The sequence below is a fragment of the Trachypithecus francoisi genome, unplaced genomic scaffold (genome assembly GCF_009764315.1).
Source record: "Trachypithecus francoisi isolate TF-2019V2 unplaced genomic scaffold, Tfra_2.0 Contig00748, whole genome shotgun sequence".
NCBI lineage: Eukaryota > Metazoa > Chordata > Mammalia > Primates > Cercopithecidae > Trachypithecus > Trachypithecus francoisi.
This window is the reverse complement of record NW_022680870.1, coordinates 17,979-90,067: the sequence shown is the minus strand read 5'-3', so window position 1 is coordinate 90,067 and position 72,089 is coordinate 17,979. Positions and strand designations below refer to the sequence as shown.

Here is a 72,089-nt window from a genome sequence, read left to right as displayed (position 1 = left end):
ATGAAGGCAGAAATAAAGATGTTCTTTGAAACCAATGAGAGCAAAGATACAACATACCAGAATCTCGGGACACATTTAAAGCAGTGTGTAGAGAGAAATTTATAGCACTAAATGCCCACAAGAGAAAGCAGGAAAGATCTAAATTGACACTCTAACATCACAATTAAAAGAACTAGAGAGGCAAGAGCAAACACATTCAAAAGCTAGCAGAAGGCAAGAAATAACTAAGATCAGAGCAGAACTGAAGGAGATAGAGACACAAAAAACCCTCCAAAAAATCAATGAATCCAGGAGTTGGTTTTTTGAAATGATCAACAAAATTGCCAGACAGCTAGCAAGACTAATAAAGAAGAAAAGAGAGAGGAATCAAATAGACGCAATAAAAAATGATAAAGGGGATTTCACCACCAACCTCACAGAAATACAAACTACCATCATAGAATACTATAAACGCCTCTATGCAAATCAACTAGAAAATCCAGAAGAAATGGATAATTTCCTGGACACTTACACTTTCCCAAGACTAAACCAGGAAGAAGTTGAATCCCTGAATAGACCAATAGCAGGCTCTGAAATTGAGGCAACAATTAATAGCCTACCCACCAAAAAAGTCCAGGACCAGATGGATTCACAGCTGAATTCTACCAGAGGTACAAGGAGGAGCTGGTATCATTCCTTCTGAAACTATTCCAATCAATAGAAAAAGTGGGAATCCTCCCTAACTCATTTTATGAGGCCAACATCATCCTGATACCAAAGGCTGGCAGAGACACAACAAAAAAAAGAGAATTTTAGACCAATATCACTGAAGAACATCGATGCAAAAATCCTCAATATAATACTGGCAAACCAGATTCAGCAGCACATCAAAAAGCTTATCCACCATGATCAAGTGGGCTTCATCCCTGGGATGCAAGGCTGGTTCAACATTCGCAAATCAATAAAGGTAATCCAGCATATAAACAGAACCAAAGACAAGAACCACATGATTATCTCAATAGATGCAGAAAAGGCTTTTGACAAAATTCAACAGCCCTTCATGCTAAAAATGCTCAATAAATTCGTTATTGATGGAACGTACCTCAAAATAATAAGAGCTATTTATGACAAACCTACAGTTAATATCCTACTGAATGGGCAAAAACTGGAAGAATTCCCTTTGAAAACTGACATAAGACAGGGATGCCCTCTCTCACCACTCCTATTCAACATAGTGTTGGAAGTTCTGGCTAGGGCAATCAGGCAAGAGAAAGAAATCAAGGGTATCCAGTTAGGAAAAGAGGAAGTCAAATTGTCCCTGTTTGCAGATGACATGATGGTATATTTAGAAAACCCCATTGTCTCAGCCCAAAATCTCCTTAAGCTGATAAGCAACTTCAGCACGGTCTCAGGATACAAAATTAATGTGCAAAAATCACAAGCATTCTTATACACCAGTAACAGACAAGCAGAGAGCCAAATCAGGAATGAACTTCCATTCACAATTGCTTCAAAGAGAATAAAATACCTAGGAATCCAACTACAAGGGATGTCAAGGACCTCTTCAAGGAGAACTACAAACCACTGATCAGTGAAATAAAAGAGGACACAAACAAATGGAAGAACATACCATGCTCATGGATAGGAAGAAACAATATCGTGAAAATGGCCATATTGCCCAAGGTTATTTACAGATTCAATGCCATCCCCATCAAGCTACCAATGACTTTCTTCACAGAATTGGAAAAAAAACTGCTTTAAAGTTCATATGGAACCAAAAAAGAGCCCGAATTGCCAAGACAATCCTAAGTCAAAAAGACAAAGCTGGAGGCGTCACGCTACCTGACTTCAAACTATACTACAAGGCTACAGTAACCAAAACAGCATGGTACTGGTACCAAAACAGAGATATAGACCAATGGAACAGAACAGAGTCCTCAGAAATAATACCACACATCTACAGCCATCTGAACTTTGACAAACTTGAGTGAAACAAGAAATGGGGAAAGGATTACCTATTCAATAAATGGTGCTGGGAAAATGGCTAGCCATAAGTAGAAAGCTGAAACTGGATCCTTTCCTTACCCCTTATACGAAGATGATTCAAGATGGATTAGAGACTTAAATGTTAGACCTAATACCATAAAAACCCTAGAAGAAAATCTAGGTAGTACCATTCAGGACATAGGCATGGGCAAGGACTTCATGTCTAAAACACCAAAAGCAATGGCAGCAAAAGCCAAAATTGACAAATGGTATCTAATAAACTAAAAAGCTTTTGCACAGCAGAAGAAACTACCGTCAGAGTCAACAGGCAACCTACAGAATGGGAGAAAATTTTTGCAACCTACTCATCTGACAAAGGGCTAATATCCAGAGTCTACAAAGAACTGAAACAAATCTACAAGAAAAAATAAACAACCCCATCAAAAAGTGGGGAAAGGATACGAACAGACATTTCTCAAAAGAAGACATCTATACAGCCAACAGACACATGAAAAAATGCTCATCATCACTCACCATCAGAGAAATGCAAATCAAAACCACAATGAAATACCATCTCACACCAGTTAGAATGGCAATCATTAAGAAGTCAGAAACAACAGGTGTTGGAGAGGATGTGGAGACATAGGAACACTTTTACACTGTTGGTGGGATTGTAAACTAGTTCAACCATTATGGAAAACAGTATGGCAATTTTTCAAGGATCTACAACTAAACGTACCCTATGACCCAGCCTCCCACTACTGGGTATATACCCAAAGGATTATAAATTATTCTACTACAAAGACACATGCACATGTATGTTTATTGCAGCACTATTCACAATAGCAAAGACTTGGAATCAACCCAAATGTCCATCTGTGACAGACTGGATTAAGAAAATGTGGCACATATACACCATGGAATACTATGCAGCCATAAAAAAGGATGAGTTGAGTCCTTTGTAGGGACATGGATGCAGTGGAAACCATCATTCTTAGCAAACTATCACAAGAAGAGAAAACCAAACACTGCATGTTCTCACTCATAGGTGGAAACTGAACAATGAGATCACTTGGACTCGGGAAGGGGAACGTCACACACTGGAGCCTATCATGGCGAGGGTGGAGGAGGGAGGGATTGCACTGGGGAGTTGTACATGATATAAATGATGAATTGATGGATGCTGACGAGTTGATGAGTTCAGCACACCAACATGGTATAAGTATACATATGTAACAAACCTGCACGTTATCCACATGTACCCTAGAACTTAAAGTATAATCAATCAATCAATAAATAAGTAAAACAGGATTAATTATGAAGAGTAGAAGTCTTGAGTTCATATGTTACAAAACTATAACACATAAGAGCATATCAAATGTGTGTTTTTCAATAACTTGAAAAGGCAAGTAATAATGTTTTAGGGAAGCAAATTGTGTGTTTTTTAAAAACAAGTTGATGCATTTATATCCAACAAAGTGCTTGGCAAAGCCGCATATAGATTTACTCCTGAAAATATAGACTGTCTTTCACTGACTTTGCTTTGTCTTCTTTCATTTCTTTAAGGGAAGATGACTTTTTACAAGTTCAACCCCAAACTCTTCACTCACTAAAAGGCAGCATGCAGAATGTCATAAGCAGAAACATTCTCTGAGCTGAGTAAGAAATAGGCAGCCTAACCTATTTCATATGAAAGAATAGATGCCTTTAAAACTTATTTTGGATACAAAAATTAAAATTTGGTGTAAAATAAGTGTTTCTAAAATCTGAAAGAGAAGTAGAAAATGTTCTTGAGTGGAAACACATTTGTTTAAAAACCACAGCTTAGATGAATCAGACAGACAAAATGTCTGCATTTAAGCATTTGACAGAATCAGAGTGTTGGATATAGAAAACAAAGCTAAAAGTATTACATAAATTGTTTTTATGTAATTTTAAATGGAGATTAATGTTGAAGAGGTGTATTTGCATTCAAAGTGTACTTTTGTCCATTGAACTGTAGAATTTTCCATTGAATTTTAGAATTTTTGAAAAGCAATGTTGATCCAATTCAACTTTGAAATACCTTCATGCTTTTCCTTGATACCTATTGTTCATGTAATAACACTGAGTCAACAACTGTTGCTGCATCAGAGCTATGAGGGTTTTTTTTTTTTTTGTATTAGATAGGCGCCATTCATAAATTATTCCATGGATGAGTGAGGACAGTGAAATGCAAGATCTATGATGAAAATCTAAGTGGAGAAGTTCTTTATGGTTGAGTTAAGCCTTGTAAGAGATGCATGAGGTGGATGTTTAGAGTAATATTCATCTGCATTTTAATCAAAAGGAAAGATTTTAAATGTTTGTAGTAAATAGTTTTACCAATTACAGTTTTGTGTAATAAAATGAAGTTAGTGTTGTAACACTTTTTTTTGAGATTATGTGTGACCTTAATTTGTTTTAAATTCAAATTGTGTTTAATGTATTAAGACTATAATGCTTGTAATAAAGTATTATCTTGCCCCCAACATTAAAGTGTCCCCTTACTAAAGGATATAAAAGATGGTAACAGACCGAGCACGGTGGCTCAAGCCTGTAATCCCAGCACTTTGGGAGGCCGAGACGGGTGGATTGCGAGGTCAGGAGATCGAGACCAACCTAGCTAACATGGCGAAACCCCGTCTCTACTAAAAAATACAAAGAAAAAAAAAAACTAGCCAGGCGAGTTGGCGGGCGCTGGTAGTCCCAGCTACTTGGGAGGCTGAGGCAGGAGAATGGCGTAAACCCGGGAGGCAGAGCTTGCAGTGAGCTGAGATTTGGCCACTGCACTCCAGCCTGGGCGACAGAGCGAGACTCCGTCTCAAAAAAAAAAAAAAAAAAAAAAAGATGGTAACAATATATTATTTGGTAACATAGTGAAATGACATATCCAGTGATCCCTGTTGCCAGCGACTTTACACATAAGTTGAAGAACTTTGCTCCCATAGATTGTATTTTCATTTTTATTTAAAGTTATGTTTAATTTTTGTGAGTATGTAGATGTATATATTTATGAGTATATATGGAATATTTTGATACAATCATTACATGTGTAGTGATCTCATTAGAGTAAAGGAGATAGCTATTATCTCAAGCATGTACCCTTTGTGTTACAAATAATCCAATTATACTTCTTATTTTTCAAATGTACAACTAAATTTTTAAGGATTATATGGTTATTATGATCACAATGAAAACTTATAGGAGTTCAAATAAAATCTATATATTTTTGAGTCCTGAATGACTATTAACAAAATTTTGCCCTGTATTTTTATTTGAACGTGTGTACTCTTTCCCTACAAACACATAACATATACAGATTTTTAGCTTTGATTTACATAGAGTTAAATGTACAAAGCCCTTACTCTAAAGATAATCTTTAGATGTTAGGGAATTAAGAGGCAAGCAATTGGGTCGTGTCCGTGTGTGTGTACCTATTTTGAAAAGAAAAGAATATTGTAATAAAACAATTTTTGTAGGGTTGGTAATTTACTAGAAAACTAATAATGTGATTTGGCCGTGTGTCCCCACCCAAATCTCATGTCGAATTGTAATAACAAGTGTTGGAGGAGACACATGATCGGAGGTGATTGAATCATGGGGACCTACATTCACCTTGATGTTCTCATGATAGTGACTGAGTTCTCATGAGATTTTTTAAAAGAGTTTGGCACTCTCACCTTGTCTTTTTTTTTTCCTTCTCTGGCCATGTAAGTTGTGCCTCCTTCCCCTTTGCCTTCTGCCATGATTGTAAGTTTCCTGAGGCCTCCCCAGCCATGTGTTCTGTACAGCCTGGGGAGCTACGAGTCAATTAAACCGCTTTTCTTTATAAATTACTCAATCTCAGCTAGTATTTTATAGCAATATAAAAGTGGACTAGTACAACTAGCAACTTCACAGATTCTGAAAACAAATCTGTATTCTCTGATTTGTATTGAGCTTATTTTTGTAAAATATTATGGCTCATGATTCAGAATCTCCCCATGCAAATTCTCTGTCTTTATCTGCCTGCCACTCATGCTAGAATCATAATTGCTTTGTTTCTTATAATATTTTTGCTTCATGAAATTCTTTATATGAACTGGTCAGAGATTATAAAAATAATTTTTATGAAATTTAGAAGTGCACAGAAAATAATTTTTAGAGCAAGTAATACCACATTGATTATATTAAGTTATTTTTCACTGTCTTATGAGCTGCATGTGGGCCATGAAGAGTTCCATTAAAATACAAAATGTGGCCTAAAAGTATCAAAAGAAGAGAGGGAGAACCTCACAACAAAGCCCACATTAGAGCTGGGTGTAGCCCAGCAGTTGTTGCTGGGCTTTCCTGTGGGTGAAAGAAGCTTAGGGTGGGGCCCTCTACTGTTGTTCACTGCTGATGTGTGCAGGAAGAGCTGCTTGGTGTCTCAGGACTTTTCCCTACCTGGTCTTGTCTCTGCTAAGAGTTTCCTTCCAGTGGGGAAGTTGTGCCCCCAGCCCATGTCCACCCTTCATGGGGAGCCATGTTCAGTGTCTGGGGATGAGGATCATCAGTCCACTAACTGGGGGTCCACCTGGCCTCTGCACATGGCTGCCTCCCAGGCCCAGGCACCCAACCACTGGCAACGCTTGACCAGTCATTCTCAGCCAAGTCCCCACATCATGGTGTGCCCATGCCACAGGGCTCAGGAGTCCCCCAGGACACAATTGTTCACCCATAGAATCCTGCCTCAAAGTCTCAGGTTCTCACGTAAGGCAGGATGATGAGGGGTCAACTATGCCTTTGACTTGTCCTGCATCTGAACTGGACACAGTTCTTTCTGCTACATGTATGTTACCTCATACCTCAAGCAGATAGCAGCCCTATGCTGGAGGTAGGCACAGGGAGGTTAAGCAACTTGCCCAAGGTCACACAGCCTGGAAATTGACCAGTCAGGATTTGAACCTCCGCTGCCTGGCTCTGGAAACCTAAGGTCCTTGAGAACTCTGTTATGGTATAGCTGTGGCACCTCCCAGGCCCCCAGCTCTCACTTCGTCAGGCCTTGCTTGCCTCTCAAACACCCCTAAGACCAGATTACAGGGTTGAATCTAGGCATTGAACCAACCCTTGGTCACTGCACCCTACAGGCTTGGTCCACTGGTTTCTGCCCTGGGCTCGGGACTTAGCCAGCTGCGTGTGGCTGCTTGGAAGGCTCTGGCAACTGGAACCCTCCAGTTCCAGTGCACTCATCATCACCCTCAACCTGATTGTTCCTGTTACCTTGTTCAGCTTGATTCAGATGACGCCATCTAACACAAGGTAGCTCCCCATGCTGATCAGTCCCGAGAGGCCCTTCCCTGCTCCCCACCTCCACCATTGGCCTCTCTCCCCCAATATCTTCAAGTTCTCAAGGTTGCAAACTTTTCTGCCTCTTCCCAGTCCTAGCCAGTAGCTGGCGCATCCCGGCACTTAGTGAGAACATCCCTCACCTTCTCTCTGACAGATTCTTGGGCTCATGTTCTGTCCAAGGACCCTTCCTTGCAGCATTTCTGGAAGCAGCATTTGTACTGCAGCCAGCTATAGACACAGGACACAGGCAACCTCTCACTTCTCACCAACTCACTGATTTCTGCCTCACAATCAGCCATTTTCAGTTGTTGCAGATTTTTATCTGTATTTAACTTGAGATTTTAAAAGTACATAATTATAGCTTACATAAACATATGTAGTGCCTTACAATTAAAGCTTTTCTATTGCATTTGTGCTGTTCGAGAATAGAGTTGTAACCTTAACACACACACTTGGCAGCCTAGTTACTTCACAACAGGGTTTATACTGTTATGAATGCATAAATAATGTTCACACTCCAGCCACGTGCAGAACTGTGGTTTCATTTTCTCTTAAGTAACTTTTTTTGCCTATATTAACAATTGTTTTGTTATTTTATTTGCAACAATTTCTAGGCAGCTGCCACTCATTAAATACTACCTATTGTAAAGAGGTAAAATTTCTCTGCAAGTGGGCTTCTGGGTTCTGTTTGTGTCATTGGCTTATTTTTCTTGGATGCATCTTTGTGTTTTCTTCACTGTGTTCTGGTTGCTCTCTAGTTCTTATGCTAACCAGAACACATTAGGGAGTGAGACGGACAGCTATTAATCATTCCACTGAGAAACAGGCAGGGATCAGGACTCTCAACCTACCTGTAGGCCACAGGGCAGTCAGTGGCTGTCTTGGGACTTGCTTTTGCCATCAACCAGGGGATTCTTGGGCCTTGCTTGGGTTTGCATTTCCTGTCCTGGTTTTTCCTTTGGTCTGTGTCCTTTATTTCGTAGAGTACATCCTCTTGTAGCTTTCTGAGAAATGGTTCATGGCAGTTAAATTTTGAAACATTTTTATCTTTGAAATTGTCTGTGTGCAACAAACACTACTGATGGTGTGTTTGAATGCTGGTGCCTAGATTGGAAATTATTTCTCCTCAGCATTTTGAAGGTGTTGGTTCAGTGTCATCAATATTCTGGTTGTTGTTACATGTAAAGCCATTTTTATTCCTGGTCCTGTGTATATGATCTGCTTTGTTTTCCTCACTGGAAGCTTCTGAATGCATCTCTTTTCCTCAGTGTTATGACACATTATGGTGCTATGTCCTGGTGTGGGTTAATCCTCATTACTTGGGCTGAGTATGTCTGTACTCTTTCTCAGTTTTCTTTGCTCTCCCTTTTTGGTTAGCTGCAGGACTCCTGCATCCATCTTCCAATTTTATCCCATTTTCCATCTCTCAGAGGAGGCTGAGCAGTGCATTTGGGGAGAGTGTGGGCTCCTGGGTTGGATTCCAGTTCTGCCAGTCACTCTGTGTAGGACCTTTGGAAAATTATTTCTACTGCTTTTGCCTCAGTTTTCTCAGCTATAAAAGGAGATTCATAGACAGAAACAGAGTTATTTGAGATTAAATGGAATTGATTCATAATAATGATGATGAAGATGATGATGATTTTAAATGGGTCTCCTTTAAAGTAATCTCCTAATAGGCATTTGGGTATTACCAAGAACCCAAAAGAGAGAGGCTCTGGAGGGGGGCAGCCTGGCTCTGTCCTCACATGTCACTGCCAGCAGCTGTGCCCATACAGAATGCCCACCTGTTCCCCTGTTCCTGCAGCAGCAGCCCAGGCTGGTCGCCACTTCCCAGTCACCTAGCCATCCCCCTGTGATGCATCTCCCTTCCTGAGCAGCTGTGTTTGGGAGATACTTAATCGTGGGCATGCTTCTGTCTGGGTGCTTTGGTTGGAATCACATATCCATGTATGTTATGGTAGGTAAAAAACATGGTCAGAGGCTAAGCGCTAGTCCTAGGGCTACTGAATGACTTTGGATAGGTAACTTCCCAGCTGGCCTCAGTTTCCCACTCATAACAGGAGAAGCTTGGCCTTGTTGACCCCAAAGTGTCTCTCACCTCCACATCTTGGATTATGTGGACTCGAGACCATGTTCCAGGCCAACAGAACCTCTGTAACCAGTGGCCCCTCCAAGTTTTGACATTCCCATCCCCTGAACCACATTCCTTCTTTATGAGCTTCTATCCCCAAGCTCACCACAATTTTAATTGGAGACAAATCTAATATATTTCTCCCCTTAGTCCCACCATAACCCAGTCCAGAGCCATCCTGGACAGGCTGTCATGACTTCTGATGTGTTTGGCTCCTCTCTTGAACTTGGCAGGGCACCACCCTTGAAAGCCCTTGCCTTATTGTCTTTGAAATAATCTGTATTAGTCCATTTTCACAGTGCTGTAAAGAACTTCTGGAGACTGGGAAATTGATAAGGAAAAGAGTTTTAATTGAGTCACATTTCTACATGGCTGGGAAGGCCTCCGGAGACTTACACTCATGGCAGAAGGGGCAGTAGGCGTGTCTTACATGGCAGCAGGTGGGAGAGAGTGAGGGTGTGGAGGAGGAACTGTGAAACATAAAACCATCAGATCTCAAGAGAACTCACTCACTGTCAGGAAAACAGCATGGGGGGAAGTGCGCCCATTATCTGATCACATCCCACCAGGTCTTGCCCTTGACACATGGAGTTCTGGGGGTTACAATTCAATAGGAGATTTGGTTGGGGACATAGAGCCAAATCATATCACAGCCCAAAGATGGAGGCGCTCATGCTGGCTGTTGCCAATTAAAACATGCAAGGGCACTGGCCCTCCTGGCTTGGCCCAGCCCGGCCTCCCTCCGTGGCTCTGAGGGACCATTGAGCCTGGAGTTCAGAATTGGATCAATCACAAGTGCTGGGTTAGTCATGGAGCAGAATGCGCTGACCTGTTGGGCACCTTCTTGGGAACACTGGCCTCCAGGGGCTAGCAGGAGGCAGTGACCCAGGTCCTGGCAGGAGGAGCCCCAAGAGTATGCAGCTCTATCACCAGTGAATGTCTGTCACCAGCAGGAGCTCGCTGGCCTTGATGCAGTCTTCGAGGGCCTCACTTTGTCCAGGAGTCGACCTCCACAACCCTGAGGACATCAGTGATGGGAACCACTTATTTCAATTTGGTGGCACAGTTCCAACCTCAGGGAAAAGTCTAATCATGTGGGGAGGGCTTGAGAATAAAATACACATCATGTATGCATGCAAGTGTGTGATACCCTGCACAGTGTCTACAGGAAGCTCCGAGAATAACAGTATTTCCTGAGGGCCTGTGTTGGTTGCCACACCCTGTTTAGTCCTTCTACCCCACATGATGCTATGCAGCATCTCATGGCTGATGCTGGGCTGGGCTGGGCGTCTGGGCAGAGACCACCCATTACACAGGCACCTTGGGCTTCCCCACACTGTCTGGAGTTTCTGCAACCTTACTTTAAAAGATAAAAGTGACTCATTAAATAAAGAAATAAATGCTTGTTACTTACAAAAATCAATGCACCTTTTTATGAATAAATCCACACATCAGGACACTGTTCTTTGTCAAGCACATATACCCTTTGGTTGCCAATTACCCCTATACAGAGAGGTAAGCTTCATGGGATTTGTTGCCAGCACAGGGGCACCAAAAACTCACCACCAAGCTTGTCCAGTTCCCTCTTCATTCTCATCTTTCAGGAGATAGGGTCCCTCCTCCCTACTGACTTCAGAGGATATCTGGCTGCTGGGGCCCTCTGCTGAGGTGTGCTGTGGGGCCGTGGGGCTCCACTTCAGTGCCTGAGGCCCACCTCCTTGCTCACTAGTATGACAGCCTCCAGGGGAATTTCCACTCACAACCAGAAAAGGAGTCCCCAAGGCGGTCTTCCTAGGGAGTCCCCCTCAGATGCCCTGTCCTCCACTACCCCCTGGAGTAGAGACCCCAGAATGCTGGTTGTTCCTGGACAGGCTTCCTTCTGTCCTGTCCCAGGCTGGCTGTCTGCCCTGGATGGCATCCTAGGGAGCAGGGCCAGGTCAGAGTACTCAGGACTGCACACCCTGTCCCCAGCAACAAGAACAGCTGAGGGGCTCAGAGAGCTGGGGGGTTGACAGCTGAGCATATCAGTGTGTATTACTATGTGTGCGGTTCTGTGTGTGTTTTAGTATTGACATGCATGTCAGTGTATGTTAGTGTGTGCACACAGTTCTATGTATGTTAGTGTGGGCATGCATCAGTGTATGTTAGTGTGTGCACACGGTTCTGTGTGTTAGTATGTGCATGTGGTACTGTGTGTATGTTAGTGTGTGCACATGGTTCTGTATGTTAGTGTGGGAACGCATCAGTATGTGTGTTAGTGTTTGCACATATGTGTCAGTGCATGTGGCATTTGGGATTTCCTGTGGGACCCCTCCTGGCACAGACTGGCTTTGGAGCTCTGCCCAGTGCTCCTTGCTGTGGCTTCTGTCAGAAGGAATATGAGTAAAAGCCATCACCAGAAGATGCCTGAAATCATAATCTGGCCCGATCAAAAATGTAATGGCCGCATAAAAGCCTTTTTAATTTTTCTCATAAGATTTGGCAAGTATTTTGATAATAAAATGTGCTCATGCATTTCTGTAAACATACAGATAGGATTGGTCTTCCAAGGCCTTCTAGTCACAGGCCCTTAGCTCCTATAGGCAGTGGGTCAGGGCTGGCCTGGGCTGTGGGGAGGCTCCAAGAGCCTTGTTGAGTCAGCTCCTCACATACCCTGTTCTTGCAGGACTGCTGCTTGTGTGCTGTGCTCCCACTGGCATGGCACACATGGTCAAAGCTTCCTAGTAGATGCCATCCCTTCACCCCCAAGGAGCCTCATGAAGGGCAGCTCGTCTCACATTAGGGAGTCTTTGTCCAGAGGAAGGGGAGTACCTAGTGTGCTGAGTGCTCCTCATTGCCCAGGAGGAGAAATCACATTGATGGGGCTTGGAGGGGGCAGATTTCAGCCCTGCCCATCACATCACACACACTAGGGCTCCTTCTGTATCCCAGAAAGAAGCACCTAGGTACTCACCCCCACTGTGTCACCAGCCCTAGCACCCTGATCCCCAGCCCTGCTGTCAGAGTGTGTGTCTTCAGATCTTCAGACACACTCTCCAGCCTCAGTGCAGGCTGGGATGGAGTGGCCCCCTTTTCCTCTCCCTCCCCAGTCCTCATAGATGAGGCTGGATGGCCCCGGACAGGCCACCACATAGTCACCATGAATGGGACAACTAGAAGGATAGGGGATACAGAATTCACGTTGTGTGGCTGGTGGGCTGGAGCTCATTTTCCCAGGAAAGGTCTATTTTGCAAATCAGGGAAGATGGAATGAATCCAAACCCGAGCACTGTACCTAAGCATGGTGGGCAGCAAGCCACAGCTCCAGTCCTCACATAGTCATCCCACTGCGTCAGGCTCACCACAGGCTGTCCTGCTGCTGAGGGGGCCAGCATGACCAAGGGATAGTGACAGAGCCCCTCACTCACCCCATCCTAAGTCCTCTACCCACAGAGAAACCCCCTCTCTGCAGTGTTAGAATTTTTAAAAATTGAATTCATTCAGAATTTTCCTGCACATACAACAGAAAGGCCCCCAAACAACCAAAGTGAAATAAAGTTAAACAAGCAAAAACCATGACCACCACCCTAAAATATAGTCTTGTGGAGTCCGTCAAGCACCTGGTGCCCCATCGCCATACATTTTTGTAATATTTTCAAAGTTAAGCTGTTTTCTACTCTTTGTCTTAAAGAGAGCCCTCAAATTGTACACAATGAAGGCCCATAAACCCTGGCCCTGCCCTGGTGAGGTGAATTCTCACTTGTCTTAGGTCCCTATGGCATGATTTAAGTAATCTGTTTCCTTGACCAGGAGCAGGGAGAAATCAGAGGAACAGGGAAAGGTTCAGTTCCCGGGTGAGGCTGCAGCCTCAGGACCCCGGGTCCCCTGGCTGCAGGTTCCTCATCCTTGGAAATTAAAGTGGGTAGAAAAGACACTGCCTGGTCTTCCCCCACCCGCACAGTCAGGAGTGGGTGACAAGGGTGCAGGGCCCTGGCCTCTGTTCCAGAGACCTGGTTTAATTGGTCAGGGGCACTGCTCACAGCCTCTGAGCAGCACCAGGTGGTGTGGGCGCCAGGGAGTGGCAGCTTCTGTTTCTGATAGAGGCCTGGGAACCAAGATTGAATGGATTAGTTAAGACGGTGTAAACAAAATTGATCTGTGACCTACGATTTATGGCCTCTGCTCCCTCTGGTATTTTGGCAGTGAGGGCTGGCCAGGAAATGGGACTGGACAGTTGCCTGCCCTCCTGTGTTGGACAGTGGGTGGCAAACAGCTAGAGAAGTCCAGGCCTGCAGCTTGCCCTTATATGAAAACAAGCACATCACAAGACAGGATCATCACAGAGCCCTTACCATAAAACATTTACAAAATTAAGCTCGTGTAGGGTCATCTATCAAGTTTCAAACACTTCCAGGGATTGAATTTATAAAGATAATGTGTTCTGATCATGTAGAATTAAGTTAAAAATTAAAACAAAGATAACCAGAATAAAAATATTTCAAGGTTGGAAATTAAGAAAACTTTTTAAATAAATATATGTCAAAGAAAAGAGGCACACTGGAAATAAAATCTTTTAAATTTAATGACAATTAAAATACATTATACCAATATGTGTAATATGAAGTCAGACGTTTTTGAAGTAGACTTACGCTACAATGCATGAAAAGAAAAAGAAAGCTTGAAACTCACTTATCTGCAGTTATCTCAAGAAGTTAATTTGAAAACCTCAAAGTAAGAAGTCATAAAGATAAGAAATTGATTAAATAATAAAAATCCTATACTGTTTAAAAAAAAAATAACCGAGAAGGTGATTTTGGTCTCAGGTTTTTAAGCAGTCCCCAGTTACAGCGCGATTCAGGAACCACAGAAAAACAAAGGACATGACACGACGCAGCCCAAGCAGAGCCACAGAGACAGGCGATCCAGAAGGTGGGGCGAGTCGAAAACGAAAGCGATGCAGTGTAAGGCCCACATTGCTTTCAGGAGACATCACTTTACACACAGAGAGACACATAAACACACACACACACAGCCACATACACATGGAAACATACATCACTTGCAACATTCCCATAGCAAAACACAGCCCAGCAGCTTCTGAGACTGCGCGGTACTACTCTGCCACGAAACCCTACCAGGGAAAGCAGCCCCCAAAAACAGGTGGGCTGTACCTAGAAATGACAGGGGGAAACCCTCAAGGAGACTCACCCCCACACGGTGTAGGCAGCTCTGACGTCCTCGCAGGTCCTTTAGGATCCTCAGGGATTTTGCGCTGTTATTTCTGAAGCTCCACTTGAGATTTCTTCAGGCTGACTCGCCACTGCCATCTGCTAGGATTGAGGGACTATCACGTGGATCGTTCAATGAAGACAGGCGAGAGTCCAATGCGGACGCACGTGCACAAACGTCTCCTCTGCCAAGCCAAGGATACTTGTCGCCAGGCAGCAGTGGCAGTCACTGTGACCGCGAGCCTTCCCTCACCACAAGCACATGGGGGCCCAGAGTCTGGCGCATGCGCATTCTCGAGGCGGCCTCAGGAGCTGAACTGTCAAGGCTGTCAGCCTGCCTAAACAGCGGAAAATGGGACAGGCCGAGCCAGCCTGGTCTCAGGGAAAAGGCTGCCTGCGACAACCACTGCGGGACCCTAAAAGTCTTGACCATAGGACCTCCTCCGGCCATCTCCGTGGCCGGGTCCTGCTAAAGGGAGAAACCGCTCTTCGGAATCCATTGCCGAAAGAGGCTGTGTGCAGGAAGTGGGTCCCACGGGGAGGGGAATGCAGTCTGGTGAGTTGATGAGGGGTCTCTGGATGATGGAATCATCCCTGATACCCCTTAGGCGTGTCACTGACAGATAGCCGGGTCCTTGAGCTCATTGCCTCCCTTTATCCTGAGTCTCCCAGACGCTCGTGCTTCTCTGCACAACTTTTTTTGGGAATGGCAGGAACCACGACAAAAACAAGGCCAATCTGGTACCGGGTCTTTGAAGTGGAAATGATAACCCACAAGAGCAAATGAAGATGACAGAGTGTCTCAGAGGCCGTCTGGGGTGATTGCAAGCCTGAAGAGCCTGTCCAAGATTGCTGGTGAGGGTCACTGTGGCCCATCCATGGAAAATAAGGAAAATCAATGCTCGCCTAAGAGAACCAGAGGGCCTGTGCTGGAGTTCAAGCCACAAGATTCCTTCCAGAAAACCCAAGAGCCTCCTGCAACATGAAAACAACCCCAGCCCCCACAACTAGATCACTACCCACAACCAGGTGTGCAGCCAGGCACTCCAGTGTCCCTTTTGTTCCCTAAAATCTCTGGCAGCCAAAGTTCCTTGGGGAAAGTTAGGAGTCAACTAAAAGCATAATTAGTAAGTCACAACAATTGTGGACAGCAAAAAGTTTTAGGATAGCCACTATTAATAAGCCAAAATTAAATAGAAATGTTTATTACTTCTGTCCCATACAAGAATTTTACAGAACAATTATAATTATGTATAATGTACTTAAGAAATATTACATTAAGTTTTCCCATAACTTTGGAATATATAGTAATAACATATTTTTACAATATATAGCACAAAAATTCTAACACCATTTCATATTTGACATGCTGCTTCCTCTATGATTTATATATTATATAAATTAAATATCTCATTTTTGGACTTTAGGAGAACTAATATCTAAAAGTTGAATCAGGGAATAAAAGAGACAATTTATAATATGATTATGGAAAATTTGTCAAATATCAAAGGTTTAAATCATTTTATAGTATAAAATAGAATTCTAGGTTACCATAAGTCATCCATTTAGCCAAAATGATAACTCAAAACATTTTAAAGGCAAAAACTTATACTCATTAATAGAGGGAAAACTTAGCTTTCTAAACAATCTGTTTCTTTTCCTTATTTTTCTTATAGCTTATTGAAAAGGCAAACAGAAATTTTCCTCATTACTTAATATCACATGAAAATCTTGTTCTTGAGAGAGAGCCAAATTTCACCTTTGCGTCAGAGTACTACTAATGTCAAACTCAATTCTTAATATAGCTTTACAGACAAATCTACCCAATTTTAATGTTTGACCATGAGGTATGAGTCTCATTAAACTTTCCTATAACTCTTTACAATTTTCTGTTAAAGAGCAGATCAACACTCCAAGAAAACCATGCTGTGCTTTTATTTTAATGTTCAATTTATGAAAAATCTGAATACTTTTTTAACATTAGCCAATATGCACACACACAGAATTTCTTTTACAATATTAAATGTTTTAAAACCTTGCACAACTTGCTCAAACCTTTGGCTTAAAACAATCCTGTAACCCTCTAAACAAACCTGCCCCTACCAAATTTGCCATATTATCTTTTGCCAAAATACCTTGAATGTAAAACTGTTTCTTAAGTAGTCTCAATTACATGGAACAATGCTAACTCTTAGCAACTTTTAGTTTTGGTGCAAAACTTGGCAAATGTAAACCAAACATGAAATGATAAGATCCCCCCACCACCATCTGAATGAACTCCTTCTCTCGGCCAAGAACATTTCAGAGTTAATCAGAAAACCTAGTTCTGGCATTGTGGAAGAGGGGATTAGACATGCCTCATTATATACCTCCAGCATTAACATTAACACAAACATTAAGTCTGATAAGAAACATTTACAATCTATTTCCTCTGAATCCTGCTACCTGGAGGCTTCTTCTGCACAATAAAACCTTGGTCTCCACAACTCTTCATCTTGACTCAGCCACTCCTTTCTACTGCTGATAACTCTTCTAACCAACTACCAATCATAATATGTTTAAATCTGGCAAGTGTGGTTGCTCACGCCTGTAATGCCAGCACTTTAGGATGCTGAGGAGGGTGGATCCCTTGAGCTCAGGAGTTCCAGACCAGTCTAGGCAACATGGTGAAACCCAGCCTCCACCAAAAAAAAACACAAAAAACTTAGCCAGGCATGGTGGCAGGCGTCAGTGGTCCTAGCTACTTGGGACACTGAAGAGGTAGGATCACTTGACCTCAGTGGGCAGAGGTTGCAGTGAGCCAAGACCATACCACTGCACTCCAGCCTGGGTGACACAGTGAGACCACATATCAAAAATAAATAAATTAATTAAAAAGAATATGTTTAAATCTCCCTATGACCTGGAAGCCCTGACTTAAGTTGTCTTGCCCACTCAGATCAAACCAATGTAAATCTTACACACATTGACTGATGCAGGATGTCTCCCAAAAATGCATAAAAGCAAGCTGTGCCCCGACCACCTCGGGCACATATCATCAGGACCCCCCTGAGGCTGTGTGACAGGCATGGCTGTAACCTTGGCAAAATAAACTTTTTAAATTGACTGAGCCCTGTCTCAGATATTTTGGGTTCACAATTAGTAATCACAGGGATTCTGAGTGGAGGTGCCCCTGATTTTGACAAATCTCCTGTCAGTGCTTGATACCAACTTCATCTATCCTTATGGCTCAAACCAATGAGACAATTTGCTGAGACCTGGGGTTCTCCTCCCTCAAGAGAATCCCTAATATCCCCAAATTGGTTGACATCTACAGTTTATTTTCCTGTACAACTTCTTTTATGGAGTTTTGCTTGCTTTCAACAGTGAGGGAAAGTTGTCCTGCTTCCATACTGATAAAAGGCAGGTAACTCCTTTCTGGAGTTTTAGCTCACCTCCAATAGAAAAGGTGAGTTTGAGTTTCTTCTTGCTTCTAAAGTGGAGAAGCAGTCTTCAGCCAGGGCTCCATTCCTAGGTAAGTAGCTGAGTTGGGTTTTATCTGTTTTGTAAATTCTCCTTAATGACTAAAGGCTGCAACTGACAACCAGCTGGTCTTAATATCCTCTTTCTGTTAAAGCATTCTGTGAGCTTATTGTTGGCTTTCCTTATTATTATTCCAGTCTTTCTCCCAACTGATTCGACCAACTCTACCGGCCTCTGAACTGTCTAAAATTCCTCACAGCTGAAAAAAGAAAGAAGAAAAAGCCCTGCACTTGGTTTCTGTGTTGCTTCTTGTTTTACTTTTCTTTCCCCTATTCTCCTTCTCCTTTTCAATCTTTGGTACCAAGAAAAATATCTATAGCGGCTTCTAATGACTTGAACCCCTCAAGATGCCTCACCCCCTTTTTGAAATGCTCTCTTTTCTTTGTGGAGTTTCAAGAGCCATAGGCAGATTCTTCTTAGGTCTAAATCTCTATTTTCAGTATCCCATTATCTTACCATTTTATTTTGGGGGTTCTAGAGATTACCTTGTATTGTGAGAGGATTTGACCTTAGCAAGTGTAATGGCAGATGAGACTTAAAAGTTAGGGTTGACTTAGGACTGTATACAGGAAGTGGCCTTAGCTCTGTGTGTGTGTGTGTGTGTGTGTGTGTGTGTACTATTAATAGTCTAAAAGCAGACTTAAAGCAGGCAGAAAAAAAGCAGAGAAATACAGAACTTATTTGTTGCAGGTTGACCTTTGAGCTCTGAATTTTCCTTGATGTAATTTGCTTGTCAGTTTAGAACATGCATAAGATCATACCTGATGTGTAACAATTTGTAGTATTAGAAAACCTGGCATGCCCTTCCATTTACACAACCACTTGTAAGTGAGGCCCCATGAATCCTAATAGGATGCCCAAGAGATGTTGTTCTCCTTGTCTTTCTTTATTCTTAATTTGTTTTCCACAGTTTTTCTTAAAAGGAGGAACATATATATTTTTTCCCTTGGAAGCTGTTTGTTTAGGATCCTAATTCTAGTTCAGAGATGCATTCTAAAGAGTCTTCTTCATTGCCTTTTCTCTTCAAATTAATCTTAATTGGCTTGTCTGTCCATTTGGGTGAGAAACTTGACTGTTAATTTTATAGATAAATGGGAGACTGAGTTTCCTCAGGTCCAAAGAGAAAACGCATATTGATTCTCTCCCCTGAATGGTATCTTTGGGTGACGGAGGGCTGATTGGGAGTGTCTAGGGTGTTGATGCCCTACAATGCTGCCATGGCCCTAAGGGAACTCTCAACAATTTGATTTTAAAAGTTTCATCCAGGAAACACATATAGGAGCTGGTCACTGCACACTGTGAGCTCTTTTGCAGGTGATAGACCTTCAGAGAGAGAAGCTGAGGCATGTAAGAGGGCAGAAATAACTTAGTGGTGACACACTGTGGAGTCCCATCCACATCAGTACATTTTGATCCACTCCTTAATCCTACCCACCTAGCCACAGCCCTTCCTCCTTTTAAGAAAAAATGTGGAATACAAACTATGTAAGAATAAAGAAAGACAAGGAGAACAACCTCTCTTGGGCACCACGTTTGGATTTATGGTGCCTCCACTTCAAGTGGTTGTGTAAATGGAAGGGCACGTCAGGTTTTCTAAAACTCCAGATTGCTACACATCAGGTATGATCTTATGCACCTTTTAAACTGACAAGCAAATTACATCAAGGAAAATTCAGAGCTCAAACGTCCACCTGCAGCTATTAAGTTCTCTATTTCTCTGCTTTTTTTCTGCCTGGTTTAAGTCTGTTTTTAGGCTATTAATAGTCTGCTTTAAGACTTCACTTTAGACTACTAATATCTAAAGTAAACTAGAGTTTACTATCAAAGGAAACTACTGAGATAAAAATGTACCGTTTTCATCCAACTTTTTCTGTTATTGTTTTTGCCAAGCAATGAGTTTGTATTAACATCTCCTTGCTAGAGTTCTGAAGTAAAAACTATAGGCTACTAATCTTTATATGAGTGTGTATTGTGTGTGTATGTGTATTGCACTTTTTTTTTTTTGTATTTCTGGCCACAAAGCACCAAACGGCTTAAACTAAAGAGTACTCATAAATTTAATAAGAAGCCCAAATGCTTTTCAAGTTCACAAGACTTAAGCAAAACCTTCAATAAGTACCAATAAAACCTACCAAAATTATTGGTAAATCAATATTAGAAATGTCAAGAATTGGCAGCATACATTGTTGTATTTATTGATTAAGCCATTTCATACTTATCCCTGTGAAATACTATATAAGATGTTAAAATTTGGCATAAAGGTTATAAAACTGTAAACCCAGCCAAAATCAGAATGATCTTTGCTTGTATAATTTTAAAATACATAAGACATTAATATCATTATTGCTGAAAAGTCAAATCTTGAATATTTTGAAAACATATAAACGTATATTTAATCATTTTCTTTTTTCCTATATATTTTTTTTGTTGTTGTCGTTGAGACCGAGTCTCTCTCTGTTGCCGGGGCTGGAGTGCAGTGGCATGAACTCAACTAACTGCAGCCCCTGCCTCCCAGGTTCAAGTGATTCTCATTCTTCAGCCTCCCAAGTAGCTGAGATTATAGGTGTTGCCCCCACAGCTGGCTAATTTTTGTATATTTAGTAGAGACAGGGTTTCACCATGTTGGCCAGGCTGGTCTCAAACTTCAGGCCTCAAGTGACTGACCTGCCTCAGCCCCCCAAAGTGCTGGGATTACAAATTCACAGGCTTTAAAAATGGTTGAGAGAAAAATAACTTTAAATGGTGACTACCACAGTTTTTATGAATAATCTAGGTAAACTATTAAAATAACAATGTGATATGGTTTGGTTGTGTCCCCACCCAAATCTCATCTTGAATCTCCATGTGTTGTGGGAGGGAACAACTGGGATGTAATTGAATCATGTAGGCAGATTCCCCTTTCCCGTGCTATCTCACGTGACGTGTTGAGAGATGTGATGATTATTATAAGGGGCAATTTTCCTACACAAGCCCTTTTTGCCTGTTGCCATCAATGTAACACTGACTTGCTGCTCTTGCCTTCTGTCATGATTGTGAAGCCTCCCAAGCCATGTGAAACTGTAAGTTTAATAACCTTCTTTCTTTTGTAAATTGCCCAGTCTTGGGTATGTCTTTATCAGCAGTGTGAAAATGCCTAATACACTAGGTAAATGAAATGGAATAAATATTTAGAAACAAATTTGTCATAATTTAGGATCTAAACCTATGTTAAATATTTTATTAAATGTCTGAAATTTCTAGGTATTTTCTAATTTAAACGTACATGTATTAGTAAATCATTCTTGTTTTACTAATGTAAAGTAACATTCTTGTTACTAATGTGTTCTTAGTAACAGATTTTGATCTAATTCAAAAATTCTTTAATGTTTATATAAATCAAGTTTAAAAGGAACCAGGAAATGAGAGCCATGTTAAAAAAAAAAAAAGTAAAAAAAAAAGGATTTTTTTGTAAGAAGGCTTAAACAAAGGTAATTTTATATGAGAGTCTTGGATGATAAATTTTTTTCCTAAATAAAATGACAGGTTGTTCAAGAAAGATAAATATTTCTTTTTCAAGCCAGAAAATCCAAGCATTTGCTGAATGGCTTAAATCATATCAAGGTTAGTAGAAAACAGAAAAAAGAAAGAATTTTTTAAATATGTGATTATTGACTACAATTAAGGAAAACAGGCCAGGCGCATGGCTCACACTATAATCCCAGTACTTTGCGAGGCGAGGTGGGCAAATCACAAGGTCAGAAGATTGAAACCATCCTAGCTAACACAGTGAAACCCATCTCTACTAAAAATACAAAACAATTAGCTGGGCGTGGTGGCAGGCACCTGTATTCCTAGCTAATTGGGAGCCTGAGGCAGAAGAATGGCGTGAACCAAGGAGGTGGAGCTTGCAGTGAGTGGATATGGTGTCACTGCACTCCATCCTAGGCGACAGAGCGAGACTGCATCTCAATATAATATAATAAATAGAAAAATATAATAAATTCTTCTAGAAATTGAACATTGATATTAAAAATACACAAAACTAAATAATTGGAAAAACACAATTTCTTTAAAATATTAATAGATGTAATTTTAATTTTTAAATTCTATAATCTATTTCTTTTTGAAATTATTCAAATTGCTATCTCAGAAGCTGTACCCAGCTGCTTCGTCTTCCTTCTTTTAGAAGGCCTTGGATGGTAACTCTCCTCTTTAGCATTTGCTGTAGCTTTTTAATTAATAGTCTAAAGTAAATGAGATAATTTTTGAAAAAGGAAAATGAAATATCTTTGGGTCTTATGCACTTGTTTATACGTGTCACTGCGAAGTGATATTTCACTATTAAACTGCATGAAAGAGCATGAATCAATCAACCTAAAGAAAGGGCCAATCAGACTGATAGAAGCTAGCTCAGATTCTTTTTAATTCACATGACTTCAGTAACCTTTGGTAAGATTAATCTGGTAAATTTAATCTTAAAATTCTCCTCAATAGTTTAAAATCTTAAAGCCAATGTTAAATTAAAATCTCAGTTTTTTATCCTGGAAATTTCGGTTATTCAAAGTTAAAATAGCAGGAGTGTAAAATGTGTTTTTGGTGAAGCTTATAAAACACAAATGTGGATTTTGCTAAAGAAAATGTCATTTTTTCCTAGTTAGAAAACTATTCGAGTCACTTTAAAATAATATATATTCTTTATATGTAATATATATTCATATATATACACATATAAAACTAAATGAATAAAAGAAAAAAATTAAAAACCAGGGTACACCTGTGGTAACCAAGAAGATCCTCAATGTGGCTTAAAGGCAAAACCAAGTAACTATTAAACCATAGGATATAATGTAAAGCAATTGCTCCATATTGTAGGTTAGTATCAGATTCTTGAGCTTTACTACAATGAACTCTAAACATAATTACTTTAAGAACAAAATCCTTAATTGTAAATTCTGCATAATAAAAGCACTTGTTTGGGTTGATGCAGGACCTGCAGGTCACTATTAAACAATCACTGATGAGTATATGTGATCCAAGTGCACACGAGGTTATACCTGCAACCAATCTAGTGGACCGGATAAATACCACTGTAAGGTCTATTCACTCTGAGAAGGGGACTACCCAACTCTCCCTACAAAGTATCAAATGGAGCACCCCAGATGAAGCAGTTAATATGCTTCGTATGCAAGCCCTGTGGGACTGGCTTTTATGATGTCTGGGATATTTCTCCAGCAAATATGACTATTTCTTAGGAATTCCCAATGTAAAAAACTGCAATTTTAATTTCACATTGGCTTGAAGATTTTAAACTATTGAAGAGAATTTTAAGATTAAATTTACCAGGTTAATCTTACCAAAGATTACTGAAGTCATGTGAATTAAAAAACATCCGAGCTAGCTTCTATCAGTCTGATCGGCCATTTCTTTAGGTCAATTGATTCCTGTTCTTCTTGTAGAACAGAAGATGGCTTCCTGTTCTGATAGCTGATGACTTGGCTGACACTCACCCCTTACCCCAGCGCCTGGACCAATTTCCTTATATGGTGCTCTCACTATTTTCTTTTTTTCTTTTGTTTGAGACAGAGTATTGCTCTGTCACCCAGGCTAGAGTGCAGGGTGCGATCTCAGTTCACTGCAACCCCGCGCCTCCCGGGTTCGAATGATCCTCCTGTCTCAGCCTCATAAGTAGCTGAGATTACAGGCATGTGCCACCATGCCCAGCTAATTTTTGTATTTTTAGTAGAAACCGGATTTTGCCATCTTGGCCAGGCTGATCTCAAACTCCTAATCTCATGATTCACCCGCCTCAGCCTCCCAAAGTGCTGGGATTACAGGCGTGAGTCACCACTCCCAGCCACTCTATTTTCAATGTCTCTTTTGGTTACTTTTCAAAATGTTCAACATGACATATACCTCATTATTTATTTTAATTGTTTCTATTTTTAGGTTTAAGGGATATGTGCAGGCCTGTTACATGGGTAAATTGCATGTCACTGGGGTTTGTTGTACAAATGAGATCATCACCCAGGTGGGACCACAGTACCCAATAGTTTTCTGACCCATAGCCACTGCATGCCCCTCCCCACTCAAGCAGCCCCAGTGTCTACTGCTCCCATCTCTGTCTGTGTGTACTCAATGTTTAGCTTCCACTGCTTGTAAGTGAGAACCTGGGGTATTTGGTTTCCTGATGCTGCATTAATTCATTTAGGATAATGGCCTCCAGTTGCATCTGGTGCTGGAAAGGAACATGGTTTTTTTCTACGGCTATGTAATATTCCATGGTATATATGTACACATTTTCTTTATCCAGTCCACTGCTGATGGGCATCATATATGCAACTTCAAACTATACTACTAGGCTACAGTAACCAAAATAGCATAGTAGTGTTACAAAAACAGACACACAGATCAATGAAACAGGTTAGAGAACACAGAAATAAAGTCACACACCTACACCTGGTCAACAAAGTCAACAAAAATGAGCAATGGGGAAAGGACTCCCTATTCAATAAATAATTCTGGATAACTGGCTAGCCATATGCAGAAGATTGAGTCTGGGCCCCCTACCTTTCACCATATACAAAAATTAAACTCAACATGGGTTAAAGATTTAAATATAAGACCTTGAACTATAAAAATCCTAGAAGACAACCTAGGAAATACTCTTCTCAATATCAGCCTTGGCAAGGAATTTTTGGCTAAGTTTCCAAAAACCAATTGCAGCAAAACAAAAATAGACAAGTGGTACCTAATTAAACTAAAAGCTGGGAGGCTGAGGTAGGCGGATCACAAGGTCAGGAATTCAAGACCAGCCTGACCACATGGTGAAACTCCATCCCTAATAAAAATACAAAACCTAGCTGGGCGTGGTGGCACATACCTGTAATCCCAGCTACTCAGGAGGCTGAGGCAGGAGAATCGCTTGAACCCAAGAGGCAGAGGTTGCAGTGAGCCCAGATCACACCACTGCATTCCAGTCTGGGTGACAGAGTGAGACTCTGTCTCTAAATAAATAAATAAATAGTAAAATAAAAGCTAAAATGCAACAAGACAAATTATCAACAGAGCAAACAGACAACCTACAGAATGAGAGAAGATACAAATGATGTATCTGACAAAGGCCTAATATCCAGAATCTACAGACAACTTAAACAAATGGAGCTTAAACAGAACCCTTACTACGTATCAGGTTCTGTATGCATAAGCCTCTCTTGGTTCTTATTTTGGTGGCCTCTGTGTACTTACACAAAGAGAAAGAATTGCTATTCCCATAAATCATGGCTTTGAAAATGGTCACAGTTCCCTGGGTGCGCTTACTCATGCCTGTAATCCCAGCACTTTGGAGACCGAGGTGGGTGGATCACGAGGTCAGGAGATCAGGGCATAATGTCCAACACAGTGAAACCCCATCTCTACTAAAAATACAAATAATTAGCCAGGAGTGTGGCATGCACCTGTAATCCCAGCTACTCAGGAGGCTGGCAGGAGATTGCCTGAACCTGGGACGTGGAGGTTGCAATGAGTCTGATCATGCCACTGCACTCCAGCCTGAGCAACACAGCAAGACTCCATCTCAAAAAAAAAAAAAAAAAAAGAAGAAAGAAAGAAAAAAGAAAAAAAGAAAAGAAAATGGTGACAGAAAGTTATAACAGTTGGATGATCTTTGCATTTATGTTAATGTGGTGGTGGCAGTATACGGGGCAGCAACATTTTGTTGTAGGCAAGATGTTAAATTTGATTGTGGAAGAAAGGTGTATGTTATGGATGAGATGTCAAAAGACAGAAGATAGGAGGCATTTGTTCATTTTTCTGGCCACTCAGTACCTTTCAAAGATTTTTGAAATTTATTTGAGACAGGGGCTCACTCCGTTGTCCAGGCTTGAGTGCAGCAGTGCTGTCACAGTTTATTGAAGCCTCAGACTTCTGGGCTCAAGTGATCCTCCCACCTCATCCTCTCAAAATGTTGGCATCACAGGCATGAGCCATACTCCCTGTCCATTTTGAACATTTTTGCCAGATCTAGGAAATTTCTTCAGTTCTTTGGCTCTTTTGAAGTAGGACATGTGACTAAGTCTTGTATCTAAGTTTCACCAATGAAACTCATATCAAGATATTTCAAAATTGATCAACTTAAGGTTTCAAATGGAATTTGTTTTGTGGGCAAGGGTGGAGGTAGAGGTTCTGGCTTTCACAGGCAAGAGTAGTTGCTCATGTACATGTATCAGGTGCAGACAGCACATCCCTGTGTCAACAGTGGCAATTCCCATAGTTCTTGTGCCAGCAGGAGAGGCAGGTGACTTACTCACTATACCTGTCCCATGGCATAATTTTGGGCATAGTTCCTAGAAGCCTAAATGTGAGCCTGGATTTCTATCCCTCCCAATCATTCTGTGAGCTATCTACGTTTTTGGCTTAATTATGCAGAGGCTGGGACTGCTGCTGTCAACGGAAAGCCTTGAATGTTCAAGTATTAAACAATAAAACAGGCCAGGCCTGGTGGCTCACACCTGTAACCCCAGTGCTTCGCAAGGCTGGGGAGGGTGGATCGCTTCAGCCCAGGAGTTTGAAACCAGCCCGGGCAACATGGCACAACCCAGTCTCTACAAAGAAATACAAAAATTGGCTAGGCATGGGGATGTGCGTGTGTAATTCCATCCACTTCAGAATCTGGGGATCTGGAGGAGGCATCTGAGGCCCTAGGGAGAGCGTGATCAAAGCAGTAAAAACATATATCTCCTCCCTTTAATCCCCCGCCCTCCAGCTTTTGGTGTTTTACAGGTATTTCTTTATTGGATGATGATATTCACTTGACTGACTAGTAGGGTAGGATACAAATACAATTGGTATCTTAATTGAATTGGGGAATTGTTTCATTAAAACTGCATAAAACTGGCTGGGTGCCACAGCTCATGCCTGTACCCAACACTTTGAGAAGTCAAGGCAGGCAGTCACTTGAGGCCTGGAGTTTGAGACCAGCTGGGCCAACATGGCGAAACTCCGTGTCTACTGAAAATACAAAAATTAGCTGAGCGTCATGGCCAGCCTGGCCAAGATGGTGAATCCCCATCTCTAATAAAAATACAAAAATTAGCCAGGTGTGGCGGCATGCAACTGTAGTCCCAGCTACTTGGGAGGCTAAGGCAGGAGAATCACTTGAACCTGGGAGAAGGAGGTTGCAGTGAGCTGAGATCATGCCACTGCACTCCAGTCTGGGCAACAGAGTGAGACTCTGTCTCAGGAAAAAAAAAAAAAAAAGAGTATAGGAGAGAAAAAAAAAGGCCAAGAAGTTAGGAAATTCCTGTGAAGGTCACAACCTAAGCCCTCTGGTGTATGGTAGGGTCGAGGGAAGGGTGTTAATCATAAGATTACAGAGAACTTCCCCTCTGCAATACCTTACCTCTATCTCAACAGAGCTACAGTATAAAAATTGGATTCCAACTGAGAGAGCTGAAAGACAGTCTCCATTTAAGAAAGAACTGTTAAGGAAACCCCAACACAAAAGAGAAAACATGAATAAAGACTAGAAGAATTGAAGCTGCAACACTGACAGCACACAATGAACACGGCCTAACTCCTAGGCAGATGAACCTCAAACTTTACACTGAATGTGTATTCACCTCAGTTCCTATTATGGGATACATCATGTCCAGCTTTTTCTAACAAAAATTACAAGGCATGTTGAAAATAAAACAAAACATCTTCAAAAAAAAAAAAAAAAAAGCATTGAAACCAGACCCAGATAAGGCAGAGGTTTTGGAATTATCAAGCTGTGACTTTAACATAACTGTGATGACTGTGCTAAGGGTTTAATGTAAAAAGTGGACAACTTGCCACAAAATTGGCAACACCAGATGGGTGATATGAGCATAGATATGGAAATTCTAAGAAAGAATCAACAAGAAATGCTAGAAATCAAAGATACTGTATTAGACATAAAGAATGCCTTTAGTGGTCTCGCCGGTAGACTAGGAAAATCAAGGAAAGAATCAGTAACCCTGAAGCTGAGTCAACAGAAACTTCAAACTGGAAATGAAAAGAGAGAGGGGAAAAAGTGAAACCAAATATCCAAGAACTCTAGACGATTACAAGGTGTAATATACATGTAAAGAGAATACCAGAAGAGGAAGACAGAAATGACCAACAGAACTATTTGAAAATTAATCACTTACAAATTTTCTAAATAAATGGCAGACCCAAACCACAAGTCCCAGAAGCTCAGAGAACACTAATGAAGATTAAGTATGGAAAAACCTACCCCTAGGCATATTATATCCAAACTGCAGAAAACAAAAGACAAAGAGAGATTATTGAAAGAAGCCAGAGGGGGAAACCACCTCACCTAAAAGGAACAAGGAGAATAATGACAACGTATGATATTTCTCTTCAGCAATCACGCAAACAAAGAGTAAAATGTTTAAGTTGTTAAAACAAAAAACAAAACAAAAAACCACACAGCTAGAATTTTGTATCCAGTGAAATTAGCCTTCAAAAGTAAGGGAAAAACAAAGACTTTCAGAGACAAAAACTTATTTACCACCAATAGACCTACATTTCAAGAAATGTTAAAAGAAGGTCTTCAGAGAGAAGGAAAATGACATAAATCAGATATCAAATCATGGCCAGGTATGATGGCTCACGCCTGTAATCCCAGCACTTTGGGACTCTGAGGTCAGGAGTCCGTGACTAGCCTGGCCACATAGTGAAACCCTATCTCTACTAAAATAAAAAATTAGCCAGGAGTGGTGGCATGCACTTGTAATCCTAGCTACCCGCGAGGCTGAGGCAGGAGAATTGCTTGAACCCAGGAGGCGGTGTTGCAGAGCTGAGATAGCGCCATTGCACTCCAGCGTGGGTGACAAGAGTAAGACTCAGTCTCAAAAAAAAAAAAAAGAAAGAAATTACAAGTCTTTGTAAAGAAGGGAAGAGAATGAAAAAGTCACTTGTGGAGGAATAAGATAAGATTTTTTAAAAACCTAAAGTATTATATTGAATTATTAATCAGGAATAAACTAACTTTTCCTGTATCTATTCAATGTTCTACTGACAAAAGATTAGAAAAGAAGCATTGAAAGTGTCTCTATTTGCAAAGTTTCTAAGGTTCTACTTGCTTTTTACAAAGTTTTTTTTTTTTTTTTTTTTTTTACAGACAGGTTCTTGCTTTAAAAAGATAGCCTCAAACTCCTGGGCTCAAGCAATCCTCCCACCTCAGCCTCCCAAGTAGCTGGGACTACAGGTGTGTGCCACCATGCCTGATAATTTTATTTCTTGTAGAGACAGGGTCTCACTATGTTGCCTAGGCTTGTTTTGAATCCTGGTCTCAAGTGATTCTCCCTCTCAGCCTCTAAAAGTGCTGGGATTATAGGAGTGAGCCACCATGGCTGGCTTGTTTACACAGTAATTCTAAGCCATATACAATACAGCCACAAGAACTAATGAGTGAATCCACCAAGGTCACAAGATGAAGGCTAAGACATAAGAAACAATTGGTCAGGCATGGTGGCTCATGCCTGTAATCCCAGCACTTTGGGAGGCCAATGTGGGCAGATCACCTGCCATCGGGAGTCTGAGACCAGCCTTACCAACATGGAGAAACTCCATCTCTACTAAAAATATAACATTAGCAGGGCTTGGTGGTGTGTATGCCTATAATTCCAGCTACTAGGGAGGCTGAGGCAAAAGAATCGCTTGAACTTGGGAGGCAGAGGTTGCAGTGAGCCAAGATCAAGCCATTGCACTCCAGCTCGGGCAACAAGAGTGACACTCTGTCTCAAAAAACAAACACACACACACACACATTCTGTTTTCCTATATCAGCAACAAACATTTTAAAATAAAGTTTAAACAAAAGCAATTCCATATATAATAGCCTCAAAACATAAAATATTTAGGAATAAATCTTACAACAGATGTGCAAGACCAGTATATGGCCAACTGAGGCACATAACTGAAAGAAGACCTACATAAATATGAAGACAGATAAAACAGTCAGGGCACAGTGTTTCACACCCATAATCCAAACACTCTGGGAGACTGAGGCTGGAGGGTTGAACCCAGGAGTTCAAGAGTAGCGTGGGCAACATGGCCAAGCCCCCTATCTACTAAAGATACAAAAAATTAGCCAGGTGTACTGGCAAGCACCTGTACTCCCAGCTATTCAGGAGACTGAGGTGGGAGGATGATTTGAGCCTGGGAGGCAGAAGTTGCAGTGAGACAAGCTCTCACTGCTGTACTCCAGCCTGGGTGATAGAACCAGACCCTTTCTCAAAAAGAAAAAAAAAAAAAGATAAACATATTTATGAATCTGAAAATTGAACATTGTTACATTTCAATTTCCCAAATTTGTCCAAGCATAGTAAGAGCAGACTTTGAAACATAAACTTAAGAATATCCAAAGCCTTCTAGATAAGAAGAGTCGAATTGGGAGGCCAAGGCGGGAGGATCACCTGAGCTCAGCAGTTCAAGACCAGCCTGAACAAAATAATGAGACCCCCACCTCTACAAAAAAAAATTTAAAACTAGTAGGGCAGGGTGGTACATGCCAGTAGTCCCAGCTACTCAGATGGGTGAGGTGGAAGGATCACTTAAGCTCAGCAGGTCAAGGCTGCAGTAAGCTGTGATCATGCCACTGTACTCCAGCCTGTGAAACAGAGTGAGACCCTCTTTCAAAACATAAAAGAACAGAGTTGTAGCGGACATATACAACTTGGGTGAGAACTTAGGAGTTAGCCGTTAGCTAGATAATGTGATATTGGCACAGGCAGTCACTGATGAGCTTTAACGCGCCACAAGAATCACCTAGACTTCACTGCTGCATCCTGCCCTAGAGTCTCTCAATTAGTAAGTTTGAAGAGGAGGCAGAGAATCTGCTTTTCTAAAAGATTCCAGGTGATGATATGAGGTTAGATAACTATCACTGAACCAGAACAGAGATGAGAATAGACACAAGTTTACACATCAATATAGCTTTTGATAAATGTGCTGAACAAATCCAGTAGGAAAAAGAAGTTGGGTTTTATTTTGGGGTTGTTTGTTTGTTTGCTTTATGTAGAGACAGGGTCTCACTATGCCACCCAAGATGGTCTCAAACTCTACTAGGATTATAGACAGGAGTCACTGTGCTGGCCAAAAACCTTTTTTAAATGGTACTAGAATAACTGGATATCCACAGAGGAAGAAATGAGTCCTGACACCTACTCACCCACATCTTAAAAATTAACTCAAAATGGAGATAGAACTAAACAGAAAAACAAACATTACACAATATCATGAAAATATAGGCAAAAATCTTTGCCACTTTGGATAGGCATAGATTTCTAATAATGGACACAAAACCTACAAATCATAAAATGGAATTTATAAACTGAATGTATCAAGTTAAAAATGTTTGCTCCTTGTGAAACATTGTTAGTCAAGTGAATAAATAAGCTACACTCTGGGACTCTGTAGTCCCAGCTGCTTGGGAGGCTGAGGCATGAAAATTCCTTGAATCCCAGAGGTGGAGGTTGCAGTGAGCTTAGATCCCTCCACTGTACTCTAGCCTGGTGACAGAGTGAGACTCTGTCTCCAAAAAAAAAAAAAAAAAAAGAAAAGAAAAAAAGAAAAGAAAAAAAAAGAAACAGAACTTGTGTCCAAAATAAAGAGCTTTTACATTGAAACATAAGATATTAATGTGATTTTAACAAATACTCCAAGACATGTAGATGCCCAGGAAGTGCATGTAGTGCAATGAGTGCTCAGGATCATTAGTAGGAAAGGAAAATTAAAAACACAATAAGCGCCAGGTGCAGTGGCTCACACCTGCAATCCCAGCACTTTGGGAGCCTGAGATGGGCAAATCACAATGTCAGATATCAAGACCATCCTGGCCAACATGGTGAAACCCCATCTCTACTAAAAGTACAAAAATCAGCTGGGTGTGGTGGCCCCCCTATAATCCCAGCTATTTGGGAGGCTGAGGCATGAGAATCACTTGAACCCAGGAGGCGATGCAATGAGCCAAGATCATGCTGCTGCACTCCAGCCTGGTGACAGAGCGAGACTCCATCTCAAAAACAAACAAACAAATCCCACAGTAAGCTACTACCAGCTATGAATTTTAATAACTAAAACTAAAAGGACTGACGATAACAAGTATTGGAGAGGATATGGGGGAGGAGGTGAATTTACATATTGGTAGTGGAAATGTAAAAGGGAATAACTACTCTGGAAAAACCCTGGAAGTTTACAAAAAAGTTAACCACACCCTTATTACTTCTCAGTTCCACTCCTAGGAACACAAAATCTATGTCCACCTATAAATATGTAAGCAAATTTTCATACCAGCTACACTCATTATAGCCCTAAACTAGAAAGAAACAACCCAGAAGGCCGTCAGTAGTTAAATGGATACAAGGGGCCGGGTGCGGTGGCTCAAGCCTGTAATCCCAGCACTTTGGGAGGCCGAGACGGGCAGATCACAAGGTCAGGAGGTCGAGACCATCCTGGCTAACACGGTGAAACCCTGTCTCTACTAAAAAAATACAAAAAACTAGCCGGGCGAGGTGACGGGCGCCTATAGTCCCAGCTACTCGGAGGCTGAGGCAGGAGAATGGCGTGAACCTGAAAGGCGAGCTTGCAGTGAGCTGAGATCCGGCCACTGCACTCCAGTTTGGGCGACAGAGTGAGACCCGTCTCAAAAAAAAAAAAAAAAAAAAGGATACAAGGATGGTGCTATACCCATACAACAGAACACTTCTTAGCAAAAACAAATGAACTACTGATACTTGCAACAATATACATGCATCTCAAAATCATTACACTGACTACTGGCAGAAAAACAACAGAGTACATACTGTACAATTCCATATTTATAAAAATCTACAAAAGGGGCCAGGCACAGTGGCTCACATTGTAATCCCAGAACTCTTGGAGTCCGAGGCAGGTGGATCACTTGAGGTCAGAAGTTTGAGATCAGCCTGGGAAATATGGTGAAACCCTGTCTCTACCAAAAATACAAAATTAGCTGGGTATGGTGATGTGTCTGTAGTCCAGCTACTTGGGAATCTCAGGCAGGAGGATTGCTTCAGCCCAGGAGATGGAGGTTGCAGTCAGCCAAGATCATGCCACTCCACTCCAGCCTGGGCAACAGAGCAAGACTATGTCTCAAAAAAAAATTCACGCCTGTAATCCCAGCACTTTAGGAGGCCTTAAGTGGATCACCTGAGGTCAGGAGTTCGAGACCAGCCTAAAAATACAAAAATTAGCTGGGTGTGGTAGCATATGCCTGTAATCCCAGCTACTCAGGAAGCTGAATAAGGAGAATTGCTTGAACCCAGCAGGACAGAGGTTGCAGTGAACCCAGATCATGCCACTGCACTCCAGTCTGGGTGACAGAACAAGACTCCATCTCAAAAAATACAAAAAGAACAGAGGCAAAACAACAAGTGAACCACATGGCATGTCAGAAGACAGAAAGGACTAAAGGAGAAAACACAGCTGGAAAGGAGCCTATGGAAGGCTGGTATGAGGGGATGGCTTACTGCAAAAGAGCCACATTTAGGAAGAGACCTGAAGGCAGTGTAAGGAGGGAGCGTGTACTGCCAGGTCCCATCGTAACTCTGTTTCATATTTTAAGGAACTGACAGGCTGGTTTTCTTACTTGCCTATTTTACATTCCCATTAGAAGCATGTGAGTATTACAATTACTTCCAGTACTCAGAACGATTTGTTCTACTTCTGTTATTGTAGCCATCTGGTGGGTAGGAAGTAGTACCTAATCCTGGTTTTGAATTGCATTTTCCTAATGACAAATGTTGAGCATGTTTTCATGTGATTGTTGGCCTATTGCCTATCTTCTTTGGAGAAATGTCTATTCAAATCCTTTGTCAATTTCTCACTGAATTGTCTTCACTGAGTTGTAAGAGTTCATTATGTATTCTGAATACTAGACCCATAGATGTGTGATTTGTGCATAATTTGTCCCATTCTGTGGATGGTTAACCTTGCTTCTTTTGATGCAGTTTTTAATTTTGATGAGGTTCAACTTATAGATTAGGTCTCTCCTTACCTCTGCTTGTGCTGTGAAACCATTTGAGAAGATTTATTCCTCTATTTCCTTGTAAAAGTCATTTATCTTTACTTCTTACAATTAGGTCTTTAACTCATTTTGAGTCAATGTTTACATATGGTGTAAGGAAAAAGACTAACTTCATTCTTTTGCATGGAGATATCTTTTCTTCCAGGATCATTTTTTGAAATGACTATTCTTTCCTCCATTGACCTGAGTTGCCTCCCTTGTCAATAAACAATGAACCAAACATGTTGGACTCTTGATTCTACTTCATGAATAAGTGTGGGTCCATCCTTATGTCAGTATCACAATCTTGATAACTGCAGCTTCCTAGCAAGTATTGAAATTGGAAAACATGAACCATCCTACTTTCTAGGGTTTTTTTTTAAAACCACTTTATTATACTATGACTGATATACAAAAACCCATATATATTGGATGCATACAACTTGATGACTTTGGATACACCCCGAAAACTATCAACACAGTCCAGGCAATGAACATATGTATCACTTGCAAAAGCTTCCTCCTGCTCTCTTTGTGTGTGTGTATTTTGACAGCACATAAGTTCCACCCTCTTATGAAACTTTTAACTATGGTGTTACAACAATAGGTACTCTGTTGTACAGTAGATCTCTAGGAGTTTATCATCTTGTATAACCAAAACTTTATACCCTTGACTAATAATTCTGTCTAGGAAAACTGGGAGATATTAGCCAGCAAACTTCTAAAAGGTTTTCTTTTTGTTTACTTATTTTGGCAATTCTGACTCCATTGCATAGCTGTATATATTTTAGGATCCACATGTCCATTTCTGTCATAAAGCCAGCTGAAACTGATAGGGTCACAATGACTCTACATCAATTCCAAAGATACGACTACCTTGACAATATTAAGTGTTCTGATCCATAAATCTGGGATGTCTTTCAATTGTTTAAATGAAATATAATTTCATTCATGATATTTTCCAGTGTTCTCTGTACAAATGTTACACTTCTGTTAAATTCATTCATATATATACATTGTATGTGCATATATATGTTGTGTGTGTGTATATATATATATATATATTATTTGATGGAGTCTCACTGTGTCATGCAGGCTGGAGTGCAGTGGTACAATCTTGGCTCACTGCAACCTCTGACTCCGGTTCAAGCAATTCTCCAGCCTCATCCTCCTGAGTAGCTGGGATCACAGGCATGCACCACCACATCCAGCCCAATTTTTGAATTTTTAGTAGAGACCAGGTTTCACCATGTGGCCAGGGTGGTATCGAACTCCTGACCTCAGGTGATCTGCCCACATTGGCTCTCAAAGTGCTGGGAGCAGGGATTACACGAGTGATCCACTGTGCCCAGCCTCATTCCTATATATTTTTATGATACTATTATAAATGGATTTTCTTAACTTTGATTTTGGAATAATTGCATACATACATAAATACAATTTTTTATAATCATTAATTCTTCTAATTGGTAAACAAATTTATTAGCCATAATACTGTGTGTGTGTGTGTTCTTGGCAGTGGTGCAATCTCAGCTCCTGCAACTTCCACCTCCCGGTTCAAGTGCTCAGCCTCTTGGGTAGCTGGGACCACAGGTGCATGCCACCACACCCAGCTAAGTTTTGTATTTTGGTAGAGACAAGGTTTCGCCATGTTGCTCAGGCTGGTCTCCAACTCCTGGCCTCAAGTGATCCACGCACCTTGGCCTCTCAAAGTGCTGGGATTACAGGCGTGAGCCACAATGCCCAGCTTTTTTTTTCCTAAGATAGTGTCAAACCATTGCCCAGCTGAGCACAGTGGCGCAATCACAGCTCATTGCAGCCCTGACTACACAGGCTCAAGTCATCCTCTCACCTCTCATTAGTAGCTGGGACCACAGACTCATGCCAACACTCCCAGCTACTTTTTTTTTCTTTTTGGTAGAGAGTGGTCCTCACTATGTTGCCCAGGCTCGGCTTGAATTCCTAGGCTCAAGTCATCCTACCTCAGCTTCCCAAATTACTAAGATTAAAAGCATGAGCCACTATGCTTGCCCCAGGTATTTCTATAGTCAAGATCCTATCATTGCCTAATAGAGGTACTGTTTGTTCTTCACTCCCAATCTTCATGCCTTTATTTCATTTTCTTGCTTAATTGACTGGGAACAACCTCCATTACAAAGCTAAATAGAGATGTAAAGGGTGGACATCTTGTTTATCATCTTTGGAGAAAAGCTTTAAGCCTTTTCCCATTAACTATGTTAGCTCTGGGCTTCTGTACATGGGCTTAAGGTTTGTAGCAGGTTAAGAAAACTGCTTTCTATTCCTATTTTATTGTTTTCATCCTGTTGCATTTTCAGGAAATGTCTGTTCTGCATCTATTAGAATGATCATGAAGTAATCGTCCATAATTACAGGAAGAGAATATGCTCCCTTAATTGATTTTCCTTTATTGAACTAACCTGGCACTCTTGAGATAAATCCCACTTGGTTACAATGTATACTGCCTTTTATTTGTTGCTGCATTTGGTTTTCTAGTTGTTTCCACACCTATGTGCACAAGAAACATTCGTTTATATGTTTTTGAGTTTGTCTCATTTGGCTATCATTGAAACACTGCTCTTGAAGAGTACCTTCAGAAATGTTCCTCATCGGTTACTTTTGGAAAACTTTGTGAACCACTGGTGTCAATTCTTAGACAAATGTTGGGTAGACTCAACCATGAAAACCACCTAAGCCCATCTTTTTTGTTTTGTTTTGTTTGAAACAGGTTCTCACTGTCACCCAGGCTAGAGAGCAGTGGTGTGATCATAGTTCACCGCACAATAGCATGCCTGGCAAATTTGTAAAAATTTTTTGTAGAGAAGGGTCTTGCTATGTTGCCCAGGCGGGTCTTGAACTCCTGATCTCAGGGAATCCTCCTGCCTTGGTCTCCCAAAGCACTGGGATTACAGGCAAGAGCCACTGCACCTGGCCTCCACCTATTTTATAGGAAGTTTTTGGGTTATTGATTTATCCTTTATGAGTAAAGAGAGGAGAGGTGAGTAAGTGTGGGGACCGAAAAAAGAGAGAGAGAGAGAGAGAGAGAGAGAGAGAGAGAGAGAGAGAAAGAGAAATTTTTTTTCTTTCTTTCTTTCTTTTTTTTTTTATTGGGGGAGGTGTTGCGGGACAGGGAATTGCTCTGTTGTCCAGGCTAGAGTGCAATGGTGCAATCTCAGCTCACTGAAACCTCCACCTCCCAGGTTCAAGTCATCTTCTTCCTCAGTCTCCTGACTAGCTGGGACTACAGGCATGCACCATCATGCCTGGTTAATTTTTGTATTTTTAGTAGACACAGGGTTTCATCATGTTGATCAGGCTGGTCTCAAACTCCTGACCTTGTGATCCACCTACCTCAGCCTCCGAAAGTGCAGGGATTACAGGCATGAGCCACCATACCTACCCAAGATTTTTTTTCTTTTCAGATTTTCTATTCTTCTTAAGTAAATTTAGAATTTTGTATTTCTATTTGAAGTTCAACATTCATCTAAGTTTTCTAATTTGTCCGCATTCAGTTATTCTTAACTTTTCTTATAATTCTTTTTATTTCTGTAAGTTCAATAGATATGTTCCTCTTTCATTCATGATTTTACTAATTTCAATCTTCTTTTTTTATTTGGTTAGTATATCTAAAAGTTTATCAATTTTCTGTATTTTGGCTTGTTGAATTTTATATTCTCCTTTTATATTCTATTTCATTTATCTCTATTCTAATGTTTACCATTTCTTAGTTCTAGTGATTTAGGTTTAACTTGATCTTTCCTTGTTTTTAAGAAAGTTGGGGCCATTCGACTCGTGGCTCAAGCCTGTATCCCAGCCCTTTGGGAGGCCGGACGGCGGATCACAAGGTCAGGAGATCGAGACCATCCTGGCTAACACGGTGAAACCTCGTCTCTACTAAAAAATACAAAAATCTAGCGTCGGGTGGCGGCGTTGGCCTGTAGTCCCAGCTACCGAAGGCTGAGGCAGGAGATGGGGTAAACCAGCTCGGAGCTTGCAGTGAGCTGAGATCCGGCACTGCACTCCAGCCTGGGCGGCAGAGCGAGACTCATCTCAAAAAAAAAAAAAAAAAAGGGTTTTAGAAAGTTGGTTACTGATTTGAGATCTTTACTCTTTCTCATGTGGGCATTTTATGGCTTAAATTCTGTCTTAGCACTGTTTTGCTATATGCAGTAAATTTTAGTATGTTTTGTTTGTTTATCCTATACAAAGTATTCTCTAATTTCCTTTCATTTTTCTTCTCTGTCCCTCTGAATGGTTAGGCTTGTGTTGTTTACTTTCCACCTATTAAAAAAATCCACAATGTCTTCTGTTACTGTTTTTTTTTTCTTTTCTTTTCTTTTCTTTTTTTTTTGTTGAGATGGAGTTCCATTCTTCTTACCCAGGCTAGAGTGCAACGGCTCGATCTCAGCTCACTACAACCTCCGTCTCCCAGGTTCAAGTGATTCTCCTACCTCAGCCTCCCAAGTAGCTGGGATTACAGGCATGTGCCACCATGCCTGCTAAATATTTTGTATTTTTTAGTAGAGACGGTTTTACCATGTTTGCCAGGCTGATCTCAAACTCCTGACCTCAGGTGACCTGCCAGGCTCAGCCTTCCAAAGTGCTGGGATTACAGGCCTGAGCCACCATGCCCTGCCACTGTTATTGTTTTGAGGATGGAAAAATCCCCCTTTTTTTTTATTTCATGTGAAGTTTTACAGGAACAGTTTTTGAAGTTCAGACAAATTGTGATTTACAGAAAATTCAGGGGAAACTGAGAGACATGAGGTAATCCCTGGGATGAACAACAGCTTTTTAATATTTCTACTTATTCAAAATTTTTCTGGTGAGTTTGTTTTTTTAAATTATAGTAGGGACACTTAAGATGTATCTGGCCAGTTACATTTTTAAGTATACAACACTTGATTTTTTGACTATTGGGAAAATGTGGTACAACAGGTCTCAAGAGCTTATTTATCTTGATTAGAGAAACCTTGTGCCCATTGAATAGTGTCTCCCCATCTCCTGTACACTCAGCCACTTGCAATCACCATTGTACTTTCTGTCTATGAATCTGACTGCTATAGCCACCTCTATACATGCAATTATATAGTACAGTATGGCTGACATTCTGCTATTTTCTATATGTCTTACATCTCCTTTATTCCTCTATTCTTCTATTACTGCATAATTTGCTATTAAATATTTTCCAGGATAGCTTTTCAATTCCCTTGTTGATTTTTTACTCAATATATACTTTTTCAGTTATTTTCTTACTGAATTCCCTGGTAATTAAGTAACATCATAATTTGTAACAACGTTAAAATGGATTAATATCAATTCAATTACAACACTACACAGAACTGTGCTCTATACCTTCATTCACCTCTCAACCATGATAACGTGAATAAACAAAACAAGATAATAGAGCACACTGAAATCACAAACTTAGAAATAATACCCAGAACTACAACACCTTGCCCAAGGTTGAGAAAAACTAATCTGAGATATAAATGTCCAAAAAAGAGATGCAAGTTCAAACCCCATCCAAGAGAGTATAAGAAAAAAGAAAACAGTGAATGACAGACGTAGAGACAATTCAAATACACATCAAACAAATGCCTCAATACAGAAAAAAAGTATACCACACTACTTAAAAATATGCTACAAAACAATAAAATACTTTGAGACGTGATAGAACAGAATTCAGAATTACAAATACTAAAAACTGAAGTGTTAGACTTGAAGACTACAATGAAAATGAAAACATTAAGTTCAGAATAGCAAAGTCAAAAGGAAGAAGACTTCAACCCATGAGTCTTCAGGAGTATTTTTAAAACAAAAGGAAAGAAATATGCCGAAAGGACATGAAAGTCAATAACTGATCCATCTTATTGGTTTAATCTGGATTTTGCATATGTCTAAACTTTAATTAAAAGGTTTATATCTTTTAAAAATTAATAAAAGTTCTACATCATCAGTTAATGGCAACTAATTACATTTCACAGACAATCCTAATTCTTAACAATGAAACAAAAAAATCATATAGGACTTGATTCTTCCTAACATATTGACTTCTTAGCCTATAAATCACCCCTCACTAACTCTGCTCTGCTCTAACAGCTGCTCCTCAAACACACAAACCTTATTCCCCATTTAGGGCCTGTGCACGTGTTGTTCACTCTTGTTGGAATGCCCTTCCTCAAACAGTTCAGTGACCTAAGGCCTCTACATCTCTGGACAAATGTTATCTACAGAAAAGAATCCCTGAACACCCTACATGTGTGAAGTTGCCTATTTTTGTTTACTGACCTTTGTATTTCATGCCTGATGTGATTTATGTTTGTTTTCATGTGAATTTTATGTCTTCCTTAACATACTCAAATCTCATAATGACAGAAACATTACTCAGTATTACTACACTGATTGTGTCAAGCACGGCCCCAGGCAGAGAGTATTCAAGTATTTGCCATATATACAAACAAACGTATTTTAGGGAATTGGGCCATATATATGAATCTATGTGCAATTGTGGATTGCAATATGTGGATTTTAATCCAAAATCTATGTAAAATGATGGCATCCTGGAAGGACAGTGCTTGCCCCTCAGCTGGGAGGGAAAGAAGAAAAATAACATGGTGAGTAGGTACTGAAAGAAACACACAGTTCACTGGCTGTCTCACACTGAAATACTCATTTCTTCTCCACATCACAAGCCTCCTCACTGAGAAAGGAAATTTATGACCAATGAAAGTGTTTAATGGTGCTGCCATTCCTGACTCAATAAAGCTCAAATCACTTCAATAAACATAAGGGAAACAAAGCCAGCACTCTGGGAGGCTGAGGTGAGTGGACTGCTTGAGCCTAGGAATTTTGAGACCAACCTGGGCAACATAATGAGACCCCCATCTCTAAACAAAAGAAAGAAGAGAGAGAGAGAAGAAAGAAGGAAGGAAGGAAGGAAGGAAGGAAGGAGGAAGGAAGGAAGGAAGGAAGGAAGGAAGGAAGGAAGGAAGGAGGAAGGCTAGTTTCTTGAAAGGCAGCCCTGAAAATCATAATGGAAAAAGCACACATCCTACAGATGATAAACACATCCAGTGAGACCAAGTTACCATAGTTCTTCACCATCACCTCCTGGTACAGGGTCTTCTGAAACAGGTCAAGGTATTCCCACTCCTGATGAGAGAAGTCTAGGGCCACATCCCTGAACATTAGGAATTCCTGAAACAGCAAACCCACATATTACTGGGGAAATTAAAGAAAAGACTTAGAAAATGAAAGACTGCATTGCAGCAGAAGGGCAATATAACCAGTGCATAGACTAGAAATCTGTGCTATCAGGGGAGGGGAATTCAGCAGAATGTCTACATATTTTTGAGGAAGACTACAACACAGAAAAAACTTTCTGCCTGCTTTGGGACACTTCTTAAATATCTGACCTTTTTGAAAATGACAAAATTAATAAAGTTCTTCTGCTAAATCCTTATTAAATATGTAATACCAAGAGGTATCTGCCTCATAAATTCTCAATGAATGTGTGCTAATTGAGAATATTTTCACTTGGAAGGATTTAAAAATTTAATCATGAGACATTTTATCTAAAATATGGTATACGGTCTCAATTTTAGAAAACTATTCACAAGGCCGGGCGCAGTGGCTCAAGCCTGTAATCCCAGCACTTTCGGAGACCAAGGTGGGCAGATCACGAGTTCAGAAGATCGAGACCATCCTGCTAACATGGTGAAACCCTGTCTCTACTAAAAAAAAATACAAAAAACTAGCTGGGGGAGGTGGCGGGTGCCTGTAGTCCCAGCTACTTGGGAGGCTGAGGCAGGAGAATGGTGTGAACCCGGGAGAGGGAGCTTGCAGTGAACTGAGATAGCACCACTGTACTCCAATCTGAGCAACAGAGTGAGACTCCATCTCAAAAAAAAAAAAAAGAAAACTATTCATAAAATTAATAATGTCTTTAAGCATCACATATTTCATTATGTCAAATCTTACCATAAGCATTTTTCTTTCTTTTGACAAAACAAAAGGATTCTTGGGCATGTAACATCATTATGTTATAGTATTTATTTTTCAGGGTTTTCTATCCAAATCCATGACCTCTGTGTTTATAAGTTTCAATCCAACAGACTAATTCATACAAAGCATGTGGTTTTACCCTACATGAAGGTTTAGATCCTTCAATGCCATTTTTCACTTTACCGAGCTGAAAAACTCAGGTATCTGGAAAATTTCAAAGACTTCTCATGAATGGTCAAATGGAACCACTGCCTTGGCCTCAACAAATGACAAAACTGAACTGAAATGTGTATATCTGTACATCAAATAACTTGACTGCTTTCCCACATATCAAAGCCCAAAATAGAAAAATGGACACGTAGAGGACATTGAGTAATTTGGTCAATAATGAGAGGAGTGCTAGTGAATTTACAGTGGCCCACAGAGGGAGGATGCCAGGTGAAATGGCACACATTTGACAGGAAGAGCAAGAACTGAGGAACTGGTTAACTGAGCACTCTCTCATGGTAAATATCTTTAGGGAAGATGATGACAAGACTTACATGGCCTAAAAAATAACATATACACATCAACATGAAGAGAAGTATTGACTCACACAGGTCATTGTTTTAGACAAGCAAGAGCCAATCAGTGCTCAGGATTTCTCTACCAGAGAAGTAGATTTGGGAGAACCCAGACCTGAAAGAAGAGAAGATCTTGAGATCTTTGGTGCTCCCCACAGGACTTCAGTGTCCCTCAAAGGACTCAGGGTAACAGTATTGTCCTGCGCTGACATTCTAAGTTCCAAACCGCCTCCCATCACATACAATTTGGGAAGTTTAGAATTCTGGAATAGCTAATTTCTTCCCCAAATTCCCAGATTTCTCACCTATACAGAGTCACAGAACAGAAACATGTCATCACTGAAGCCAGACCCAGAGAATTCAGTGGAAATGTTCTGGCCAATGCACTATTCTGAGGCAGATGTGGACCTAAGACGAGGGAGTTCCGTCCTACACTGAGCAGATGCACCTACTTCCCTTCCCATCTTCAAGGCCAAAGACAGAGCACATGGTCCACACCAGAATCTCTTTCTAGTCTTGAGACTGGGCAAAACTGGTCAAGATAGAGGAATTGGATGGCAAGTTGTCAGTATTGTGACCCTAGCAAAGATTCCTATTTTTTCCAATACAGTTTTATTTCGGATCTTGACAAAAAGGTTTATTTTGTTTCTAAACCTGGCAGGTTGGTCAGGATATCCTCCAGATGGCTGCGAATTTCCTCCTGAAAATTCCTAGGCAAATATAGAATAGACTATCACTGTCCTAGAATGCAAAGGAGTCATTAAATGTGAAGTTCATAAAAGTATTTAAGGACATGGGCAATATTCTAAACTAATGTCAATGGAAAAAATCAGACTGACCGATACACTTATTTTTGTAAGATATATAACTATACATACATTCATACAGAGAGAAGAATGACAAACAGAAAATCATCAAACAGGAGACAGAAAAGGTCTGGTAATTATATGACCATGTTATAACAGTGTTTACAGTTTTTGTTTGGTTTTAATTTTGCTTATTATACATATATCACTGTCAGCAAGGTACAGTGGCTCCTACCTGTAATCCCAGCACTTTGAGAGCCCAAAGTAGGAAGATTGCTTGAATCAAGGATTTTGAGGCCATCCTGAGCAACATAGTGACAACTCATCTCTAAATTTAAAAAACTTTAAATAACTAAATTGCTATATATTCAGTTTTCAGTCAATACATGAAACAAATGAAACAACTAAGTAAAGCTAAAGGAGAAGTAAAATAAGCCTCGGCTAAGCAACTTCTCCATAATCAGAGGTTAATAATCAGCATTTCTTAGATTTTAAATTGGATGTTGGTTTTTCCTGATTAACATTTCCTTCATAATTTTGTAACCGTGGACATAGTAACTTGAAATATATATGTTTGTTTGGAGTTACTTCAGGTGTTCTTTCAAAATTTAAGGTGACGATTTCAAAAAAAACTCTTTTTACTCTAAATTTAAACTCATTTTACTGAATGGCTTATCTTCTGTGGGTTCCTTTGGATCCCAAAACCTCAACTCATTTTATCACTTGTTCTCAGGGGTGCCAGAACTGTGTCTCCAACAGTATGGGGAATAGGCCCTGAGTCATCTCCTCTATGAATTGATGATGGTCTCAATATAGTTTTATTTCAGATCTTGACAGAAGGGTTTATTTTGTTTCTAAACCTGACAGTTTGGTCAGGATTTCCTCCAGACAGCGGCTGAATTTCCCTCTGCAATTAATTTTGTTTTCCATCCAATATCATTAGAGTGACAACTACAAGGTATAAAAGATAGACTATAAAATCTGTTTATCACCATGCAGATCCCATAGACTCAGTAAAATTTGTCCACAGCCTGACTATCGCTATAGTCAGACTGATGTCTTCTTTTTTTTTTTTTTGGAGATGGAGTCTGGTTCTGTCGCCCAGGCTGGAGTGCGGTGGCCGGATCTCAGCTCACTGCAAGCTCCACCTCCCAGGTTCACGCCATTCTCCTGCCTCCGCCTCCCAAGTAGCTGGGACTACAGGCGCCCGCCTCCTCGCCCGGCTAGTTTTTTGTATTCTTTAGTAGAGACGGGGTTTCACCGTATTAGCCAGGATAGTCTCGATCTCCTGACCTTGTGATCCGCCTGTCTCGGCCTCCCAAAGTGCTGGGATTACAGGCTTGCGCCACCGCGCCCGGCCAGACTGATGTCTGTTTTATGTGACATCACCAGGTAGGTCACCTAAATCTCTTCAACTAGGTTCTATCACACACTGCCTTAAACTTACTCCTATTTAGATGTGATAGATTATGAATATTTTAAAGGAAGCAACTCGTCCCACCCTCAATACTACAATTTGCAGGTATGGCAGAGCAGAAGCACTTAATAGAATAGTCTGATTCTTTCTTTTTTTCTGAGAGATGGGGTCTCACTATGTTACACAGGTTAGTCTTGAATTCCTGGGCTCAAGGGATCCTTCCACATAGGCCTCCCAAAGTGCTAGGATTACAGGCATGAGACACCATGCCAGCCCCATAAAACTAAACTTGCTTCTAGGAACTTTTAAATTTTTTTTAGACGAGTCTCACTCTTACCTCCATGGTGGGGTGCACTGACACAATCTCAGCTCACTGCAAGCTCCATCTCCCGGGTTCAAGAAATGCTCGGCCTCAGTCTCCTGAGTAGCTGCGATTACAGGCATGTGCCACCACACCCGGCTAATTTTGTATTTTTAGTAGAGATGGGGTTTCTCCATGTTGGTCGGGCTGATCTTGAACTCTGGACCTCAGGTGATCCACCTACCTCGGCCTCCTAAAGTGCTGGGTATACAGGTGTGAGGCACCGCGCCCAACCTTATGCCATTACTAATAAGATTGATGTTAAAGTATATAATCGATGAAAAATACTATCAAGGAGGAACTACTCAGTAAAGAAGAAAGGCTTAGCCCAGGTGTGGTGGTTCAGGTTTTTAATCCCGACACTTTGGAAGGCTGAGGCACGAGGATTGCTTGAACCCAGGGGGTTGAGGCTGCAGTAAGCAGTGTTCACACCACTGTACTGCAGCCTAGGCAACAGAGCAAGACCTTGTCTCCTAAAAAAAAAAAAAAAGTATAAAAATCTATGCATAAATTAAGTGGTGTCCTGGTAAAATTAAGGAAATAGGCTGTCTTGTCAGCCTCTAAGGAAGTGATACTGAGCTCTGCATTGTGAGATGTTAACAGCTTGGTGCCTCTGTTTCCCCATCTCACTACACATCAGTTCTGAAGATTAATCAAGATAATCCATAGAAACAAGTACATGATAGCTAGCATAATAATGTCTCATCACTGAAGATAAAAATGTCCACCTGTCCATTAATCTACTATTATAAACAACTTAATTCTGTTGTTTCTTGTTTTACTTAAAGTTTGCGTTTTGTAGGTTTCTCTTTCTTATAATTCCAATTTTACAAATTTCAAGGCTCACCTATGAGAAAATATTGATCTTCCAAAAAAAAAAAAAACCTTTAGCTTAAAAAAAACAGCAGCCGGGCGCGGTGGCTCAAGCCTGTAATCCCAGCACTTTGGGAGTCCGAGACTGGTGGATCACGAGGTCAGAGATCGAGACCATCCTGCTAATACGGTGAAACCCCGTCTCTACTAAAAATACAAAAACTAGCCGGGCGAGGTGGCGGGCGCCTGTAGTCCCAGCTACTTGGGAGGCTGAGGCAGGAGAATGGCGGAAACCCAGGAGGCGGAGCTTGCAGTGAGCTGAGATCTGGCCACTGCACTCCAGTCCGGGCGACAGAGCGAGACTCTGCCTCAAAAAAAAATAATAAATAATAAATAATAAAAAAACAGCAAAAAGATTTTCAGATACTTAAGGAGAAAATGCCCCTTTCCTTACTCCCTGGATGTTACAGAACCACCCTACAGCCTCATTACATGTTCAATGCACAGGATCCAGTGCTAAATTAATGTAGTGAACCTTATTTTTCTGCAAAAATGGGCATTTATGTAAATACTTGTAATATTACAATACCTATGTTTTACAGTATTTAAGCTATCTTTGGAAATATTTCATACTTGCAATACACTTGGAAATCATACATTACTGCTCTCTTTCTCTGAAGTAATCTTGCATCTCTAATTTATTTATTTATTTATTTATTTATTTATTTATTTATTTATTTTGAGATAGGGTCTCACTTTGTGGCCAAAGCTGGAGTGCAGTGGTGCAAATACAGTTTACTTCAGCCTGTGCCTCCTCCTGGGCTTAAGCGATCTGCCCACCCCAGCCCCCTAAGTTGCTGGGACTATAGGCAAGCACTCCCACACCCAGCTAATTTTTGTATTTTTTATAGAGACGGGGTTTTGCCATGTTTCCCAGGCTGGTCTCAAACTCCTGGGCTCAAGCTATCCACTCACCTCAGCCTCCCAAAGAGCTGGGATTTTACAGGCATGAGCCCAGCATAAAATATTAACTCTGGGAGGATATCTTACTTCCTAATACGTGCCCTCCTGAGTGTTAGATGACGTTTTCAATATCTAAAAGGTGTAAATACATGACCGTTTTTCACCTCAGATGGTCCCTGGTACTTCCCTCTTCTCCTAAGATACACAGATACATGGAAACCCATGTCGAAAGACAAAGTTACAATAAATTGACTTATAGATCTCATGAGCTTTTATTTGGGATTCACAAATGAGGCAGCCTCCATTGTATAAAACAGAATGAGAGCCCTTCTACAACACAGTGGATTTTGTGTAAGATACGAACAAATAACAGAACTAGAGAAAAAAAGAACTGAGGCCTGGTGACACATGTCTGTAGTCCCAGCTGCATGGGAGGCTGAGGTGAGAGGAACACTTAAAAAAATTTTTTAATAAAAATAAAAATAAGGATTGGTGAACATCAAGTTATTTAGACTGGAATCTCCTGTTTTCAGGAAAAACAGGTTTGTTTTGAGATTTATCTGCCCCCTTAAAATTTCAGTGTGATAATGTGGCATTTAGCATGAGTGACTTCATTTTGGTTTGGTCTGGTCTGTTGAGGCCTAGTGCAGAAGCTCAGTCCAAAGCAATATCATACCATAATTTTGGTTTAACAGCAACAATTAAGGTAAATTCCATTTTCAAACTAACAGTTGGAGTCTTTGTGTCTCTGTTAATTCTCTTCTGCAATGACAAAACTACACACAAATGCTCATACATGAAAATCAGAAACACATACACCAACATTTTTTAAGTGATTTTCTCTGGGCAGGGGGGACTTGGCGTTATTCTTCTTCTTCATAACTTCCTTAGGTAATGACATATTTGCAATGAGCCTGCCTCAATTCCATCATTACAAATAGAATAGCAATACATTTCAAAGTATTAAACTTTCAAAACTATCATTATGGGACCAGGGTACATTTTTGTCATTAAAATAACCCCAAATACTAGGCCTAGAATTAAAAAAAATCAATGTGACAGAACCATGTAACATTGTGTTTTCTTGAATCAACTTTACCTGCGCCACTTCTACATAATTAGAAACATTTCACTATAAAGCTTCCCTTAATTAACACAGAAATGGCCTTTGCACATTTAATGAGAAAAGATACAGAAAACAGACCACATGATTTTGCACATATATTAGAAGTTCAATAAAAATGGCCTCGCCCTTTCTATTCTTTTCTGAAAAACAAGTTAAGTGGTCATATTAGATACAATCCTTGCAAAAGGTTTTGTGAACTTCCATTTTAAAAAAAATGGACTGCATAGATAGTCTTTGAGAACTGCGACCTACAACTATGAATCCTATTGAAAGTGAGATCATAGGCATTTTTCTGTGAATGACAAATTCTTATTATGTTTTGTTTTTCTGATAGCTGGTATGCAGCTATTCACAAATTCTTTAAAAACATATATTTTATTATCAATATAATATCCAATCCCACCGATGTTGTATGATTTTCTTAACTTTTCTCATAATCTTGAACCACTAGTTTTCTGCAAAACCATTCAAAGGTATAACCCTCTGATTCCAGATCTAAAGTTCAAGTCTAAATAATTTGGATGATGGAATCTTGGAAAAATGCAAATGAGCAAACATGTATATAGAGCTTCAGGGGGATTGTTGTGCCCTGTATACCCATAAAAACAGACAATGGACCCAATGACTAAGATTCCTATTTCAGAAACACTTACACTCAGGCTCACTTCCTTCATTTGCAAGGACACATCATAACTGACTTCATACTCCTGTTGCTTTTGATCTAAAGAAGTCCAAAACGGAATGATCAAAACCCTTAAAATAGTGTTTGTTTCTCACTCCAAGGCTACAGGTGCATAATTTCATACACATAACCAGAAGGAAGTATGGTGGGTGGAATCTCCAATCATCCCTCACTGCAGGTTCCTGGGGTCAGAATTCAAGAAGGCCGTATCTTAAACACGGAATGAAACTCCAAGAATCGGGAGATGGGGGCAGAGTACAAGCCTTCTAGGAAGGAGTCCTACACAAACTCTGCTTGACCAAACTTTACTTAGGCTCTTACACCTTCTCCTGGCCCATCTGTCCACTTCACTGTAAAAACCAAAAATAGCAAAGACCCCTCCTAAGCCAGTTCAGCAGGAATCCTCTGCCCCCCTATCTTCATCCCCCACCATCCCCAAGTGATGATGTCTTATCACCCAGTTCTCGCCAAAAAGAATCCCAACAGGTGCATTTAGCCAGTACCTTACTTATCCCAGACATTTCCTTAGTATTTTGTCATCCGGTGATCCCTAACCTGCTCCTTGACTATAAATTCTCACTCGTTCATGCTGAATTCGGAGTTGAACCCGCTCTCTTACCCACTGCAAAATCTCACTGCTGTGCTTTCAATATCTATCACGATGATCCTGAATCAAGTCTTCCTTTGCATGCTTTAACAAGTGTGACTGAACATTTTTTTCTTTAACAGAGTCTATCACATCGCTTTTAGGGCAATTCCTGCTCTAAGCTTCCCATCCTATCTGTTTCTTCTCACTGGGAAACTTCATCTAAAGCTCATTATCTGATTTCCCGCTTCCATCATTTCTCTGTGGCAGTCATACTAGGCTTAGAGGAGACAGGGAAACTGAGACTCTGGACCCAAGATCAGTGACATCACAGAGCTACAGCAAAGCAGGCTTTGCAAAGGACACTCACTCTGTGTCCCAGTCACACAAGAAACTCAAGCACCCTTCTCAGTCCCCACATCACAAAGGAGATGTTCCCCACCTGTCTCCCTAGAGATGAGCCCCCTCCTCCGCAGCTCTAACACCCCCTGGCCTGAGGAGGCAGGAGAAAAGCTCAGCCCCCGCCCAAGGCCTCCACTCTCACCGCCACGCAGGGTCCCACGTAGATTGTGGAATGGGACGGCAGAAGCTCCCGCAGAGACCCACACCGCCTTCTTCCTCAGGTGGGACCAGGTCAGGGGCAGCACAGAGGTCGGGAAGACAGAGCCAGAGGTCCGGGAGATGGAGCCAGAGGTCCAAGATTTCTCCGTCGCCCGTGGAATATGTAGTCCAAGATGGAACAGTCAGGACCGCAGGCACCTGTGAGAAGTGAAGTCCAGTGTCCTAAAAGCCTACAAGAAATACACCGGTGACCATGAGGAACACGCACCCAGCCCACCGTCGGAGCCCTGGAGACTTCCGGAGTGGCCGCCTGACCTCGGAGTAGGCATGCGCATAGGGGCCAAAGGCTCCGCCAGTGACCTGAGGACCAGGGTGGAGTCAGTGCATTCTCAGGGCCAGTAGGAGGCGAATCTGGGTGGAACTTGACCCGGAAACGTCCCAATAATAAATATTTTCATTATTTTTCTTTTGGAATAGGTTTTTTTTTTTTTTTGAGACAGTGTCTCACTCTGTTCTCCAGGCTGGAATGTAATGGCGCGATCTCGGCTCACTGCAACCCCCGCCTCCCGAGTTCAAATGGTTCTCCTGCTTTAGCCTTCCGAGTAGCTGGGATTACGGGCGCCCGCCACCACACAGGGCTAATTTTTGTATTTTTAGTAGAAATGAGGTTTAACCATGTTGGCCAGGCTCTCGAACTTTTGACCTCAGGTGATCCGCCCACCTTGGCCTCCCAAGTGTTGAGATTACAGTCATTAACCAGCGTGCCCGGCCTGGAATAGGCTTCTTATTCTTTTTTTTTTTTTTTTTTTTGAGGCGTCTCCCCCTGTGAACAGGCTGGAGTGCAGTGGCGCGATCTCGGCTCATTGCAACCTGGGACTCTGGTTCAAGCCATTCTCTTGCCTCAGCCTCCAGAGTAGCTGGGACTATACAGGCGCCCGTCACCATGCCCAGGTAATTTTTTTATTTTTAGTGGAGACGTGGTTTCACTATGTTGGCCAGGATAGTCTCCATCTCTTGGCCTCGTCATCTGCCCTCCTCGGCCTCCCAAAGTGCTAGGAATGCAGGCCTGAGCCACCGTCCCCCCGCCCCCCCCACCTGAATAGGCTACTTAAAAGTAACAAAGGAAGAAAGATTTTTTAAAATTTAGAACTTTGATATGGTAATTATTTGTTTATCTTGATGGTTATCTATAAGCATCCTATATATCTAAATGGTTAAAAAAATGAGTAAAAAAAAAAAAACAACTTTCTTTCATCCCAGGCTGGAGTGCAGTGGCACAATCTTAGCTCACTGCAACCCCCCTCCTCCTGGGCTCAAGCGACTAGCCTGCCTCAGCCTCCCGAGTAGCTGGGACTACAGGCGCACCACACCATGCCTGGTTAATTTTCTTTTGTTGTTGTGGCTGTTGTTGTTGATGTTGTGTTTTGAGATGAAGTTTCACTGTTGTTGCCCAGGTTGGAGTGCAATGGCGAGATCTTGGCTAACCGCTATCTCCACCTCCTGGGTTGAAACGATTCTCCTAACTCAGCCTCCCAAGTAGCTGGGAATGCAGGCATGTGCCACCATGTCTGACTAATTTTGTGTTTTTAGTAGAGATGGGGTTTCTCCATGTTGGTCAGGCTGGTCTTGAACTACCCACCTGAGGTGATCTGCCCACCTCGGCCTCCCAAAGTGCTAGGATTACAGGAGTGAGGCACTGCACCTTGCCGCCCAACACATTTTTGCACGTTTAGTAGGTAAGGGGTTTTGCCATGTTGGCCAGGCTGATCTCCAACGCCTGACCTCAGGTGAGCCCCCACCTCAGCCTCCCAAAGTGTTGAGATTACAGGTGTGAGCCATTGCGCCTGACTAAATAAACCAAAAAATTTAGATAAATGAATTTGGAGGAAATCTTTATAACAGATGAAATGGGCAGATAATTCTAATTTACTGTCTTTCTGACTTAATAAAATATTAGTCAATAACCTAAGAAGAAAGGAACAAAACCTAAAAATTCTCCATTCGCAAATACAAATACTCAACAAAGTCAAAACCTAAGAACTTGTTGACCACTTATTCCTCCTCTGAAATCGGCTCTTGAATGTGTTGAATGGATTGACTTGGGAATAGGAAATTTTAAAAATATTTTTTAAAGTTTCACTTTTTGGAATTTAAAATTAATCCAAATTATGTAATATACAACATTTGGAATTTACCAATCAACACTCTCCATCATTTTATTTTTTAGTCTTCAAATAATTTCTTGTTCAAGATTTTAAAATGCTTTTAAAACTAATAGATCCTGCAGGCTGGGCAACGTGGGGAGACTGTCTCTACAAAAAATAAAAATACATTATTTAAAATATATAATAATATATACATTTATGTAAAATATAATTTTAAGTATATAAAATATATTTTTAAAATTTTATTTTTTTGCCAGATCATGTGGTAAGTGTATGTTTAGTCTGGCAGGAACTTGCAAAACTGCCTTCCATAGTGGCTGTACCGTTTTCCATTCCCAGCAGCAATAGATGATAATTCCTGTCACTCCATTTCTTCACCAGCATTTGGTGGTGTCAGTTTTTGCATTCAAGCCAGTCTAATAGATGTGTAATGGTATCTCATCGTTGTTTTAATTTGAATTCCCTAGTGACATATGGTGTTGAGCATCTTTTCAGATGTCTAAGAAATGTGCCAGTCATGGTGGTACACGCCTGTGGTCCCAGCTACTCAGGAGACTAAGGCAGGAGGATTACTTGAGCCCTGGGGGTTGGGGCTGCAGTGAGCTATGATTGCATCACTGAACTCCAGGCTGAGTGACAGAGCTAAATGCTCAAAAAGATAAATAAGCCCGGGCGCGGTGGCTCACACCTGTAATCTGAGCACTTTGGGAGGCCAACATGGGTGGATCATGAGGTCAGCCTGAAAGAAATCAGGCACATTCCTCAGTCCTGGGCCCAGTACAAACACCATATATCTATCAATTTCCTGGGCCCAGTACAAACACCATATATCTCTCATATCTCTCGACTTCCTGAGCCCAGTACAAACACGTTGCACCATATATATCAACTTTAGAAAAACACCACCTGGAAAAATCCCTAATAATGACACAGCCATTTGTAGTTTTACTGAAAGCACGGGAACCAATAGATCACCGCTAAATGTATAACTTAATATGTTAACCAATTGTAATGCTGTAACCTAAAGAATTCCCTTGTTCCTCTGTAATCTTACAAGTCCTATTTACACCGGGCTATAAAAAGCGAGTGCACACATTGTTCGGGACCCTCTTGTATGTTGTGGAACAGAGGGACCAAGTTTGAACTTGTAGTAAAGATCCTCGCCACTTGGCTTTTACTCTGGACTCTGGTGGTCTTCTTCGGGGAATAAACGGTCTGGGCATAACAAGCCGATTAAGACCATCCTGGCTAACATGGTGAAACTCCATCTCTACTAAAAATACAAAAAATTAGCCAGGCACATACCCAAATGGTGAAGGGGTGGCCTGCCCCTCCATACATGTGAGCGTTTCTTGTTGGGTGGAATGAGAGACTTGAGAAAATAAATGAGACACAGAGACAAAGTATAGAGAAAGAAAAAGTGGACTCAGAGGAAGGGTGCTCAGCATACAAAGGACCCGAACCATCACCGGTCTCTGAGTTCCCTCAGTATTTATTGATCATTATCTTTACCATCTCAAAAAAAGGAAAGTGGCCAGACAATAGGAGCATAGTAGGGAGAAGGTAAGCAGAAAGAAAGAAATATGGATAAAGATCTCTGTGACATGAATAAGTTTAAGGAAAAGTGCTGTGCCTTGATATGCATATGCAAACATCTCCATTAACATTTTCAGTGCATAAAGAGCAGCATTGCCAGGAGCACATCCCACCTTCAGCCCTAAGGCATTTTCTCCTATCTCAGTAAATAGAACGGGTTTTACACCAAAAGTTCCATTGCCCAGGGATGAGCAGAAGACAAATGCCTTTCTCTATCTCAACTGCCCAGAGGCCTTCTTTCCTCTTATATTAATCCTCCTCAGCACAGACCCTTCATGAGTGTCAGGCTGGGGGACGATCAGGTCTTTCCCTTCCCATGAGGCCATATTTCAGACTATCACATGGGGAGAAATCTTGGACAATACCTAGCTTTCCTAGGCAGAGGTCCCTGAGACCTTCCGCAGTGTATGTGTCCCTGGGTAATTGAGATTAAGAGAATGGTGATGACTTTTAACAAGCATGCTGCCTTCAGGCACTTGTTTAACAAAGCACATCCTGCAGAGCCCCAAATCCATTAACCTTGAGTCACCACAGCACATGTCTGTTGCAAGGACAGGGTTAACAACATCTCAAATACAGAACAAAATGGAGTCTCGTGTGTCTACTTCTTTCTATATAGACACAGTAACAGTCTGATCTCTCTTTCTTTTCCCTACAAATGACTTGAAAACTTATATTCACTAAATCCTGCATGTGAATGTTTACAGCAGCTTGGTGTAAATATGGTGTGACCACAGGCATGGTGGCAGATGCCTGAAATCCCAGCTACTTGGGAGACTGAGGCAGGAGAATGGCTTCAACCTGGGAGGTGGCGGTTGCAATGAGCTGAGATCACGCCATTGAACTCCAGCCTGGGCAACAGAGTGAGACTCCGTCTCCAAAAAATAAATAATAAGTAAGTAATTGGCGGGTGCAGTGGCTCAAGCCTGTAATCCCAGCACTTTGGGAGGCCGACCGGGGTGGATCACGAAGTCAGGAGATCGAGACCACCCTGGCTAAAGCGATGAAACCCCGTCTCTACTAAAAAATACAAAAAACTAGCTGGGCGAGGTGGCGGGCGCCTGTAGTCCCAGCTACTCGGGAGGCTGAGGCAGGAGAATGGCGTCAACCCAGGAGGCGGAGCTTGCAGTGAGCTGAAATCCGGCCACTGCACTCCAGCCTGGGTGACAGACGGAGACTCCATCTCAAAAAATAATAATAATAAATTGATAAATAATTGACAATTTTTAGAACAGTTGTGGGTGTACAGAAAAAAGAGCAGAAGGCATACTGCACTCTAGTATACCCCCCACACCACAGTACACACACTTCCTGTATTATCATCTTGTTAGTGTGGTACATTTGTTAGGCTTGATGAGCCCGTATTGATATCATTCAGTTCATGGTTTATATTAAGATTCACTCTTTGTGTTCTACCATTTATGGACTTTGACAAATGCTTGAGAACATATATCCACCATTATAGGGTCACACGGAAAAGTTTCACCGCCCTAAAAATCTTCTGTGCTCCACCTATTCATCCTTCCCTCTGCTCAAGCCTCTGGCAACCACTGAACTTTTTATAATATCATTTGCCTAGTTTTACCTTTTCTAGTATTCCATATAATTGGAGCTCTACACCATGTGGCCTTTTTGCATGGGCTTCTTTCACTTAGAAATATGTGTTTAAGTTTCCTCCATGTCTTTTCACGCCTTGGTAGTTCATTTCTTTTTATTTCTGAAGAGTATTCAATTGTATGAATGTTCAGAGTTAGTTTATCCATTACGCTATTGTAGGATATCTGATATCTTGGTTACTTCCAATCTTTGTGGTTATGTGTAAGCTGCTGTAAACATTCATGTGCAGGATTTGAGTGGATTTAAGTTTTCAGCTCATTTGGGTATATACCAAAGGATGCAATTGCCAGATCGTATGGTAAACCTATATTTAGTTTTGCAGGAATTTGCAAAACTGACTTCCAAAGTGACTATACCTTTTGCACTCCCAGCAGCAATCAATGAGAGTTCCTGATGCTCCATATCCTCACCAGCATTTGGTGGTGTCAGCATTTGGGTTTGAGCCAGTCTAATAGATGTGTAGTGGTAACTTATCGTTTTAATTTGAATTCCCTAGTAACATATGGTGTTGAACATCTTTTCAGATGCTTATTTTTGCTACCTTTATAGCAAAGGGCAGATACAGACGATGGACTGCAGGGAAAGAGCTTGCTATGATGATCGGAAGCTACAGGCAGACATGATCTCAGGGTTAACTGGCATCAGCTGTGCCTTCTCCTGTCAGATAAAATATAGTCTACCTGAGTTTTGACTGGAAACACAGAATATCTGGTTGTCCATAAATATTTCTTACTGAGGCTTGAGGTTTATGTATGTTTTGAGCAAAAGGCAGTATCATCCCAATATATAAGCAGATTGGGATACAACAGGTAATGACTGTAAGAGATGTTGAGAGTCCACACTGAATGGATGGTGTCACTGGCTGCGCATGTCTTTCTCATTATGGACTTTCACTTTTCATTAGCCACATGAAAGGCCACTGAGATAGGCTACATCTCATTTTTCTCTTGAGGATCTCTATTACTGAGAAATTTTTGTATTCTGGGCTATGCTGGGTTCATAATATGACTACACATACCATGTGTGTGTTTGTTCCTTCCCTAAAATGCTCAGTTCAGCTGGGGCTCTAGAGGTAAATACTACTAGGTTTCCATTTTAGAGAGTTGAAGATCTGAGGTCTGGAGAGGTTAGTTTGTAGAAAGTTATGTTTAATAAGTAGCAAGACCATATGGCCAGGTCAGATAAGCTGCCTTCAGATTTTACTCTTGAACTTCTAGTGGATAATATCTTTTCATTATAGAAAATAAAAGAGTGAACTTAGATTTTTTTTTTTCAAAATCATTGACTGTAGGAGTTCTTTCAAGATATGATGAAAAGCAATAATTGTCTCATTTTGCATTACCTTTAATTATTGCTCACCAGAAATTGATCATCCATTCAGCAACCTTTTACATCCCTCTGAGCTTTATTATGCCTGGGCAGGCTTCACTGTGAATAAGAGGTCCAAGATTCAGAAATATCTTTAACTTGGAATGCTTGGTCACAGGTATCCAAATGAAAAATATTTTGTTCATTAGCCATATGGACTCATAAGGTAAACTACAGGCACAAAGTGTGGAAAAAAGAAAGGGCTATCAGAAGCACTGTGTCTCCTTACATTTTGTATTTCTATTAATTGCATCTAGAATCATGAGGAATTTGAGCAAATGGGAAATGCAAAGTCCTAATCAAAGCATACCCACATTTCAGTTATCTGCATTATTGTACATTTAAATTTGTAATGCATACATAGGTTATACAATTCAATAGGTATAAAAATGTTAAGTAACTTTCTCTCATGTATCCCATTCAGTAGATCACTTTAAAGTCAACATTTTAATGTTATTGTGCATACTTTCATCAATTATTCTCTCTCTCTCTTTTTCTTTTTTTTCCTGGAGTACAATGGTGAGATCTCAGCTCACTGCCACATCCGCCGCTTGGCCTTTTTTCTTTTTTTAATGGAGATAGGGGCTAACTATGTTGCCAAGACTGTAGGCTGTCCTTGAACTCCTGGGCTCAAGCAATCCTCCTGCCTCAGCCTCCCAAAGTGCTGGAAGTACAGGTGTAAGCCACCACTCCTGGCCCAAGTGTTTTCTTTTTGTTTGTTTGTTTTTTAGCCTTGGGGTTTCACCGTGCTAGTCAGGTTGCATTTGAACCTCTGATCTCATGATTTTGCCGTCTTAGCCTCCCAAAGTGCTGAAATTACAGGCGTGACCCACAACTTCCAGGGGTGGATATCTGCCATCTTCTCCTTGCTTCTCTTTGTAATTTTATATGTATTTTCTTTCATTTCTTTTCTTTTTTTTTTTTTTTTTTTTTTTTTTTTTGGAGACAGAACCTCGCTGTTTCACCCATGCTGGAATGCAGTGGCGTGATCTTGGTTCACTGCAGCCTCAGCCTCTTGTATAGCTGGGATTACAGGCATGGGCTACATGCCACCATGCCTGGATAATTGTTGTATTTTTAGTAAAGACGGGGTTTTGTATGTTGGCCAGGCTGGTGTTGAGCTCCTGACCTCAGTGTCTGTCCTTATTATGTATTTTTAATATGCCTTAAGTAAACCCGATTTTGCCTGGTTTTTCTTTTACATAATTGGAGTAATAGTCTGTATCCTGTTGCATCTGCTTTCTTTTACTCAATACTAAGTTTTTAAGATTCACACTTAGCATTGTGTCTGCATTCTATTAAAACACTACACCAGCCAGGCATGGTGGCTCATGCCTATAATCCCAGCACTTTGGGAAGCTGAGGCAGGCACATCACTTGATGTCAGGAGTTCCTGACTAGCCTAACCAACATCGAGAAACCCCACCTTTACTAAAAATACAAAAATTAGCCAGTCATGGTGGCACGCACCTGTAGTCCCAGTTACTCAGGAGGCTGAGGCAGGAGAAACGCTTGAACCCGTGAGGCGGAGGTTGCAGTGAGCCGAGATTAGGCCACTGCACGCCACCCTAGGCAATAAAGCGAGAATCTGTCTTAAAAGAAAATAAATTAGGCAGTTGTGGTGGTGTGTGCCTGTAATCCCAGGTACTTGGGAGACTGAGGCAGGATTATCCCTTGAACCTTGGAGGTGGAGGTTGCAGTGAGCCGACATCATGCCCTCTACTCCAGCCTGGGCAACAGAGTGAGACTCAGTCTCAAAAAAAAAAAAAAAATGCTGGGCACGGTGGCTCACACCTGAAATCCCTGTACTTTGGGAGGCCAAGGCAGGTGGATCACCTGAGGTCAGGAGTTTGAGACCAGCCTTACCAACATGGTGAAACCCGTCTCTACTAAAAATACAAAAATTTGCCAGGAGTGGCGGCATGTACCTGTAATCCCAGCTATCAGGAAGCTAAGACAGGAGAAATGCTTGAACTCAGGAGGCATAGGTTGCAGTAAGCTAAGATCATGCCGCTGCACTCCAACCTGAGCAACTAAGCAAGACTCTGTCTCTAAAAATACACTACACTAGTGTGTATCCCTTCATTGTTGATGAACATGTGGGTTGTGTTCATTTTTGTCAGTTGATGCTGTTGTGAATACTTTTGTATTTCTATTTGGTTACCATTAGTGTGTATTTATGTATATTATAAAGCAAGAGGTAAAACCATAGGTTACAAGGTAACATACCTTCAATTTTACTAGGTATTACTGGTTTCATCCCAGTGTTAACACACCAACCGACAGTCTTCCAAGGTCTGACAATTCCCAAACCTTCGCATTCTTGTTGATATTTAATTTTGTCAAAATTTTAATTTGAGTCTTTCGTGGGTATGTGCCAATGATTGTGATATTAATTTACCGGGCATTTTCTTCTCTGTAACAGGCCCTGTCAAGCTATATGTATGGTGTGGCAGGGGTAGGAGCCCCTAGAGGTAGCATGGACTCTGAACCCTTCATCATTCATTTGTAAAAAAGTTTGTGTTGCAGTAACTTTTTTTTTTTTTTGAGACAGAGTTTTGCTCTTGTTGCCCAGAATGAAGTGCAATGGCATGACCTCCTCTCACTGCAACATTTACCTCCCAGGTTCAAGTGATTCTCCTGTCTCAGCCTCCCAAGTAGCTGGGATTGCAGGCATGCACTACCACGCCTAGCTAATTTTTTGTATTTAGTAAAGAGTGCCGAGATTACAGGCATGAGCCACTGTGCCTGGCGTGCTACAGGTTTTTCAAAAATAGGTAGGAAGCATGAGGGGACCAGAAACATTGAAAAACTTGGAAAACTTTTCAAGGAACAATACTCCCCAAAGTAGCCAGGCCTATATGGTGTTATGGGGAACACTTTCAAAGCTTCAAACAACAGATAATTCTTCTGCTACTTAAGTATTTCAGAGCACAGAAACAAAATGAAAGCATCCAAACTCACTTTATGAAATGATCTGAACTCTGTTATCAAACCCGATGAAGATGGCACAAATGCCAAAACAACAAACCAATATCGCCTACAAGAATAGATACAAAAATTATTAATAAAATGTTAGTAAATAAAGTCCAACAGTATATGTGTTTACATATAAACATGTTATACATTTTAATGTTATTGAGGAAAAAAATTGGAAAATTGAGATTCATTTAAAAAATGAAAAATGCCCAGATTCTTACTAATCAAGATAACACTGGAAATCTATAAACGTGTTTCAAAAATAGAATCAGACTGTTGTTAGGACAATATGTTCTTTCTTATCTTCTGTTATTCTAAAATATCTCAGTGATCAACATGTTAATGGTTAAAACTTTTTGCGTATCTTTACTTAAGATCAACATTAAATAATCAGAATTTAATATGTACTGCCAAATTATCCTGTAGATCAAAAATGGAAATTTTCACCGTCCCAACTACAGCGTGTAAATATGCCATTTTCCCCATACCCTAACCTATGCTGAGTATTACTGCTCTTAGTAATCCTGCGAGATGAATAGATGAGAAATAGCATATGATGCTGTTTTAATTTGCACTTGTTTTTACCACATTAAACATTTTCTCACATATTTCATGGCCGTTAGTATTTCTTCTTCGGTTAATTAATTCTCTATGTCTTTAGCCCATTTTTCTGTTGTAGGTCTACATTTTCTTACCGATTTTTGAAATATTTTTAGTCATATTAATTATACTAATGCTATTGTATCTTATGGCAAATGTTTTCTCTAGTTTGTCCTTTCCTTTTCAACATCTCTAATGTTGATTTTTATCTTCCAGGAATTCTAATTTTGTTTGTTTGTTTGTTTGTTTTTAGATGGAGTTTCACCCCTGTTGCCCAGATTGGAGTGCAATAGCACAATCTTGGCTCACTGCAACCTCCATCTCCCAGGCTCAAGCAATTATCCTGCCTCAGCCTCTCAAGTAGTTGGGATTATAGGCATGAGCCACCACATCCGGCCAATTTTGTATTTTTAGTAAAGACAGGGTTTCAACATGTTGGTCAGGCTGCTTTTGAACTGCTGACCTCAGGTGATCCACCCACCTCAGCCTCCTGAAGTGCTGGGATTACAAGTGTGAGCCGCCGCGCCCAGCCAGAATTCTACATTTTTTATGTGGTCAGATCCATCAATCTTTTCCTTTATGTTTTATGCCTTTGGTTTAATGCTTAGAAGTCTCCCTTATCCCCAAAGGACAGAAATATTTGACTACCTTTTAATCTAAAACATTTATGTGTTAATTTTCTTTATTTTTAGTAAATTTTACATTCAACTTCTGGTAACAAAATGTTAACAAAAGCCAGTAGTTTTGACTCATTTCTCCCTCCAATATCCATTTGGAATAATTCATCAAACATAATAGAGCAATTCTGTGTCACTCATGGAAATTAGAGAAAAGTCCCTTTCACAATCCTGTCAAAAAATGGTACAGGTGATTCTGAGTAAGGGAGTCTGGTCCAGGTAGATTTACTATGTGTAGTAACTTTTGGGAGAAATTAAACTGAGATCTGCACCATTTCTGACCTGATGCCTTTCTGTCCAACTCAGCTACCAAGTCTTAAGTAACCAGACCTCTCTATGTGAGACTGACAAGCAGAAAAAAAGACTTAGTATTTCAATATAATAGTGATGAGAATGAAGAAGATAATAACAATAAACTATAGAGCCAAGTACTACTATAAGTGCTATAACATACTTATCCTATTTAATCCTTTGAAGAACTCTACGATGAGGCTTTGACTATACTACCAAATAAACCAAGCTCAGAGGCTTTAGGTTAACTGCCATTCAAGGGTCAGAACTAGGATTCAAACCTGAGTTTTTCTAGTTCAAATGCCTGTGCTTTTATCATAGACTATTATCTCCATAAAACAGGGAGACTAATCTGAGAATCCAGAGAAAATAGCTGCTAGTGAAAGTTATGCAAGAAGTAAAGAAATACATTTTTTCACTCTAATTTATATTATTGGTAAGAACTGAGAGAAAGCTGCTTTAATATAACCAGAGCTGGCTGCCATGAAGAGGAGCCACATTAAACAAGAAAGAGTTCTTGAATAAGAAACGCATGACTTCCAAACTAATGACACTCCACGGAGGCAGGAAATAGCAGATCTGGCACTGCCCAAAATGGAATTACTGTATTAGGAGATGGGCTGGAAGAATGATCCCAAAATTCAGCAGGGAAAAGTAGGTAATGCAATGAAATGGCGAGGAAAAAGAAAATAGACATGGAATCTTTTTTCAAAATATTCAAATAAATTTGTAATAGAATTTGCAGAGCATATGATGAAGAAGAAATAAGCATAAAAAATACTAAAAAAGGCCAGGCACGGTAGCTCATGCCTGGAATCCCAGCACTTTGTGAGGCAGAGGTGGGCAGATCACCTGAGGTTGGAAGTTCGAGACCAGCCTGACCAAGAGGGAGAAACCCCTGTCTCTACTAAAAATACGAAATTATCTGGGCATGGTGGCACATGCCTGTAATCCCAGCTACTTCGCAGGCGGAAGTCGTGGAGTGCCGAGATCCGGCTATTGCAGTACAGCCTGGGTAGTAACAGTGAAACTCTATCTCAAAAAACAAAACAAAGAAACAAACAAAAAAACATTCTGCAGAGCTGAAGAAAGGTCCAAGTCAAAATTAAAATATTTCACTAAGGGCTAGAAAATAGTACTGCACAAGAAGAACAAAATACCTAGACATATCTTGGTTAAATTTCTGAATTTTGAAGACATACACACACACACACCAGAAAAAAAGAAGTTTGTCTCCAAAAAGAGAAGCTAGTTTGCCTCATGCTCACATCTGCAATGCTCAATGCCAATAAAATTTGGAACAAGATTACACGGCACCCACGAAAATAGGTCATAACTCAAATACAACTCAAAAGTCTGCATCTGGCTTAACATTCACAAACGAGGGCAAAAGGAAGTTGACAGGCAATGACTGAAAAGGTTTATCAACTACTCATTTTTTTCCGGAAAAAAAACCTCAAAAATTACTGTTTTTCAAAAGAAATAAAAAATCAAAATATAAAACAGGAGAAAAAGTTCTTCATGACCTTGTGGTAGACAGTGATTTCTTAAACAAGACACCAAATATTCTAATCTTAAAGGAAATAGTGGCAAATTGGACTACTTAACATTTAAGAACTTTGGTTCTTAATGGTTCATCTGATGATACCATTAAGAGGACTAAAAAGGCCAAGCCCCATGGCACACGTCTGTCATCCTAGCACTTTGAAAGGCTGAGACAGGAAGATCACTTGAGCTCAAGAGGTCGAGACTAGCCTGGGCGACTCCAAAACTCCATTTCTACAAAAAAAAAAAAAAAATCAACAATTACCCTGACCTGGTGGCAGGGCCTCTAGTCTCAGCTACTCTGCAAGCTGAGGTGGGAAGATCACTTGAGCTTGGGAGGATGGAGGCTGAATTGAGTAGAGGCTGTGCCACTGAACTCCAGCCTTGGGAACAGTGAGGCCTTGTCTCAAAAATAAAAAGTAGAGGCCAGGCGCGGTGGCTCAAGCTTGTAATCCTAGCACTTTGGAGGGCCGAGACAGGCGGTTCACGAGGTCAGGAATTTGAGCCCATCCTGACTAACATGGTGAAACCCCGTCTCTACTGAAAAATACTAGAAGCTAGCCGGGCGAGGTGGCTGGCGCCTGTAGTGCTAGCTACTCAGGAGGCTGAGGCAGGAGAACGGTGTAAACCCAGGAGGCAGAGCTTGCAGTGAGCTGAGATCTGGCCACTGCACTCCAGCCCGGGCGACAGAGCAAGACTTCGTCTCAAAAAAATAAAAATAAAATAAAATAAAAATAAAAATAAAAAATAAAAAACAGAATGAAAAAGAAATCATCAGAGTGCGATAAATCATTTGCAATACATTCAACATTCATAAAACAGAGAGAGAGAGGACTCAACTCCAAGATATATAAAGAATCCGGATGGGCACGGTGGCTCACACCTGTAATCTTGGCAATTTGGGAAGTCGAGGCGGACAGTTCACTTCAGCCCAGGAGTTCAAGACCAGCCTAGGCAACATCTCTACTAAATAAACACAAAAATTAGCCAGACCTGGTGGCGCATGCCTATAGTCCCAGCTACCTGGGAGGCTGAGGTAAGAGAATCACCTGAGCCCAGGGAGTCAAAGCTACAGTAAGCCGAGATCAGGCCACTACACTCCAACTTGGACAACAGAGAAACAGTGCGAGACCCTGTCTCAAAGAAAAATAGATGATAGATAGATAGATAGATAGATAGATAGATAAATAGATAGATAGATAGATGTGTGTGTATATATATATATGTGTATACACGTGTGCGTGTATGTGTGGGTGTGTGTGCGCGTGTGCATGTGTGTGTGTATGTATGTACATAGAGAGAGAGAGACTCCAGGGCCGGGAGCGGTGGCTCACGCCTGTTATCCCAGCCCTTTGGGAGACCGAGGCTGGTGGATCGCCTGAGGTCAGGAGTTCAAGAACAGCCTGGCCAACATGGTAAAACCCCCGTCTCTACTAAAAATACAAAAAATTTAGCCAGGCATGGTGGTGGGTGCCTGTAATCCCAGCTACTTGGGAGGTTGAAGCAGGAGAATCACTGGAACCTGAGAAATGAGGTTGCCGTGAGCCCAGATCACGCCACTGCACTCCAGCCCAGGTGACAGAGCAAGACTCCATCTCAAAAAAGAAAAAAAAAAAGAAAGAAAGAGAAGAATCCTACAAATCAATGGGAAAAAGGAAGAAACCTTCAGGATAAATTGACAAGAGATCAAGAGATTTGAATAGTCACTATCCAAATGGTCCAAGAACACAAAAAGTTGCTCAACCTTGTTAGTCATCCAATATATGCCATTGATATGAAAATGAAATACCACCACACACCCATGGAAGAGCTAAAATGAAAAGAGACTGGCTGTACCAGTGTTGATGAGGATGCAGACCAAGTGAGACTGTCATAGAATGCATTTTGGTGGGAGGAAAATCAGTACAGTGCTTTAGAGAGCTGTGTTTGCAGTATGCGCTAAGGCTAAGCAGTATGCACACTTCATGACCCAGCAATTTCACTTGTTCAACAGAAATGTGGACATATTTACCACAAAAGGCACGTGCTAGAATGTTTGTATTGGCAACATTTGTAATAGTCAAAAATTAAAACCACTTGAAGTCTCCATTGACAACACAGTGGATAAATAAAAAGGTGGTGTATTCATATAATACAATGAATCGTATGAATTCATTATCATACAAAGGTGGTGTATACATGGAAAGAAAAAGGAATGTATTCATGCTTCACCTAACAATGGATGAAAATGTGGATGAATCTCACAATGGAGGCTGAGCAGAAAAAAGCCAGATACAGAACAGTATATACTGTATGATTTCATTTACATCAAGTTTAAAAACAAGCAAAGTGAATCAATGGTAATAGAAGTCAGTATGGAACTTATCTTCGGGGAGCTGAGAAAGGGTGCTGTAGTACCTGGGAGGTGGCACACAGAGGGCTTCTACAGTTCTGGTAACAGAAATGTCCAATTTCTTGATTTAAGTGGTGGTTACATTGAGAATACTCATTTAATACAAATTTATTAAGCTCTACACTTATCATGGTGCACTTCTCTGTATCATATTTTAAAAATTAATATTTATATATTAATTCAAAAATAGAAGCTTAAACACTTGGAAATTATAAGGCAGTCTTCTAAGTTACCTCTTAGATCAAAAAGGAAATCAAGAATGTAATTACAGAATATATAGAAACATACTAGTATGTAAATATTGCATAAAAACCCATAGTTTCACCTCAAAACTGCACTCAAATTCAGAGAGATATTTTTAATGTTATCAGAAAGAAAGAAACAAGTTATGCTTTTATCTCAAAAAGCCCAAAAAGAGGAAAAATAGAAAATCATTATCAGCCAGGTGGTGTTTTTCACCCCTGTAATCCCAGCACTTTGGTAGGCTGAGGCAGTCGGATCACCTGAGATCTGGAGTTGGAGACCAGCCTGACCAACATGGAGAAACCCCATCTTTACTGAAAATACAAAAATTAGCCAGGTGTGGTGGCACATGCCTGTAATCCCAGCTACTCGGGAGGCTGAGGCAGGAGAATTGCTTGAACCCAGGAGGTGGAGGTTGCAGGGAACTAGATAGTCCTATTGCACTCCAGCCTGAGCAACAAGAGCCAAACTCCATCTCAAAAAAAAAAAAAAAAAAAAAAAAAAAAAGAAAAGAAAAGATAGAAAAGAAAATAGAAAGAAAATCATATCAAGCAACATGGAGGAATACATTCATAAAGATAGAAGAATATGGATAAAAACAAAAATGATTAATAAATATAAAAATTACTGTTATGATAAAACAATAAAAGAAATAGACAATGAGTCCAAGAGAGAAAACAGAGATATGCAACGTTAGGAAAGAGAAAAGGTTAGTAGGTTTGGATTCCAATTCACAAACTCAAGTGTATTTTCCATGACTGGACTTTGCGTTTTCAGACCCATTCTATGGAGTAGCAGAAACAAAGTTAGGCATTCAAGTGTTATCTCCTTTTTCCAGCATTGGCACTCATTTTTCTCAGGGGCAGGGGGTGTACCATATGTGGTACTATGACTGGAGCGTGGAGGAGAGGTTGTTGAGCTTCAGCTTGGGTTATTACACTTGTTTGCCATCATCGGCTCAGAAGCCTGTGTGCATCTAATTTCTGGATGTCAGTTTAGGTCACTGTTGAATATATCCTCGTTAGAGACCACAAGGCTTTTTCATGAGTCTATCTCTCTGCCACCTAACTGGAATGCCTGCTTCTTATAAGTGCTAGGAGAAAATTCTACAGCTTCCATGCCACTCTAGATGATAAGCAACTCATTTGAACCTCTCCAATGCTTGGGTTCCCAGAAAACCCCCTATGGCAGTGGAGCAAACCTCCAAGGTAGGTCAGGTCTGTCTGTCTGCCTCCCTGCCGGGGCCTCGCAGAGCCCTTTCCACTGTAACCGTCCATGCACTGCTTGCAAGTTAAACTTAGATATCTTTCTTCTCTTTGGGGGTTTTGATGGTAGAGGTAGGCTGGGTGCCAGGTGCAAAAATTAAAATTACCTAGTAGAGGAGCAAGGGGATACATCTGTTGATGGATCATCAGAATCTCATGTGACAACATGCAGATGTATAGGCCAGAAAAATAAGTTTAAGAGAATATTATGTATTTTGTTTAATCTTGATTGAGTATTCACAGTTGGGAAGGCACAGTGGTAAAGGCAGGGCTATCTATAGAAGTAAAGATAGACAAGAACGACTCTTGGATCTTCCCTTTCTCTCCTCTTTTCCCATCCCAGCTTTTCAATTCTATCAATTTTGAAGTCTTTGTATTTCTACTAATACTTATGAATATTTACTGGATATGCCCAGCTTCCTCTACTTTTTTTTTTTTTTTTTTTTTTTTTTGAGACAGAGTTTCTCACTTGTTGCCCAGCCTGGAGAACAATAGTGCGATCTTGGCTCACCACAATCTCCACCATCAGGTTCAAGTGATTCTCCTGCCTCAGCCTCCCCAGTAGCTGGGATTACAGGCATGTGCCACCACACCCAGCTAATTTTGTATTTTTAGTAGAGATGGGATTTCTACATGTTGGTCAGGCTGGTCTTGAACTCCCGACCTCAGGTGATCCACCCACCTCAGCCTCCCAAAATGCGGTGATTACAGGCGTGAGCCACCATGCCCAATCAGCTTCCTCCACTTTTGTGACCCTCACTCTGGCTTTCTGTCTGGATATTCCAGCAATTCTTCCTGGTCTTCCCCTCCCTCCACCCTAGCTATACGACTGTCCTCTGTTCCAACTGTTCTGCAATTCACCCAGCTTTTTCCAGTGCAACTTGTTTATTTTGCCTGTAAGTCCTCACATATGTGAATTCCTCTGATGGGAGTACTTTTGACTCCTCTGTGCCTTTTTTTTTTTTTTTTCTGTAATTTCATCTTTTATTTTAGGTTCAAAGAATACATGTGCAGGTTTGCTACATGGTATATCGTGTAATGCTGAAGTTTGGGGTTCAATTGATCCCATCACCCAGGTACTAAGCACAGCACCCAATAGGTAGTTTTTCAAACCTTGTAAAGCTCCCTCCCTTCCCCTTTTCATAGTCCCCATTGTCTACTGTTGTCATCTTTATAAGTGTGAGTACTCAATGTTTAGTTCCCACTTATAAGTGAAAGTATGCAGTATCTGGTTTTCTGTTTCTGCCTTAATTCACTTAGGATAACGACCTCCAGCTGCATCCGTGTTGCTGCAAAGGACATGATTTCATTATTTTTTATGCCTGTGTAGTATTCCATGGTACATATGTACCACACTTGCTTTATCCAATCCATTGTTAATGGGCACCAAGGCTGATTTCATATCTTTGCTATTATTCATGCTGCAATGAACATATGAGTGCATGTCATTTTGGTAGAACAATTCACTTATCTATCTCTCTGCCACCTGTAATGGGACAGCTGGATCAAATGATAGTTCAATTTTAAGTTCTTTGAGAAATATCCAAACCATTTCCCACAGTGGCTGAACTAATGTACATTCCCACTAACACTGTGTGTGTTCCCTTTTCTCTGCAGCCTCACCAGCATATGTTGTTCTCTTGTTTTTAGATCGTCTTGTTTTGATTTTGTTTTGTTTTATTTTTTGAGATGGAATCTCTCTCTGCTGCCAGGCCAGAGTGCAGTGTCACGATCTCGGCTCACTGCAACCTCCACCTCCCAGGTTCAAGCGATTCTTGTGCCTCAGCCTCCAGAGTAGCTGGGACTACAGGCGTGTGCCACTGCACCCAGCTAATTTTTGGTATTTTTAGTAGAGATGAGGTTTCATCATGTTGGCCAGGATGGTCTCGATTTCTTGACCTCATGATCTGCCCACCTCAGCCTCTGAAAGTGCTGGGATTACAGGCGTGAGCCACCGCACCTTGCCAGACCTTTTAGTAATAGCCGTTCTGACTGGCGTGAGATGGTATCTCAATGTGAACTCCTTCTCTTTGATGACCCAAATTTGATGTCTAGAAAACTTTCCCTACCCCACTTCCCCAACTATGTTATTGATCCAACTATATACTCTAATATCACCTAACATTTCTTCTACCGTAGCCCTTATCACGTGTCATTGCCAATACGTATGATAAGAGGTAACATTATCCAATGTTTACTGTTTGCCAGGAACTGGGCAAAGTCCTTTGAAAATATTATCCATTTAATCTGCATCACACAGCCTTGAGAGACAGGTACTATGATTTACTCCATTTCTCCAGTGGGGAAATTGAGGTTCAGAATGATGTTTAAAATTTGTTTTAAATTGTACAAGTGGTAGTAATAGGATTCAACACAGGTCTTACTCATCCCCAAGCTCTTACTTGCTCTCTCGCTCATTCATGGGCTGTTCACAGGACTAGAACTTCCTCAAACACACAGTAAATCCAGGCTGTGGTTAATTCCCTCTGAGAATTCACCTCCTCTGTCAGCAATCTATCTGGGAGATAATAGAACACAGTGGCATTAGAAGGAATTAAAGACCCCCCTCATTCCTGAAGTATTCTCCAGCCTTACTGATAGGCATACCATCCTTTCCTGGTTTTCTACCCACTCCCTCTCATTCTCCTTTGCCAATACCTTAAATGTTGGCATTCCTCAAGATCCTCTTTTATTCTCACTCCACATATTGAGCAGGTCATAGTTATTCTCTTGATCTAAGTTAACATCCGAATGCTGATCCCTTCCATATCTGTTTCTCTGTTGAAGGCACTCTGAACTCCAGGCCTCTCTATCTGAGAGATTGCTGAATGAATTCTTTCAGCAGGCCTGTGGTTAGGTAAACACACCATGGCTCCGATCTCTGATATTCTTCAACCCTGCCTAAGGTGTAAGCTCCAGCAGATCACACATGATCTCCTGTACTTTTTTTTTTTTTTTTTTTGAGACAGAGTCTCACCCTATCACCCAGGCTGGAGCACAATGGCACCATCTCCACTCACTGCAACCTCCACCTCCTGGGTTCAAGTGATTCTCCTGCCTCAGCCTCCCAAGTAGCTGGGGTTACAGGCGCACACCACCACACCCAGCTAATTTTTTGTGTCTTTAGTAGAGGTGGGTTTTCACCATGTTGGCCAGGCCCATCTTGAATCCCTGACCTTGTGGTCCACCCACCTCAGCCTCCCAACGTGCTGAGATTACAGCCTAAGCCACCAAGCCTGGCCCTGTACTTTCATCTCCATACTGCCCTAGCCACTGGTCCACACTCAAACTGCTTCTTTTCCTCCAAACTTCCTCTCTGTCCTATGGTAAGTCAGTGTCCCCGCATCTGCAACATCTGTAGCTGGATCTCATCACTTCTCAACACTCTGAGGTGGGGGCTTCTCTATCTCCCCATTCCCATATACCTTGGGATTTGGCAGCGGGATTGAAATCTTCCTAATCCTCACCCCTGCTTCTAGACTCTTTTTAATCCACCTTCATGAAAGAGCTCCTGCTTATTAGAAGCATATGCTGTGGGGTTGTGGGGCTGTACCACTCCCTCTCCTTCCTTCCTGTTGTCATCTTCATACTTCTCAGTTATTTCTCCTCACTCATTGACAATATTTTTTTAAGACAGAGTCGTGCTCTGTCACTCAGGCTGAAGTGCAGTGGCGCTATCTCAGCTCACTGAAACCTCCGCCTCCTAGGTTCAAGCGATTCTCCTGCCTCAGCCTCCCAAAAAGCTGAGATTACAGGTGTGTACCACCACACCTGGCTAATTTTTTTTTTTTTTTTTTTTTTTTTTTTTTTTTTAGTAGAGATGGAGTTTCACCATGTTGGTCAGGCTGGTCTCGAACTTCTGGCCTCAAGTCATCCGCCCACCTCAGCCTCCCAAACTGCTGGAATTACAGGCTGTGAGCCACCACACCCAGCCTCACTGACAATGTTTGAGCTTGGATTGACCTCCTCCTGCACTCCACGTCCTGCTGTCATTTTGCATTATATTGATGTCTACATGGCTGCAGATTTCTAGCCCTTTTACCTTGTCCATCCCAATAATTTTCACATCTGCTTCATTTCGTGTACATATCCCCAAGGCATCCTGTGGTCTTCATGGGGAGCTCTCTTCTACAGAATCGTCAATTCAGACATATCCTCTGAGACAGGCTCCTGGTCTGAAATATTCTTGCTCACCTCACACCACACACGAGAACTTGGGGGAGACAATACAGCACCTGTGCCAGAATCAAGCACACTGGGGTTCAAATCCTGACTCTACCATCTACTGTGTGCTCCTGGGCAAATCATTTACTTTTCCCTGTCTTAAAAATGGAGATGATAGTAGAATCCAACTCTCAGAATTTAGAGAGTTAAATGAGAAAGTGTATGTAGAATTGACTTATTCACACCAGGCAAGTGACACAGGACACATTAAATTAATATTACCTAATGCAAGAGGGTGCCTCGTGGCACGCCTTCTGGGCTGGAGTGTTCTGTTTTGGAGGAGATTTTTTATTATAGGAGTTCTCAGTTTAGTGACCTCTCTTGATTGTGTAGAGGTAAGGTAGGTAGGTCTTATTGTTCTGGGGACAGACATCCAACTCTTCAGATCAATATAGGCTGTTTCTCCAGACGCCTCTTGCACAGGTAGTGCTGGAGAAGGTTGAATTGGTTTGTATGTCAATTCCAGAGGTTTTGAAGAGGGCAGAGACCAAGAGGTGAAAGTTTTAGATTAAGATTTAAAGTTGGAGAGATTGTAGGGAGAAGTCGGTTGGAAACCCACTTCTAAAGAAAACCTGGGCTGGGTGCAGTAGCTCACGTGTGAAATCCCAGCACTTTGGGAGGCTGAGGGGAGTGGATCACCTGAGGTCAGGAGTTTGAGACCGGCCTGGCCAACATGGTGAAACCCCATCTCTACTAAAAAAGTATATAAAAATTACCTGGGTGTGGTGGTGGGTGCCTGTAATCCCAGCTACTTGGGTGGCTGAGGCAGCAGAATCACTAGAGCCCAGGAGGTGGAGGTTGCAGTGAGCTGAGATCCCGCCATTGCACTCCAGCCTGGGCGACAAGAACTCTCTCTCAAAGGAAGAAGGAGAAGGAGAAGGAGAGAAAGAAAGAGAGAAAGAGAGGAAGGAAGGAAGGAAAGAAGGAAGGAAGGAAGGAAGGAAGGAAGGAAGGAAGAAGGAAGGAGGGAGGGAGGGAGGGAGGGAAGGAAGGAAGGAAGCAAGGAAGGAAGGAAGGAAGGAAGGAAGGAAGGAA

The 72,089-nt window shown here is 41.1% G+C and overlaps 1 long non-coding RNA gene across 1 annotated transcript; it reads right to left on the bottom strand.

Moving 5' to 3' along the window:
• Nucleotides 1-18,276: 18,276 nt before the first annotated feature.
• On the bottom strand, nucleotides 18,277-50,099 carry LOC117088373. Its single transcript, XR_004439180.1, has 4 exons — nucleotides 50,076-50,099; nucleotides 42,810-42,892; nucleotides 41,299-41,407; nucleotides 18,277-18,355 (listed from the first exon to the last, which is right to left on the bottom strand). It is a non-coding gene; the product is annotated as an uncharacterized LOC117088373 (long non-coding RNA).
• Nucleotides 50,100-72,089: the final 21,990 nt, after the last annotated feature.